Source organism: Dromiciops gliroides, chromosome 1, assembly GCF_019393635.1.
Source record: "Dromiciops gliroides isolate mDroGli1 chromosome 1, mDroGli1.pri, whole genome shotgun sequence".
NCBI lineage: Eukaryota > Metazoa > Chordata > Mammalia > Microbiotheria > Microbiotheriidae > Dromiciops > Dromiciops gliroides.
Genome location: NC_057861.1, coordinates 659,050,102 through 659,122,190, shown reverse-complemented (window position 1 = coordinate 659,122,190; position 72,089 = coordinate 659,050,102).

Sequence of the window (72,089 nt, the reverse complement as noted above, 5' to 3'; positions counted from 1 at the left end):
TTTTGGTGGGGCAATGAGAGTTAAGTGACTTGCCTAGGGTCATACAGCCAGTAAGTGTCAAGTGTCTGAGGCCGGGTTTGAACTCAGTTCCTCCTGAATCCAGGTTATCCACTACACCACCTAGCTGCCCCCAAAGGCCTAGACTTGTAACATGGATCACTAAGTTGTGTTAATGGGCAATTTTGAATATATAGTAAAGGAAATGCAGTAAGGGATAAGATTATAAAATTTCAGTTCAGTAGTTCAACCCATACCCATTGAGGGTGATGAAGGTATTGCAGGTATATCTATTAAAGAAAGTTAGAGCTAGAACAGACCTTAGAGATCTCTTCATTTTACAGATGAGGAAACTGAGGTATGGATAAGCTAAGAGGCTTGCCCAAAGTCACATCCCTAATAAATGGTGAGGATTGGATTTGAATCTAGGTTTTTAAACTCCAAAGTCTATGATCTTTTTATTAGCTCTCACTCTCAAAGTGTCTTCAATCTAGTAATAATAATAACAATAGCCATTTGTATAGCTTGACTAATCATCCAAAGCTGAGGAATGTTGATCCCAGTGAGAAACAAATAGGTTTTAGAGAGAAACTTCCTGAGTCAGGATGGCAACATTCAGTTGGAGATATTAGACCAGTGCATCGAGAATGGAGAGCCTGGAGAGGAATGAGCTAGCTGGGGCCCCTTCATTAAATGGAGGTCCCAGGAGGAGTCATCCAACCACAGCAAAGAGGTAAAGGTGGAATTGGTCCCCCCATATATATATATATATATATATATACACATATACATATACACACACACACACACACATATATATACATATACATATACACGTGTGTGTGTATATATATGTATATATGTGTATATATATATATGGGGGGGCAGGGCAATGGGGGTTAAGTGACTTGCCCAGGGTCACACAGCTAGTAAGTATTAAGTGTCTGAGGCTGGATTTTGAACTCAGGTCCTCCTGAATCCAGGGCTGGTGCTTTATCCACCTCACCACCTAGCTGCCCCCAAACCTAACTTTCTTTGATTGGCTATTACTTTAGCTGTGATATACTTGTACTGCAAAAGTCAGGTTTATGTTCTTACTCTTTCATTGCCCTGACTAAATAAATAATCCTTGAGCATATTTCTCACAATTCTCTGGAGAAATAAGTAAGTCATAGAACCACACTAATCTCCTTAAATCCCTCTTCAGCTTTCGTATACAGAAAACCACCACTGGACAAAGGGGCAGTGAGGAAGCCCACATGGGCCAATCCAGGTGTCCTAAAAGTGAAAGCTGATTTTCTTGCCCTGAATTTTATGCTTAAACTCTAGAATTACAGGCCTCACTCTAAAGCTATCCTAAAACTCCATGCCACAGGGGCATGTCACAATAAGGATTTTGAGTTGTTTTTAGTGTCTAGACTCCATGATATGTATGTTCTGAATTCTATGCTAGAGTTGTCTCACATTACAGTGATTAAGACCTAAGTATAGTCAGTGTTAAGTGTCCCAGTTCAAAATTTCTTTACTTATTCCCCATTGTCTAGAAATGAAGCTTCTTAACTTTGTATTCAAGGATACTTCAACCTTTTCAAATGCACTGGACTTTTTCCAGCCTCTTCCCCTTCATGAATCCTGCACTCCAATGACTCTTTGTCAAATCTTGTCATTCCCTCCACTCTACCACCTCCAAGACTTAGTATAGACTATTCCCTTTCTCTCTTTCCCACCCATTTCTAATTGTTAAAAATTCTACCTAAACTTCAAGGTCTACTCACATACCACCCTATCCTCAAAGTCTTTCTTAAATGCTCCTTTGAAAGTGACCTTCTGGACTCTCATAGTACTTTGTACCTCTCTTGTGGCACTTATAGTCTATCTTCTATATATAGTTATTTGGAGAGCTCTTTCCTCCTTTCACAGCCTTCATCTCCCACCTCTGAGCCATTGCAATGACTGTTGCCCATGCCTGAAATGCACTCCCTCCTCATCTCTCCCTCATAGAATCCCTTGTTTCCTTGAAGACAAATTTCAAACATGTTCTTCATGTTTTTCCTGACCACGCCTACCCCCAACCACCTTGTATTTCACTACCTTGTCTGTATAATGCAATTAATTTGTATTTACTTAATATGAATATCTTGTCTTCCCATTAGAAGGCAAAATCCTTAAACTTCCTTATATCCTTAAGCTCTTAAGCAAGGATTATTTCAATTTTTATCATTGTATACTCAGCATTTAGCACTGTGCCGGGCACATAATAGGTGTTGAATAATTACATGTTGATTAATTGATTAAATGTATATATTATCTCTCTTACTACTTTAAAGTCAAAGACCATGTTTTATATGCTTTTCATCTTTCAGCCCTTTGGGACTTCCTCTATTTGTCCTCAGCAGTTTTATGATCACTACACTCAGTAGTTAAGGTTTCACATCGCTAAGTATTTCATTAGACCTGGACCTCAGCAAGATATATTGAGAGGGGCAGCTAAGTGGCGCAGTGGATAAAGCACTGGCCCTGGATTCAGGAGGACCTGAGTTCAAATCCAGCCTCAGACACTTGACACTTACTAGCTGTGTGACCCCGGGCAAGTCACTTAACCCCCATTGACCTACAAAAACAAAACAAAACAAAGATACATTGAGAATGAAGGAGTCACTGTTTGGTTTTTTTCAGAAAAAGATGAGAACATACACCTAAGTGATACGGAATTCAATATCCAGAAGTCTCATCTATTATAAAAATGTCATCTTTATTCTTTTAAGTGTCTCCCTTTCACATTATTGGGTTTGAAAGAATCTTATTAAAAATAATATAATAGAGTGGGGAAAAGTTGGCCCCATTTAAAAGAAAACTTTGTTGCAGAAAATATTTGGACTTTTCTACTTTTGTTTCACGGGATCATAGATTTAGAGCTGGAAGGGATCTTCAAAGTTCAACCTCCTCTTTTTTTTTTTTTTTTTTGGTGAGGCAATTGGGGTTAAGTGACTTGCCCAGGGTCACACAGCTAGTGAGTGTCGAGTGTCTGAGGCTGGATTTGAACTCAGGTACTCCTGACTCCAGGGCTGGTGCTCTATCCACTGTGCCACCTAGCTGCCCCAACCTCCTCATTTTTTACAAATGTGAAAACTAAGGCTCAGAGAGGTTAAGTGTCTTGCCTAACACATGATTTAGATAAAAAGAGTGATATCATAAGAAAATTAGGGGAGCATGGAAAATTTTACCTGTCAGATTTATGGATAACTGAAGAATTTATGATCAAATGAAAGATAGAGATGATCACAGGAATTTAAATGGATAATTTTGATTGCATGAAATCAAAAAGTTTAGCACAAATAAAACCACTGTAGCCAAGATTAAAAGGAAAGCAGGAAATTGGGGGAATTTTTTTATAGCAAGTTTCTCTGAAAAAGGTCTCATTTCTCACTCAAATATATAGAGAACAAGAGTCAAATTTATGAAATAAAAGCCATTCCCCAACTAATAAAATAAATGGTCAAAAGATATGAACAGATTGTTTTCAGAAGAAGGAATCAAAGTTGTCTATAATTATATGAAAAAATGCTCTAAATCAATATTGATCAGAGAGATGCAAATTAAAGCAACTCTGAGGTACCACTTCATACCTTTCAGATTGGCTAACATGATAGAAAGGGAATGACAAATGTTGGAGAGGATGTGGAAAAATTGGGACACTAAAGCACCGTTGGTGGAGTTGTGAACTGGTTCACAATTTGGAATTATACCCAAAGGGCCATAAAACTGTGACCAGTTTGTGACCCTTTGACCTAGCAATACCACTACTAGGTCTATATCCCAAAAAGATCAAAGGAAAAGGAAAAGGACCTTTTTTGTGCAATAGTATTTATAGCATGTGTTTTTTTATGATGAAAAAAAAATTAGAAATTGAAGGGATGCCCATCAATTGGGAAATGGTTGAATAAATTCTGGTATATGATTGAAATGGAATGTTATTGTGCTATAAAAAATGACAAACAGGATGGTTTCAGAAAAACTTGGGAAGACTTATATGAACTAATGCAAAGTGAAGTGAGAAGAACCAAAAGAATATTGTACAGAGTAACAGCAATATTGTAACATTGATCATCTGTGAAAGACTTAGGTACCCTGATCACTTTAATGATCCAAGACAATTCCAAAGGATTCATGATGAAAAAACGCTATCTACCTCCAGAGAGAGAACTGATGAACTTCAAGTCCAGATTGAAGAAGAATTTTTTCAATGTATTTCTTTTTCTTGGGGTTTTTTGTCTGTGTTTTATTTCACAAAATGGCTAATATGGAAATCTGTTTTGCATGACTGTACATGTATAATTTATATCAAATTGTTTTAAATTTAAATTGTTTCTAAAACATTAAAAATTGTTTTACATGTAATTAGAAAATGTAAAATACAAATACAATGAGAAAAAATTAATTCTCATTGACCAGAAAACTGCCAAAATAAATGACAAACAGGATGGTTTAAAAAAACAAAACAAAACTGGGAATATATCAGAATTGCTGCACAGTGAAATGAGAACCAGGATATTATTGTACACAGTAACAGTAATATTGTAACAATTGACCAGCTGTGAAAGACTTAGATATTCTTATCACTACAGTGATCCAAGACAACTCTGAAGGACTTATGATGAAAAATGATTCCACCATTGATGAGAGAACTGATGAAGTCTGAGTGCAGATTGAAACATAATTTTCTCACTTTATTTTTCTAGACTTTTAAATAATATGACTAATATGGAAGTATGTTTTGTATGATTTCACATGTATAGTTAATATCACAATGGGTGAAAAAGGAGCAGAAGGGATGGAATTTCGTATTCAAACTTTGAGGAAAAATAATAAATAATAATAAATAAAAGGGGAAAAGCAGATTGCCCAAGGTCATGCAACCAATAAGTATCTGGGGTGAGATTTAAACCCAGGTCTTCCTGACTTCAAGGCTGAGTTCTATACTCTAGCACTCTATCCACAATTCCACAATATATGTACCAATCAAGCAGAGGACAATGGTTTTAAAAGAACGTTTTAGGGGGACGGCTAGGTGGCGCCGTGGATAAGCACCGGCCCTGGATTCAGGAGTTCCTGAGTTCAAATCCGGCCTCAGACACTTGACACTTACTGGCTGTGTGACCCTGGGCAAGTCACTTAACCCCCATTGCCCTGCAAAAAAAAAAAAAAAAAGAACATCTTAGAAATAATTCATTTCCAATTGTGATCAACAATGACCTCTCAAAGCAATAGGGGGGGAAAGTATAACTCTTGCCAACAAGTCATTAGCCAGTATGAAACATTCTCACCATCCTCTTACTTTGCTTCTCCATCTTTGAAATAATGTCAAACACTGAACCAGTAAATAGACCTATAGTAGGATAGGAATGTTTTTTTTTCATGGACAGCACAGGTTGAAATAAATCACCTTCAAATTGCTCTCTTCCTTTGAGATCAATATGGAATATACCAAGGGACCTCCCAGTGGGGAACTTCATCTATCCATGTACATCACAGCCCCTCTTCACTGAAAGTGACTTCACCGAAAGTCTTAGGGAATTGATTGAGGCACATGGAGGTTAAATTACTTTCCTAAGGTGATGGGCTAGTAAGCACCTGAGGTGGGACTTCAACCCAGGACTTCCTGAATTCAAGCCCAGAACTTTTCCCACTATGTGACACTGTCTCACTCCCATGAGCACAACATACACTTACAAAATGGCTATCTAGGCTTCAGTCTGGACCTAGGGAAGAACCAGAGCACCTCTAAAGCATCTGCCTAAGGCAACCATGCTGGGCTCATGCCGCTGCCTTGTTCCCATTATAGCTGTCCTCCAACAGGTTGAAGGGTATGATCAATCAACAAGTGTGCCTTCCCTGTGCTCAGCATGGAGTGAGTTCAGTGCCAGGCCCTGAGTCATAGAGGCAATTAAAGTAGTCCTTGTTCTTAAGCAGGTCTGCCTCGTGTTGAGTCAAGATCTGGCTCCCTCTAACTCCCCACCACTGGTTCTAGTTCTGCCCTGTGGATCTAAGCAGAATAACCTGAAAATTATCTAAATGCAGAGGTCATTCCTATTACCTCCTTCTACCTAACCAATCTTATCTAGGTTAACCAGCCCTATTTCCTTCAAATGATCCTAATATAGCAAGGTTTCAAGACCCCTCCCCATCTGGGTCTCTGTTATCTGGACATGGTCCAGTTTATCAGGTAGGTGGCACAGTGGATAGAGTGCCAGGCCTGGAGTCAGGAAGACCCGAGTTCAAATCAAACCTCAGAGACTTATTAGTTGTGTAATCTTGGGCAAGTTACTTAACTTCTTATTTGCCTCAGTGTCCTCATCTGTAAAATCACGATAATAATAGCATTTACCTCCCAGAATTGTTGTGAGGATGAAATGAGATAATAATTGTAAAACATTGACCACAGTGCCTGGCACATAGTAAATTCTATATAAATGTTAGTGGTTGTTATTGTTATTATTATTCCATTAAAATCTAAGAGTATTTCTTTCCCATGTGCATTGCTACTTAGCAAAGTCTTGCCCATCCTATATTTATGCATCTGATTATTTTTACCCTAAATACAAGAATTTATATTTGTCCCAATAAAATTAGATCCCGTTAGCTTTGGCCCATTGTTAGAATCTAACAGGACCACTTTGGATCCCAATTCTGTTGTAAAATTCATTCTAGTACAGTTTAAAAGTCAGTCTCTTGGAAATGGTCCATCTTGTGCTCCTGCTGTCACTACTCACTCTCAACACTCACTTTCCACTCACTTTCTCCAATTCTTCCATCATCTCTCTCCAAAAATCTTTTTTAAAAAAGTAGAAAAACTCCACCCTCTAGTTCCAATCCTATGATGGCTTTATCTCTTTCTAGGTTGAGAAATTCCTTGGCAATTTGGGAAGCTAGTCCAAACTTTGCCAGAATGATTGTCATACATGCAATCAATCAATCAACAAGCATCTAACCACTTACTATGTCAGGTATTATGCTAAATATGTGGGATACAAGGACAAATGTAAAATAGACCCCTTTTTTCCAGAGACATATTCTAATGGGTGAGACACCTTGTACATACGTTAGGTGTAGCACCCTCCCCCTCCCCCATGGGTTACTTCCCAATCTGGGCACTCAAAGGTTGGGTCCCCAGAGGGTGGCTAACTACTACTCCCCTTAGATTCAAGAAGGTAACCCTGAAGTATTGGAGTTTTCAGTATTGTAGCTCCTGAGCCCCCACTGGTGTGGTCCTCATGATCAGTCATCAAGTTGATATGAATTAGCTTTTAGAAAAGGTATATACTGAGCAGGTATAGTGAAAGTTGTTACAGAAACAATCACTGGCAGAGCAGGAGCCACTCTCCACTCAAACACAGAAGGCTCCCAGGGGAGTGAATTCAAAGTTAGAGTAAAATGGAAATGATGTACATAGGGAATCCATGTGGCAAAGGGGTAACTTATAGCTCCTAGTTACTGGAAATCATCTTTTACCTTTGTGGAGTACTCATGAGTTTCCATTTGATGGATATTTATGCTTGGCTCCAAAGGTCAATGCTCTTGTAGAATTCTGAAGCTGTCTCATTTGTGTTCAGTGTTTACTTACGTTTTCTGTGTAGATGCTGCTGTCTGCCACTATTGCCCACTGGATAGTATTGCAGGCTCTAGTAGATACTTCTACTAACACCAATGGGACCTCCAAGTCTACTGACCTTTTAGTGTTCACAGGGTCATAACCTGGTCATGTCAGTCTTAGTTGACCTTTCCCAGGAAACCTTTTGTTTACCCTCAGCATGTTTCTCTCCTCTGAACTGCAGGTGTTGTCTCCAAATAGTCTATTCTCTTAAGCAACATAGTCATTTGGAGGACGGGGAACAATTGTTTTAGATATCTAGTAAGCAGCCCTCACACTAGAGGTGCCAATTCTCCCTAAACACCCCACATACACCTGTCTTTTAATAATTATTCTACATGTCACCTTTATCTTCCTTTCAAAAATATTATCAACAATTTATTTTTCTCCTTTCTACTTCCTTCCATAAATAAATATTTGTGTATACATAGGACCTCTCCCCCTTTCTTTAATCTTTTTGGGAGTATAAGCCTAATAGTGCCATAGCTGGATCAAACAGCATGCCTAAGTAAAATATCTTGAACAGGTACCAAGTTACCAGACTCTATCTGGTGTTGAAAACCATTCTGGGACCCATTCACTGCTACTGAACTATAGGACTGCCTGAGGCTTTGCAATAATATACTTTCTAGACCAAATGGCATTGGATATGGGAAAAGATTGATCTATATAGATATATTTTAGCATATATGTTTTACTACTATCAAAAAGACTTGGTGATTGGGGGGCGGCTAGGTGGTGCAGTGGATAAAGCACCGGCCTTGGATTCAGGAGTACCTGAGTTCAAATCCGGCCTCAGACACTTGACTTACTAGCTGTGTGACCCTGAGCAAGTCACTTAACCCCCATTGCCCAGCAAAAAAAAAAAAAAAAAAAGACTTGGTGATTGGAGCTCTAGGACTGGATACCTCATGAAATGCCAAAAGGGCTTTATGCCAATCGATGAGTGCAGTGAGCATAATTTCTTGCTGCACTCTTAGATGATGCCTAACACAAAAAGAGAACATGTCGCATGGCCTAGCTGGATTCATTCTGCTCAGGGCACATAATACTATCTGGTTGACACTAAGATGGGACACCTTGCATGACAAGGTCATTAACATAATACAAAGATTCTCCTGGAACAATAAGACTTCTGTATACTCTTTTCATTGGAAATGGACATTTCTTCAGAAGTAAAGCAGAACTTCCCTCTTAGGCCTATAGTTCTAACCATGGCACTGATAAGCCAAACCCTCGTAAGGATGGAGCTAGACTATGACTTGTACTACAGGAGGACCAATGCCCTGGCATATGTGGATGATCCAATCACAGTAGCTAGATCCCCTCCAACTCTTGGTAAAATGTTGGACAATGTGAGTGAGGTTGCCACATGATCAGGGTTATATTTTAAGGGGACCAAAATGTTTGTCCTTGTTGATTGATGGCCAGAAACAGAGGGTACTTTTCACCTAATTCCAGGCCCTAGATCAAGGGATTGCTATGATATTGGAGAAAATATAAATCTCTGCCTGAAATCCTAAGAGGGCTCCACACCACAAATTCTCAGTAATGTGATAATCAATATGGCCACTGATTTGGACCTTATAGATAGTTCAAAATTAGCACCTGACAGAAACAAAATGAGGTAAATACTTTCATTTTGATCTTATAATAAATAAAATAATATTTTATTTTGACTTCATCTTAAGAAAGGTTATGATTATAATAAATAACTATAGTAATATGGTATAGGATAAACCCAAAGATCCAAGCTTTTGGAAAAAAAAAACACATTATTTGACAAACTGCTGGGAAAACTGGAAAACAATATGACAGAAACTGGGTATAGTTGAACATCTCACACCATATACTAAAATAAGGTCAAAATGGGTATGTGATTTACACATAAAGGGTTATACCATAAGCAATTAAGAGAGCATGGAATAATTTATCTGTTGGATTTATGGACAGAAGAAGAATTAGGACCAAAGAAGATATAGAGAACAATATAAAATATAAAATAGATAATTTTGATTATATAAAATTTAAAAGCTTTTGCATAAACAAAACTACTATAACCAAAATTATAAGGAAAGCAGAAGACTGGGAAAGAATTTTTGAAACAAGTATCTCATTTCTCAGATATATAGAGAACTGAGTCAAACTTATAAAAATACAAGTCATTCCCAAATTAATAAATGGTCAAATGATATGAACAGGCAGTTTTCAGACAAAGAAATCAAAGTTATCTACAATCATATGAAAAAATGTTCTAAATCACAATTGATCAGAGAAATTAAAATTAAAACAATTCTGAGGTATCACCTTACACTTTTCAGAGTGGCTAATATAACAAAAGAGGAGGGGGCAGCTAGGTGGCACAGTGGATAAAGCACCGGCCCTGGATTCAGGAGGACCTGAGTTCAAATCCGGCCTCAGACACTTGACACTAGCTGTGTGACCCTAGGCAAGTCACTTAACTCTCATTGCCCAGTCCAACCCCAACCCCCCCCCAAAAAAAACCTGAAACAAAACAAAAAAGGAAAATATTGAATGTTGGAAGGGATGTAGGAAAACTGGGATGCTAATCCACTGTTGGTGGAGTTGTGAAAAGATCCAACCATTCTGGGGAGCAATTTGGAATTATGCCCAAAGGGCAATCAAACTCTGCATACCCTTTGATCTGGCAATACCCTGCTAGGTTTATATCCCAAAGATATACAAAAAACAGAAAAAGACCTACTTATTCAAAAATATTTATAGCAGCTCTTTTTGTGGTGGCTAAGAATTGAAAATCAAAGGAATACCCATCAATTGGGGAATGGCTAAAGGAGCTGTGGTATATGATAATTATGGAATATTGTTGTCTTATAAGAAATGACAAGCAGGACGATTTCAGAAAGGCCTGGAAAGTGATACATAGTGAAGTGAGCAGAACCAAGAGAACATTGTGCACAGTGACAGCAATATTGTTCAACGAACTATGAACAGCTATTCTCAGCAATACAATGATCCAAGACAATCTCAAAGGACTATTGATGAAACATACTATCCACCTCCAAAGAAAGAATTGATATTGATTGAACACAGACAGAAGTGTGTTATTTTCACTTTCTTTCATTTTTCCCTTTATTAAAGTTTTCATATATAAAATGACTAATATGTTAATGTTTTACATAATTGCACATGTATAACCTATATGTGATTGCTTACTGCCTCAGGGAAGGAGGGATAGAATTTGAAACTCAAAAATTTAAATTAAAATGTTTATTATTTTATTTAAAAAAAATTTTGGGGGGTGGTGGTGAAGCAACTGGGGCTAAGTGACTTGCCTAGGGTCACACAACTAGTAAATGTCAAGTGTCTGAGGCTGGATTTGAACTCAGGTCCTCCTGACTCCAGGGTCAGTGCTCTATCCACTGCACAACCTAGCTGCTCCCAAAATGTTTATTATTTTAAAAAATGATTCTAATAGATGGAGATGAGGAAGTGCATTTCAGATACAGGGGATAGCCTGTGCAAAGACATTGAATCATGTGTGAGGAATCACAAAAAGGCCAGTCTTGCTAGATTATAGAGATGATGAAGGGGAATAACATATAATAAGGCTGTATAGGGAGATTTGAGCTAGGTTGTGAAGGTGTTTGTATTTGACCAGAGAGGTAATAGGAAGCCACTGGAAGGTATACTACCTAAGTATTTGTATTGAGTTAAAAAAAAAAAAAAGGTATGGTCCCCAAGAGTTCTCTTGATCTCCTGGACAAAACAATAAAAAAGAATGACAAGAGATAGTTGTACCTTCCTCAAAGAACCTGTATATCCCCAATAAAATTGCAGGGAGTGAATTTAATGGCTGTAGTTGTAGTGGCAGAGATTAGACAAGAGGTTCATGGAGTGAGGCTACTATCCTCAGTTGATCTGGGCTGACTTTCTTACCATTTCCTCAGTGACATGGTGAAGAATAGAATCAAGTGTAAATCTGACCAGAGGACCTTGCCCCCCTACTCAAATGGATTTAAGGAGGGAGAGCTTGGGAATGAGGGCATAAATGCACAAACATTTGGTTCCCACTGCAGGTAGCCTCCTATTCACAAAAATTCCATCCATTCCATTTCAACCAATGGTGCCCTATTCTTATGGCTTAGCAATAACCCTTTGACCTCAGAAGGAGTGGAGAAGACATTAAAGCAGGCACTCAGGCATTTTTTTTTTTTTTACAAACAAGTTATTAGTTGGTAAACTGGAACAGGGTAAGGTTTATTCCATCACCTCTGTGGCTTCAGCCTCCAACTTCTTTATAAGGGGGGGATCCTTTACCCAGTTTGCAGATTTACATTTTATTCCCAGAGCCAGATTCAACTGCATCTTTTTTAATGGGACCAGGAGATTTGGCTCTGGAGAAAAGCAGGCAAACATTGTTGTCATCAGTGTGAAGCACCAAATGAAGCATTTTCACATGTTCTTGGCCACCGTGTTCCTCACCTGTGCAGATACAAATGACAATGACATAAAGCCATTTAAAATAGAGTAGTGAAGTCCATTATAGTGCTAGAAGCTACTAAAGATAGGGGAAAAGGGGGGCAGCTAGATGGTGCAGTGGATAAAGCACTGGCCTTGGATTCAGGAGGACCTGAGTTCAAATCCAGCCTCAGACACTTGACACTTACTAGCTATGCGACCCTGGGTAAGTCACTTAACCCCCATTGCCCTGCCAAAAAAAAAAAAAAAAAGATAGAGGAAAAGACTGTTTGAGGCCTGGAAGAGGTACTTTAACTGGATTTAGTACTTCTGTACCATAAAAACTGTACTGCCTGTTATTGATACTACTATACCGTTTGATAATATTCTGCCTTTCAGTTCACCAGAGCAGCCAAAATGGGCACACTGAAAAATATCTAATAGTGTGTTAACATCTGGCTAAGGAAGGCTTCAGAATACATAGTAATGAAGTCATCTGGCTAATGATTTAGTATTATCCAAAGTGAAAATCAGAACCAGGTATGCAAATCTCATGAGGAAATTAATGGTGCAGGACTCAATTAGAAGCACTTGGGAGGTGTGTGTGTGTATGTGTGTGTATACAGTTTAAAATGTACAGACTTTCAGGTGTTATTGTTATATGTAGATTCATTTCAGAATTTTCTGACACATATATACTCATTTTGTTTTTGTGAGGCAATTGGGGTTAAGTGACTTGCCCAGGGTCACACAGCTTGTAAGTGTTAAGTGTCTGAGGCTGGATTTAAACTCAGGTCCTCCTGAATCCAGGGCCAGTGCTCTATCCACTGCGCCACCTAGCTGCCCCCACATATATACTCGTTAATGGTAAAGCATAATAATTTAAAATATCTCTCTATATAAATGTACACACATATATATGATAGACCTCACTGTTCCTTATAATATATATGTATATGTGTATATGTATAATATATATGCATGTATGAGAGAGGAGAGGGAGAGAGAAAGAGCATACAGGATGAGACAATATACAGGATAAATATAGATTAAAGTGCTTAATTTTGAATTATCTTACTAGGACAAAACTTGTTTTAACTTTATTTAAATAAAAAATATCTAGTTTTACATTATAGAGAATTATTGATTTATTTTGCTCATTTAAGAATGACATACATATATTGTTTAAATGTATATGTGCACATATTTTAAACACATTATTATGCTTTACCATTATCAAATATATATGGATCAGAAAATTTTGAAATGAATCATCAGTTAACAATAATATTTAAACCATTATTTGAATAAAAGTAAAATTGCTTTCCAAAATGGCTTTGCCAATTCACAATCCTCCAGTGGTGAATCAATGTACCTGTTTTACTGAACCCCCTCACATATTTATCATATTCCTTTTTTGTCAACTGCTAATCTGATGGGTGGGGTGGAATCTTAGAGTTGTTTTAATCAGCATTTTTCACTACTGAGTTTTTGTTTTTGTTTTTGGTGAGGCAATTGGAGTTAAGTGACTTGCCCAAGGTCACACAGCTAGTAAGTGTCAAGTGTCTGAGGCCAGATTTGAACTCAGGTCCTCCTGACTCCAGGGCCAGTGCTCTATCCACTGCACCACCTAGCTGCCCCAATCTTCATTTTTCTAATTAGTTATTTGGAGGTTTTTTCATATGGCTATTATCAGCTTAGATTTCTTCTCTTGAGAGCTGCCTATTCATAATCTTTGATCATTTATCAATTGGGAAATGGCCCAGATTTCACCAACCACAAATTTTACAAACATTGATAGCAATGCTGAAGACATCTATGGTTAAAAGGCTCCCTCTCTAATTGGAGAGACAAGACTAACATTAATCAAATAAAAGCTAACAATACAAGGCAGGTGCTAATTTACAAGGTATGGATACTACAAAGGAAATTCAAGAACTCAGACAAAGAAAAGATCAATGTAGGCTGGACTAGGCATAGAAAGTAATAATGGAGGAGGGATTTGACTTGGCTTTTGAAGGACAGAGGACAGGTAGGATTTAAATGAACAGAATGGAGGGGATTACAGGGGAGAAGAAGCCAGTGAATTATGGGGTCACAGAATGTTAAGTTTAGCAGTTAGAGACCTCTGAGATCATCTAGTCTGACCCCTCCATCTTGTGAAAGAAAAAGGCTCTGAAAACCAAGGAACAAAGGCATGACTGAGCATGGGATGTTCACAGGACATTGATGAGACCAGTCAGAGAAGAGTAGAAATGAATAGTAGGGAGCAGTGGGAAAAAGTCTATATTTATAAGGTTGGGGTCAGATAATTGATAACTTAACAGTTCAATTGAGAATTTGCAATTAATTAGGGATCCCATAATTAACATGGAGTCATTGGAGATTTCTGAGTAGGTTAGTTACAAAATGAAGAACATAGAATCATAGCAAACAAGCTAACATTGACATAGCATTTTAAGATTTGCAGTTTTACATATTATTTCATTTGAATTGATCTTCACAACAACCCTGTGAGGTAAGTTCGAAGTAGCAGTTATTCCCATCTTACAGATGAGAAAACTGAGGAGAAAGGTTAAAATTGCTTGCTCAGGGTCACATTGCTGTTAAGTGTCTGAAACAAGATCTGAATACAGGTCTTTCTGAGTGCAAAGCCATCATGCCATCCACTATGGCACCAAACATGCATCTATCCAGGAATACTGGCTCTGGTTCAGACTCTAAGATAAGTTGTTTCCACAGCATGGAAGTAGAGCTCTGGCAATTACCTAGCTGATTTTGATACAGTCAAGTCTCCAGAAAAGTTCATGATTAATTGTTTGGATTGATCTGGTTCAGGTGGTAAACTCATCAAATAGCCCTCCTCTACCTAATGCCAGTACCCTTCTCTTTGTGTGTATTGACTTTAGAAACATTTCCTAATTTGGAAAAGGTTTATTTTCTCCTCTCCTACCTTCATCCCACTCCTCTCCACAAACTCCCCCATACTTCACACACACACACACACACACACACACACACACACACACACACACACACACACACACACACCTATTTTTCTGTCTTTAGTATGGAGAGAACATTTGCCCACACATGTTCTTTGTCCACATCTCACAGAAGTGAAGTAAGGTCAAGTGAGGAAATGACTGTACTTCAGGAAAAGATTCAGGTGATGACAAACATTACCTGTGAATTCTTAAAAAAAAAAAACAACAACCTTCTGTGAATGGAAACAAGAAAAGCTAAGTAATAGTTGCTTCTCTCAAAACAAAAAGGAGTGTTTTAGGACTTTTCTCTATTCCCAGACGAACCTTTGAAAACCAACAAAAAGAATTTGACCTACTGACAAGAGGAGAAACTTAAAGTATACATACCAATATTTTTGGTTATTTGTCTTTTGAATATATCTCTGTCTGATAATCTGGTTGCATTTTTGAAGGGTTACTAAAAAAATGGTTTCTTATCAGTAGGATATTCTGATGTGGCAATACAGAAATGTTTTCTAACAGTTGGCACCTTGTAAAAGAAGGCTCCCATAAACAGGATATTCCTGTTGGCAAGGGGCAGCATATTTGCTTAAAAAAACAGCTTTGTGTTTCTACAACAGTCTACTGACACAAACAAGGAAATGTAACTGAAAAAATAAAAATATATACATTGTAGAAAAATCCCCTGCCATGAGCATGGATACATCAGCTACAACTGAAGAAGGAAAAATGATGTTGGTCAAACATTTCAAATCCCTCTCTCCATGATGTCTTAGATTGGCTTAGAAAAGCAACACAGAAGGCAGTTTTCTTTTTCTCTGTCCTCACTCTTTTTTCTCCATTCTTTCCCACATAGCTTCCTTCTAGAAAGCATTATGTAATTAAAAAAAAAATAGTCTGAGGCAGAAGCTCTGAGTTCAAGTCTTGGCTCTGATATTTGCTGTCCAATGACATCACTTCTCGTCTCAATTTCTTCATCTGTAAAATGGGGATAATAATCTTGTATTATCTATCTCACAGGGGTTTTGGGAAGAGTAACTGAAAGGCCAATAAAGTGCTTTTAAAATATGAGCTATTATTAACTTGGCCCATCTAGTAGAGCTCATCAGTGAGATGAAAAATAGCTTTCCAGCTTATAAGGGAGGAACTTCCCACTATTCATATTTTTTTATTGTGTGTTTTTTAAGGGTTTGCTTCCTGATTTCATATTTGTCTCCTGAATAGCTGAGCAATAGCTGACATTCTGTCAGTGGAGCCGAGGGTGTGTAGGCACCATTCTACTCTGGACAGTAGGTTCAACGTCTGATTTATTATATCACAGGAAGAACAAGAGTACCCACCAATTGAGGCGTTGCCAGTCCTCTCAGGGTTACTGATATCAGCAATGTCACACTCCCTTAGAGGCTTTCCAAATCCACATGAATGGTTGTTTAACTTTTGTAAGGAATAGGTCAATAGAGAATTGCAAAAAAACCTGGAAGTAACACTTGGCAAATAAAAATCAGCTAAGCAAATGGTAAATGATGTGGCAGGCACTCACATGTAATGAGGACATGCACCCTCTGTTGCAGAGCACAGAGACTAGAAAAAATTAAGGCAAGTCTTGAAAGAAACAAAGCTGTTAGAAAACATTTTTTCCCCAGCCAAATTTAAATATGTAGCATTTATGGGCACTTAAAGCCTGAGATGGTTTGTCTTTGAACCTGGTTCCTTCTTGCTCACCAGGAATAATGTATCTGTCCCAAGCCTCTGTAGGGCTTAGAGTTAGAAAGTTCATATAAATGGACAGTGTATCTATTGGCAACCATGCATATGTGTATGTGTACGCATATAAGTATAAGTTTTTTGTTGTTGTTGTTGTTATTTTACTTGCCTTCCTCTCCCCTGTTCCATTTATTTGCACAGAAGACCTAAAACATCTTGGGGCGAGAAGGCTGCTCAGGAAACCTGCTGGGTCTCAAAAAGCCCTTAGAGGTTTGTTAAAATGAATTTTTTTTTTTGGTGAGGCAATTGGGGTTAAGTGACTTGCCCAGGGTCACACAGCTAGTAAGTGTCAAGTGTCTGAGGTCGGATTTGAACTCAGGTCCTCCTGAATCCAGGGCCAGTGCTCTATCCACTGCGCCACCTAGCTGCCCCTTTAAAATGACTTTCTAATGATTTTTTAAAATTCTGAATGTAACAAACACCAAATAAAATGGAGATTTCCATAGATATGATAAAACAGGGGGAAAATGGTTTTACATGAAAGTGAATTTCTATGATATAGAGCTTGCTTTTCTTTTTATTTATATAATAAAATCACTATGTAACTCTCAAAGCTGTCCTATCCCTTTCACCTTCTCCTCTTGGCTTCCCCCCCCCCTCCCCAAAATTACAATAAAAGAAAAACATAACTCTTGTAACAAAAATACATAGTGAAACAAAAGAAATTCCTACAGTAAAATGGTCACAATTGTATGTCTCATTCTATATATTGATTCTGTCACTTCTATGTTGGGAGGTGGTAACATAATTCATCCTTATTTCTTTGGAATTGTGGTTGGTTATTGTATCGATGGCAAGATCCTGAACTGATATCGAAAGAGTACAGATTGGCAATCAGAAACAATGGAAATTAAAAAGCACTTTCTAACCTTAAACCAGATAGAACCTTGGGTGGGACAGAAACGTTATTCCTGGTAGCAAGGAATAGGTTCCAAGACAGATTAAATGTCTGTGATTTCTAGCTAGCCGGTTTGCCCTTCTGTGTTTCTAGATTATGTATGCCCCCTGGAGGCTATCCTCTTCTTCAGAGAAATGCCTACACAGCTAAGATTCTGGAGCCTGACAGATTGCTATCCTTACACATCTAGGGTTTCTTCTGAGTCTTGACTGGGTGTGTGAAAAGTTTACTTCTCTCACTAAAGAGTTGAAGTTTAAGCTTCTGGCTCTAAGAAATTTATTTACTATTGCCTAAGAAAATAAAAATAAAAAGATGGCAGGAAGAAATAGACCCTTAGCTGAAGACTCCAACTGAAGCTCAGAAAGAAACTGGAAACAGAAAGAAAGCCTACAACTTTTTTTCTGGTGGGGCTCTCAGCAGTGACAATGAAACCCATAGGGTAATGAATGCCTAGCAGTAACCACATGAGCCCAAGAGATACCAGACCAGTAGAGATGAAGCATCACTCTGAAGAGCAGCATGATGACAGTATCAGAAGAAATCAGAGGCCCAACAGTGTTAAAGGCATGAGTTCTGCCTGTGTGAATATACCTTTGCATGTTAATCCTGGCCATGCATGCTCTTTACATGTGATGATGATAATAATGATGTTGACAGCTAGCATTTATATAGCACCTACTATGTGCCAGATACTGTACTAAGCACTTTATGTATATGTACCCTGGCCATGCATGTTCCCTAACAGTTTGTCACTCCATGTATTTTTCTAGGCATATTTACTCTTCCAGCTGAAGATGATTGTACTTGTGGGGTTATGAAGGAAATTTTCTATTACTTCTTTCTTACAGTATTATTTTATTAGATGCTTTTGCTTTCCAATGATTGTCTCCTCTGTCTGAATAGCAAAACCAAACACATTGGTGGGGGCTCATGAGTGGATGTGGACCCACAGAGTACATTGAACTTAGGATAACTTGTTGAAGTGATCCACATGCCAATGGGGGTGCTCCCAGGTGCTCCAATGGAATTATGGTGCTAAAAAGGACATTTGACCATCTAGTCCAATTCCTTCATTTTATAAATGAATAAACTAATATCCATGGGCAGCTAGGTGGTGAAGTACATAGAATGCCAGGCCTGGAGGCAGGAAGAGTCATCTTCCTATGTTCAAATCTGACCTCAGACACAGGGTTACTGTGTGATCCTGGGCAAGTCACTTACCCCTGTTTGCTTTAGTTTCCTCATCTGTAAAATGAGCTGGAGAAGGAGATGGCAAACCACTTCAGTATCTTTTTCAAGAAAACCCCAAATGGGGGTCAGGAAGAATTGGACATGACTGAAAACAACAACAACAAAACAATATCCATAAGGAAGAATGTACTAGCCTAAGGTTCTAACTTGATTCTCTTTCTATTGCACTAAATGTGTTACCAATTCCTTTACTGTTTTTTTTTCAGGTTATTACTCTCCATTATTTTATCTCACTAGACTACAAACTCCCTAATGGCAATGGTCATGCCTTGGTTAAATTTTACATCTTTCTCAGTATCTAGTTTAGTTTTCTGTACATAGTAGGTAGTTAATTTAACTGACATTTCATTATTTGATCCAAATGAGAGGAAGACTGGTAGAATTTGGTAGACTGCTTACATCCATCCATCTCCCCACTTTTCATTAGACTTTCTATTTGGATTTAATAACACGAATAATGTCCAATTTATGTAACCAATCAATGAACTCAAGTACTTTGTATATAACAGAACATTTTATATTCTAGACTCTTCCTGATCCCCCCTGCCTTTTTTTTTTTTTTGCAAAGATACAGGAGCAGTTTGCCATTTCCTTCTCCAGATCATTTTACAGATGAGGAAACAAAAGCAAACAGGGGTAAGTGATTTGCCCAGGGTCACACAGCTAGAAAGTATCTGAGGCCAGATTTGAACTCAGGAAGATGGAGTCAGACTTCAGGCCCAGCTCTCTATTCACTGCACCACCTAGTTACCTTCTTCTTCATGATAACTCAGTAAGTTATAGCATGCTAATATTATGAGGAAATGAGGTTCAGAAAAAGTAGGTGACTTCCCCAAAGAACATGATAGAATCAGGACTAGAACCCAGGTCTTTCCACTCCAGGTCTAGTGATTGTTCCACCATATCATGTTGCCTCTCATAGTAGTCATACAACCCTCAATATGAGATACTGTATTTGGTCACAGCCTATTTCCACCTACAAAGAAGATATCCTTCTGAACTAACCTCCTGCTTCCTAAAAGTACTACCCCTCAGGTCTAATTGTGACATGTTAGGTTAAGGAAAGAATCAGATTGAAAGGTAAAGTGTTAAGAATAGCCCACACTGGGCAGCTAGGTGGTGCAGTGGATAGAGCACTGGCCCTGGATTCAGGAGGAACTGACTTCAAATCCAGCCTCAGACACTTTACACTTACTAGCTACATGACCCTGGGCAAGTCACTTAACCCCAATTGCCTCAAAAAAAAAAAAAAGAATAGCCCATACTTTTATACAGTACTCTATCATTTATCTCTCTCTTTTTTGTTTTTTTGGTGGGGCAATGAGGGTTAAGTGACTTGCCCAGGGTCACACAGCTAGTAAGTGTCAAGTGTCTGAGGTCGGATTTGAACTCAGGTCCTACTGAATCCAGAGCCGGTGCTTTATCCACTGCGCCATCTAGCTGCCCTGAATGCTTTATCATTTATAAAGTGATTTCCTCACCACAGCACTGAAAGGTAGGTACAAGCATTATCATCTCCATTTTACAGATGAGGCTAAGAGAGGTTGGTATATGACTGAAGTCACACGCCCAGCACCCAGCATCACCAGGACTTAAAAATCTGACTCCTTGTCCAGCCTTAAACCATGGAGCACTTTTCTGTAAATTCCTGGAGGGCATCGACTTTTAAATTTGTCTTGTATCCTAGCACCTGCCTCAAACATCCAAGGCCATCTCTGGTAGTCCTGATGTATATCTTGTCACTGGACCCAAATGGCTCTGGAGGAGGGACTGAGGCTGGTGACCTTGCACAGCCCTCCGTCACTTAAATCCAACTCACTGCAAGTCATGACATCACCTCTCGATGTCACGGTCCTCTTTGAGAATGAAGGACAAACAACAACAGCAGCACCCAAAGATGCCTAGGAGACAGTTCATTGAATACTTGTTAATTGTTTGACTTTCAAAACTGGAACTGCAGGCTGAAGAGTTCCTCTTACCATGTCCTCATCATTCCTGTTACTACTTACTCTTAGAACCTAATGGAGAGAGGAAATGATAGGCTGAAAGACATGCAGGCAGAAGTAGAATCTATGTGCTCCAGGCTCTCTGTTTCTCCATCATCCAGCCTTTCCTGATTTGTGGCTCAAGGCAATCAGCTGATATTCGATGGAATTCTCCTTCTCTTTCTCTACTGTGTTGGACGCAGTTGAGAGTAGAACATGGCTCCAAAATTATAGTGGAATCACTGAAAGATGAAGCAGCAGTGGGGTGCACAACAGCCAATCAGGAAAGCTGTAGATGGGATCCTCCAATGAGGTAGGAGATTGAGCTAAGCATCCCCTCAGGTCCCTTACAAAATCTAACATTCTAGGATTCAACAACTTGTCTCTGGCTTGTACCTGCAAAGAATGGCTGAATTTGTTACTAGTGGACTCTGGGATCTCAAGGAATCACCAAGAGATATTTTTTCTCTTCCCACTCTCTCCCCGCCCCCCCCCCCCATTTAATGGTTCAACTAGTGTTAATTAAGTACTTATTGTGTTCCCAGCACATTAGGGAAAGCAGAAGTCAAAGACATAATCCCTGTTCTTTAAAAGCTAATAATGCAAGACCCACAGATGTGAAACAATTAAAGAACCATTTTAAGGAACCTTATTAAAAGCAAGGGTGAGATAAAGATCTGATGGGGGCTGGGAGTGTAAATCATACATAAATGTAGATAGCATTCAGATATAGGAAATACATTGTGGGTTGTGGTTAGGGTAGGAAGGCTTCATGGGGATCAGTCTTGACCTAGGGATTTACAGGAAGTGGGAGATTTGGACATGTACAGGGAAGTTATTTAAAGTAGGGACAATATCACAGTAGCAGAAATGAACATTATGACCCAAGGAGGATAATGATATGAGGCCTGGAGTCAGGAATGATATGGGCCTACCAGTAACCAAACACCTATGAGGGAAAAAGTTGGGTGAAGAAGATGAATGATATTCCAGGTTGAAGAGTGTTGACTTGAACTGAAAGGTAATAAGAAGCCATGGTAAGATTTTGACCTAGGGAGTGACATAATAAAGGGAATGTTCTAGAATGACATGCTTTCTTGAAAAAAAAAAAACCAAACACATGCCATTAGTTATAGGGGGGAACCAGTGAGGGGAGTATGCTTGTGCTATTTGTAGAAATATTTTGACTGACTTGGCTAATTCAGGGGCCTAATCTGATTGGAGGACTAATCTGGGGACTTTTGACTAACTGGCTATCTGACTGTTTTTAACTTATTATGGGCCATTTAAAAAGTTCTCCACACTGCTCCCAAAATTGATAAGCAAAATATTAAGAAGCCTCTTAACTAAATAATCAAAGCAGAGTTTATTTATGAGATACAATTTTAAATTAAGAATACAGGGAAATAAAATGTACAACCTGACTGTGTTCTGGCCTTTCCACCTGAAAGCGCTGGTACTTTTTTTAATACAATAAGGGCTGGGCAGCTAGATGGCGCAGTGGATAGAGCACCTGCCCTGGATTCAGGAGGACCTGAGTTCAAATCTGGCCTCAGACACTTAACACTTACTAGCTGTGTGACCCTGGGCAAGTTACTTAACCCCAATTGCCCCGCAAAAAAAAAAAACCAAACAATAAGGGCTTTTGCCACCTCTTGCCTTAGGGTATGTTCCACTTTCCTTGCTCAGCTACTTTCTAACTCCATGCCCCTTTCACTTTGTAAATCCCCCTGCTTCTAACTTTCCTCTCCTTATTGAACCGCTGAACCCCTGTGTTTCTCTCTCACTGACCTCTCCTTCCGTTCTCCTAGTGCTCCAGTGTTCTTCTGTTCTCTTAATCTTTTGGCCTCTCCCAAGCTCCGTACATCTGCCTCTTGCTCTAGTCCTTTAGCTTTCTCCTGCATCCTTCTCTGTTCCCTTAAAATCTTGTTAGTCCCCCCTCCGCTGTCTTTCTGCCAGCCTCCCTGAGTCTAATTCCTAGATCTATATATATTTTCTTTTTCTCCACTCAAATCTCGGGGTTTTTTGCACCCCCACAGACCCTAAGCTAATCCACCAGCCAGGGCTGCAGCTGGGGCTGGGGGAACGCTTGAGCATCATATACCTCAGCACAGGCTATGCCAGAGCCCAGCCTGGACAAGCCCGGAATCTCTTGGATAGATCCACTCAGGGCGGAGGGAGCTGGGGGCTTTTTTCCCCCAGCTATCTGACCTGGTGTCTCATATAGCCCACCGGGCTTTTTGGCTCAGCTGAAGCAGAGGGGGAGGGGCACCAGCACCTCCCACACAGAAGAGACCCTGAGGGCCTAAGGCTTTCTAATCTCAGCCCAAAGGTAGGGTCCCCAAATCAAAATAAATTTCCACATATTGATACCTGGGTCAGTAAGACCATCTTTAAGTGGGAGAGTAGCACATTTTAAAAGATAGTGGAGGGGCAGCTAGGTGGCACAGTGGATAAAGCACTGGCCTTGGATTCAAGAGGACCTGAGTTCAAATCCAGCCTCAGATGCTTGACACTTACTACCTGTGTGACCCCGGGCAAGTCACTTAACCCTCATTGCCCTGTCCCCCCCCCCCACAAAGATAGTGGAATAGCTAAGGGATTTTTCTTCATTCTATAGGAATTGTTTAAATGTAGGAAGTAGAAAGAGCACTGTGCTAGGTAGAAGTCAGAAAATGGGGGTCAAAGGATGAGTTCTACCATTGCTCCCTGTGCAGCAATGGACCAGTCTTTCAATCTTCCTGAAGTTCAGGTTCTTTCTCTGTTGAATGGAAAAATAATCCTTGCACAATATATTTTGCAGGTTACTATGAGGCTCAAGTGAAATTATTTGAACATTATAAGCCACCCTCTGGATGTGCGTTATTATTCCGACTGTTCACAGTGGTTCAGCAATGTCATGGTGTGTCAGGTGGAGGGCAGTTATGAGAAGTCACATGGGCTGGGAATATTTTTGAATAGGTTAGGAGAACATTGGGGCAGGTTGATGGCTCAGTGGATAGAGGATAGAGTGTCAGGCCTGGAGTCAGGAAAACTCATCTTGTTATATTCAAATCTGGCTTCAGAAGACACTTTTTTTCCCTTTTTTTTTTTTTCAGGGCAATGAGGGTTAAGTGACTTGCCCAGGGTCACACAGCTAGTTAAGTGTCAAATGTCTGAAGCTGGATTTGAACTCAGGTCCTCTTGAATCCAAGGCCAGTGTTTTATCCACTGTGCCACCTAGCCCAGAAGACATTTTTTTTTTTAGTGAGGCAATTGGGGTTAAGTGACTTGCCCAGGGTCACACAGATAGTAAGTGTTAAGTGTCTGAGGTCGAATTTGAACTCAGGTACTCTTGACTCCAAGGCTGGTGCTCTATCCACTGAGCCAACTAGCTGCCCCAGAAGACGCTTATTAACTGTGTGACCCAGGGCAAGTCATTTAACCCAGTTTGCCTCAGTTTGCTCATCAGTAAAATGACTTGGAGAAGGGAATGGCAAACCACTCCAGTATCTCTGCCAAGAAAACCCCCAGATAGGGTCACAAAGAGTTGGACATGACTGAAACGACTCAACAACACCATCTTTGCCAAGAAAAATACAAATGGGGTCACAAAGAGTTGGACACAACTGAAAAAAACGAAAAAAAAACCTGACAAATAAGAGAACGCTAAAGCACCAGAAATATGGCCTCTGTGGCAGGTGTGATTCTGTCAGATTCAACAATGGGTTAACAATAGTTCTCTTATTGGATCATGGAATGGGAAAGGCCTCTATTGGCTCTGGGGCTTCTTAGGGAATGTGGCAGGCTTAGTAATCACCTTTACTCTCAAGTCCACCAGTTAGCAATGGAGCCTGGGGGAGCCAGGCCTCTGCTGCTATCTTTTTTCCTCTGGCCCCACCCCCAGACCTACTCCCTTAAGGAAAATCATGAAGAGTGGTATCATTTTTTTGGCCCTCACTGGTGAGGAATGCCATGCTCACAGTCTCCTGATTGTGTGTTGTTTGTCTCCCCCTTGCATCATGCCACTTTTACGAAGCGGCCTGTTTGGCCCTGCTCCCATGCTACCATTGTCTCAGCAGAGCTGGCGCCCCTGCCTGCTTGGCAGACACCACCGAGCAGGAGCCCAAGGCTGAGCTCCCCTGGCTGCCAGCAGAGGCGTGGTCCCTCCGGGCCCTGGCTGAGGTGAGCAGATAGAAGAGCCAGGATAGAACTCACCTGGCTCAGCTCTCTTTCCCCAAGAGAAGGAGAAGGAGGCCTTCCCTAGGGGGTTACACCAACTCCACCTTGGCCGCGTCAGGGCTTCTCCTACTGGTATCGACCTTGACTGAGTAACAATTGTCAAAGGTTTGTGGTGGGACCATCGCGCTTTAGCATTTGTTATTATTATTGTTTATTTTATTGACTTTGATGTGGTCACAAGGTGGTTTTGAGCGGGCTGATCCAAAGGAATGTAGGCTTGTCTGCACCAGAAGAGAAACACTGTTTCCAAGGGGAGTGGCACTGAGTCTGGCTGATTCTCCTCACCTGGGTACCTACGGGCAAAGGGAATTTGATCTGACAAGAGGGGCTAGGGAAAGTGGCTTGGAGCCCAATCCTTCTGCTACATTCACTTTCCCATCCAATAAGAAAGGGTGCCTTACTCAAAATCAAGTCTGTTGTTGTTGTTGAGTCATGTCCGACTCTTCGTGACCCCATTTGGGAGTTTTCTTGGCAAAGATACTGGAGTGGTTTGTAATTTCCTTCTCCAGCTCATTTTACTAATGAGGAAACTGAGGCAAACAGGGTTAGGTGACTTGCCCAGGGTCATGTAGCTAGTAAGTGTCTGAGGCCAGATTTGAACTCAGGAAGATGAGGCTTCTTGATTCCAGACCCAGCACTCAGCACTCTGGTACCCTTATCTAGTGTGACATCTAGCTGCCACTACTGAATAACAAGTGACCTCCATCTTTAGCCCTCCCCACCCAACTCCACCCTTTCCTGTTCAAGAACAGGAAGGAAATAGAGCTCATAATTACACTTTATTTTAATATCTCTTTAAGGTTCACAAAGTGCTTTTCTTGAAGCCACCTTATGAAATAAGTAGTGAAGACTTTATTCAACCATTTTACAGATGAGGAAAGATCCAGAGGCATCACATAGTAAGGAGTTGCGACTCAAACCTGGGTCTAAGTTCAAGACTCCTTTCACTTGAGCATGTGGCCTCATTCACCTGTCAAATATGCCTCATGCCTTTGTACCACTGGGCACCCTTTGCTGGGGATTAGATATTGGGGATATTCTACTCAATAGATAGAGGCTTTCTCCTTCAAATGTATCTGAAGAGGGTCACCTACTGCTATTGAGTTCAAAGAGGCTGGAAGTAAAAGCACCACCCCAAGAGCTTTGAGCTCCACTTTTCTGCTAGCTGTATATAAGAACAACCCACGTGAAGATAGGTCGAAGACCGATGGGCTTATCGATTAATAGTCTGTACAGGGGCAGCTAGGTGGAGCAGTGGATAGAGCACCGGCCCTGGATTCAGGAGGACCTGACTTCAAATCTGGCCTCAGACACTTGACACTAGCTGTGTGACCCTGGGCAAGTCACTTAACCCCCATTGCCCCGCGGAAAAAAAAAACAAAAACAACAACAACAAAAAAAAAAAGAAAGAAAGAAAAAGAAAACTGAGAGTGCCGGATCAGGTTGGCTTGGTTGTATTACAGGTAATTGAGGCTCTCTGTACTTATTTCAGCAAAAAACTTATCCCTTGCATCAATTAAGGAAAAAGGCAGAGGCCCAAGTGTGATCAGGCAACCGATAATAGGCCCTTCTTTCATGATTTTTGAACTCTGCTGAGAAGGGTGTCAGCCTGTCATATTATTCCCCTCCCCCCTTCTCAGAAAAATGGCTTCCAATGTCTTGCACATAGTAGGAACTGAATAAATGCTTGTTTCATTGAAATTAAAACCAGATGAAATGCTCCCTTTCTTTTGTGCCCTTGAATTTCAACTCCAGAGAACCTTTGGCATTAGAAAGCAGGAGAGGAAGCTCAGTGCCCTTCCTAACAACACACAGGCTAACAATCTGACCCTCCATAGTCTTCTTCTGGTCCAGATAGGACTCAGAAGTTCTCAGTGCTTTGCTGTCCTGGAAGAGCCAGGGGCTGAGATCTTCTGTCCCACTGCCTGGCCCTCTTGACATTGGGAGGGGATCATGACTGCTGTGTCTGGGAGGCTCCTGGCAAATTGCTTGTTTCCTCAAGGAACTTTGTTATTTGTAGTGACAACCCATACCTCATCCAAACGTGAGATAGTGGCTTAACTTTTGTAACCCGGCCTGTTGAAAAGCTGTATTCTAATGCCCCCTAGAGGAATGAGGATTTTTTTTTTCTTTTTAAGCTTCTAGGTGCCTCTCTTCCAGGGCTTCTTGTCAGCAGAGCCTCTCAGGAGAAAGGAAGAATAACTATGAGCTGCAGTTATAGGGGCTGCTATATTCTTTCTTTACTTTTAGCCACTGGGGGATCTTAAAGAGAAAATGTTCCCATCGGTCTGTGTTTTTGTGATCTTAGGCAGATCCCTCTGACCCTCAGTAACATGAGAAGATTGGACCAGATGATAATAATAATGCTGATAAATAGCTCATGTTCACAGAGTGCTAGAGTATGTCTCACCTCTCATTTCTACAGTGACTGGCATAGAGGAAGGACTAAAGACATATCTTTGTGACTAACTTTTGATGATAGTATTTTACTATTTCCTCATGGTGGTCCCATGAGATGGGCCATGCCAGAATTATCATCCCCATTTTCCAGATGGGGAAAGAGGCAAAGTGATGCCTTAGGTTAGAAATATAACAATAACAGTGATTGACATTTATATAGACTTTGAGGATTTAAAAGTCATTTTATCTCATTCAAGTGTTACAACAATCCAGTGAGGGAGGTTACTATAGGTATTATCATTATACCCATTTTAGGGGATGAGGCAGCTGAAGTTCAGAGAGGTTAAGTGACTCACCCATGGCCACACAGTTGGTAAGTGTGTGAGGGACAGGAGTTGAAGTCAAGTCTCCCTGACTCTCAGGCCAGAACTCTATCTACACAGCCGCTCAGTTTCTTGAGTAATCTCCACCAGCTAAGAACTCCGACCGTGGAACATCATAATAATTCTGTCTGTCATCTGACAGACTAAATCTTGAACTCCATCTCAGGGTTTCCAGCTTCAGGTACCTTGCTCTATCCGAGCACAAGCTAGGAGGCAGCTAGAGGGTACAGTAGATAGAGCTCTGGGCCTGGGATCAGGAAGACAGGAGTTCAAATGTGGCTTCAGACACTTACTAGTTGGATGAACCCCGGGCAAATCACTTAAACTTTGCCTGTCTCAGTTTCCTCATCGATAAAATGGGGATAATAACTGCACCTACCTCACACGGTTGTTGTGAGTCTCCAATGAGATAATATTTGTAAAGTGCTTAATAGCGCCTGGCAAATAGTGGGTGCTTAATAAATGCTTGTTCCCTCCCCTCCCCCTTCTCCTCTATCCACTACTTTGTTTTAGGAAGCTTTCATCTTTCAGCTAAGAGATTCCATGACCAGCAATGCAAATGGAGAACAAGATGATGTAACCCATGAACTATATGGTTTGATTGTTATCAATATAATACCAACTGCATGAGGCTAGTTATTATACTTCTTAAAGGATCTGGGTTTTCATCAGCATGGGGACTTACCTACCCTAGAGCAAGTGAAACACCTCCCTTCCCCCTCCTTCCCCCCCCCCCCCCCCCCCCCCCGCACCACCACCCATAGATCATGCTGTGAGCTCTGGTGGCCATGACAAGCCTGGTGGCCAAGCATCTCTCTGCCCTTAGCTTGGATGACAGCTACATAGTACATCTCCAGGGACATCTTCTGAATCACTCCAGCTCTTTCAGGTTCAGCGCAAATTATTCTCTCCTGGCATTGCCCTTTGAAACCCATGGCTCACTTCTATAACACAGGGAGCCATCAGAGGAGGGACTTTGTGAAGGATCTACTTGTACATGGGAAAAGAGTATTTTTTCTTTTTAATTTTTATCAATATATTTTTTTATAGCATATATTTTTTTTGTTTTTTTGGGGGTTTTTTGGGTTTTTTTTGCGGGGCAATGGGGGTTAAGTGACTTGCCCAGGGTCACACAGCTAGTAAGTGGTCAAGTGTCTGAGGCTGGATTTGAACTCAGGTACTCCCTGAATCCAGGGCCAATGCTCTACCACTGTGCTACCTATCCGCCCCCATCAATATTTTTAATTGAACTCATCTGAATTTCCAACTATATGCCCCATTGTGCCCTCCCCAGAAAGCCATACTTTGAAATAAAGAATTAAAAGAGAAAGAGAGGGCAGCTAGGTGGCACGGTGGATAGGGCGCCGGCCCTGGATTCAGGAGGACCTGAGTTCAAACCGGCCTCAGACACTTGACATTTTCTGGCTGTGTGACCCTGGGCAAGTCACTTAACCCTCATTGCCCCACCCCCACCCCCCCAAAAAAAGAGAGAAAGAGAAACCATTCAGTAAAACCAAACAACATATCAACAGATTCTCACAGTATAGAAGGAAAGGAAGGAAAGAAGGAAGGGATGGAGGGAGGGAGGGAAGAAGGAAGGAAGGAAGGAAGGAAAAAAGGAAAAAAGAGGAAGGGAGGGAGGGAAGAAGGGAGGAGGGAAGGCAAAAATGGAGGGAGGAAGGGTGGAAGAAAATATCTCATAAGCACAGACACACAAAACATACTCCCATATTGATCACATACAAAAATGCATCTCTTATTCTGCATATTAGTCACCATCTCTCTCTCATGAGGTGGGGAATCTTCTTTATCAGTCTTCCGAATCACGTTGATTATTTAGTTGATCAAAATTCTCAAGTCTTTCAGAATTGTTCATTTTTTAGAAATATATTAATTGTTATAGTGCAAATTGTGCTCCTTTTCACTCCAGCATGGATTCATGATGAACTAGGTCATCGAAATCACCACTAATAATCTGGGACTTTTTACACTACTACTTGTATGTCTGGTGTTCAAATAAGTTGCAAAAATTAATACACAATTCTTGGAGATGTATCTCAGTCATAAGGAATGGCTTGCCAGGTTCTAGTTAGGTAGCAATTCCATTTTATTTTCTTCATTCATGGCGTGGTGGTGAACCTTGGTTCTTTTTTTTTTTAGTGAGGCAATTTGGGTTAAGTGACTTGCCCAGGGTCACACAGCTAGTAAGTATTAAGTGTCTGAGGCCAGAGTTTTGAACCCAGGTACTCCTGACTTCCAGGGCCGGTGCTCTATCCACTGTGCTACCTATCTGTCCCAGACCCTTGGTTCTTAAAGACTATGCCAAAGGAGCACAAAGGCTGGAAGGTTTTTACCAAGTTGGAAGACTTTGAGTACTGGCCCAACATGAAATTGTCCTTGAATCAAACTAATTCATGTGGATAGGCTTATTTTCAAAAAGCTTGGACATTCAGCAGCTAGGTGGTGTGGTGGTAGAATACTGGCCTTGGAGTCAGGATGACTTGAGTTCAAATCTTACCAGATACACTTACTTCATCCATTAATAATATATTGATATTGTATCTTTATTAAATTTTAAATTATATAATTAAACATTTAAAAAACTTAATACATTTTACTATATAGTGCCTACTCTGTAGGCACTGTGCTAAGCCCTGGGAATACAAGGAAGACTAAAGGCAGTCTCTGCTTTCAGGGTCCTCATAGTTTATGGAGGACACTTAGCTGTGTGACCCTAGCAAGTCACTTAAACTTGTCACTTTCAGTTCTCCTTCTTGGCAAAATGAGGATGGTAATCACACCTACCTCATAGGGTAGTGATAAAGATCAAATGAGAATAAAGTGTTTTGCCAACCTTAACCCACTATATAAATGTTAGCTACTTGGGCAAGTCACTGAACCTCCCATGACCTCAGTTTTTCATTTGTAAAATGTGTTGAATGCTCTCTCTTGAGGTCCCTTCCACCTCAAGAGCTTTGATCCTATGAATTATTTTTGGCCACAGAAAATGTGTAAAGGTCATCTACAAGGCTTGAGAAGCTGTGATCTGTTTCTGTAGGGATGTATCCCTACTAATGAAATCACAGATCCTCTGTGTGTTGTGTGTGCGCGCACAGGGCAATGAGGGTTAAGTGACTTGCGCAGGGTCACACAGATAGTAAGTGTCAAGTGTCTGAGGCCAGATTTGAACTCAGGTCCTCCTGAATCCAGGGCTGGTGCTTTATTCCACTGTGCCACCTAGCTACCCCCCCAGATGCCAAAATATTAAAGAATACTCTTCTCAATTTGATAGATGTTACTCCTATTTTGTGTGTAAAGAAGCCAAGGCTCAGAAAATAGATGTTACTCACCTTATCCAAGTCAAGATACTGATAGAATAGAACTAAGAAAAAAAAGGTCAGACGTCTCATCTCTTTGTTTTTTTTAAATAGTATTTTATTTTTTCCACATTACATGTAAAGAATAGTTTTCAAACATTCATTTTTTGTAAGATTTTGAGGTTCCAAATTTTCTTCCTCCTTTCTTTCCCCTCTCCCAAAGACAGCAAGCATCTGATTATGTTTATAATAGTACAATCATGTTTAAACTATTTTCACGTGGTGGTTGACGCGAGAGAAGAATCAGAACAAAAGGGAAAAACAACAAGAAAGTAGAAACAAACAAAACAACACAAACAACAAAAGTGAAAATAGTATGTTTAAATCTGCATTCAGATTCCATAGTTCATTTCCTGGATGCAGAGAGCAATTTTCCATCATGAGTCTTTTGGAATTGTCTTGGATCATTGTATTGCTGAGAAGAGCTAAGTCTATCACAGCTGATCATCACACAATGTTGCTTCTCTTGTCTCTTGAAACCATTTTTGAGCCATGTGCTCCATATACTCAGGCGTCATAGAATGAGAGATTTAAAGATTACCAGAGATAGAACGTATTATAGATAGTATCCCGTCTAACCCCATTGTTTTGCAGCGAGGAAACTGAGGCCCAAAGAGATCAAGAAAAATGATTCAACATCAGGGAGTGATTTAGTGATATGGGTAGGGTGATAATCTGGGTTTTCTGAGTCCCTAGTTTTCTCTTGCCCATGACACATTGTTATGGATTACTGTTGCACAACTTCTTCCAACATTAGAACTCACATATATTCTCCCTACTCTTTGCATGTAGGCATTTTTCTGGCCTAGACCAGCTATGCTATCAACTTTATGGAGGATAGAACCTGCCACAGCTTGCTGTCCCCTGGCATAAAGCCAGGGTCATTCTCGTTCTATGATAAGGCATGAGAGCCGAAGTTTTATAGAGGCAACTATGGGTTATTGAAAGCTATGCCAACAGAGCACAAGCTCTGGCAGGTTCTATCAAACTGGAAAGACTTTGAGTACAGAGATGTTGGCCTGTGTGTATATCCTGAGCCATGATTAGATTATGTGTCTGTCATCTAAGGACCGACAAGTGCTGAATACAAAGAGGTGACCAGAAAGAAAGCTGACACTAGGTGATGAATTTGGGAGCTATGCTGACTGATAAAAGGATGGAATTAAAAATGGTCTTTGGTCCTAATTAGTGTCCTTCCATATCCATGATGACAGCAGTGGTATGGTGTTAAAGAGACAAGGCTTTAGAAGGAAGGAGGGAGGGAAGGAAGAAGGAAGGCTTTAAGAACCAAACAGGTCTTACATTGTCTAAAAACATGGAATTAACTGATGGTATTCTTAAGATGAGATCTTTGTCCAGTGACCAACAAACTGATGCATGACTGAACAAAAACAACCACCTGTTGATCTACATTCTTACTGTAAAGAAAACCAAGAGACACAAAGATGTTCTAGCTAGATGGAAGACTGGCTCATAGGTTCTCCCAAGGGAAGTAACTAAAAAAGTGGGTGAAGTTGTTTTCATTATGTGGTCAAAGGGAAAAAGAAACATCATTTAATGGGCCACTTGGTCACCTGCCTTGTGGTGCTCATAAAAAGCATAAGTAAGCTAACCTTCATGAAGCTAATTGCAGTTTAGGTACCAAAAATCATCGCAGAAGATGAAGAAGCAAAGAAATTCTATGAGCACTTAATAAGATCCTCCAGGTAAGTCAATATATAACTTGAAACTTGGTAACTTTGCTGCAAAAGTTAGGTGGAGAATGAGAACTGAGTTGGGCTTGGGCTTGTAACGATTGGAATGACGCCACCTGCTGGATACTTACTGTAGAAGAGTTCTGCCCATGAAGGGAAGGTCTTTGAGGGCAAGACCAGGAGTCAGGAAGTGACGGGGGCTAGTGGGAGGAGGAAGGAAGAGACTGGCGCTCAGTCTCGCTCTCTTTCCTGAGGACGCTGGCGGAGAAGGGAGCTAGAAATGTGCTCTCCCTTTAATAGATAGGAATCTAGGCCTTTCTCTCTCTCTTTACCAAATTCTTATTCTCCTTAATAAATGCTTAAAAGTCTAACTCTTGCTAAAGCTTGTAATTGATTGGCGACCACTCATTAGATATTTTAGACAGTTTAGCTAGAATTTTAGCCCTTAACAGGCTTAAGAAATGAAAGAAAACAAAGGTTTAGAGACTACCCGTTAACCATGACTACTTTCTTTGAGAACAGAATCAGAAGGCACTGGACATGAGGAGGACTGAATAACTTTACAAAACAAAAATTTATTATATCTGAATAAACAGGAAGTAAGTAGTTACAGAGGTAGCCCTTTGTTCATAATCAACTGTGTGCATGTCATCAGATCAGCAACTGGCATGAACAAAGGTCAAAGGAAATTAGAAGATAAGATAAAAACAAGAAGAGAAAATTTTAGCAGCTCCAACCAAACTCGTTCAAAGAGACTGATAACTCCAAAAAAAAAAAAAATGACAAAAGTAAAGACATTGACTATGATTGTCTTCATTTTTGAGAGTTAATCCATGCAAAACATCACAATGAGTAGGTCAAAAGAGCCTAAATACTGCCTGGTACATATTAAATATTCTTGGGAAATGGAAAGATTTAGCTTTTCAGGTTACTAATTTTGAACACAAGGTCATGTACAAAGTGTTTTAGAGAAGACGATGAAAGTCTGCCAACAACATCACCTCCCAAGATAACAAAAAAACAGTTGAGCATAATCAAAGCTTGGCATCAGATGACCCTAACCAAACATCATTCCAAGAATGTGTGTACATGAAAACAAACAATTAAAAAAAAACATTGTTGTGAAAAATCTGCTGGGGTCTTTATAATGAGCTAATTTCATCAGCAGTGGTAATGGAATCACTACATTTGAATTTTCTCACCACCTCCTAACACAATATACTATGTATGGATGGAAATAATAAAAGCAAGTATGAGTATGAAGTTAGGAAGAGATCAAATACATATAGAAAAAAATCTATACTTGAAATGATACAATTTTAAAGGTGCTCAGGAATTAGTTCTCAAGATATCCCAAAGTAAAAAAGATTCCATGAAAATTGAAAATATCATAAGTAATGCATCTAATTCCCTGCACCCAGGAATGAATCCATCAATAACTACTAATTTAAATGCCTACTTTCTTATCTCTAGAAAAATCTTTATGAGAATGGTCTTTATACGGTTGATAGTATTCTTGATAACACAGAAGAAAACAGGAAGACTTCTGTGGAAAATCTATAGCAAATTGTATCTTTATGGTCAAGTGACTAATTAAAAGATGTAGTTAATTACAATATCCTACAATGATTATTGTTTATTTTTATTTGATTTGATAAAATAAAATGCATTCTTAAAGGCTCTCTTCAAGCAAGGAGTCTTCCTCACATATTTTTAAAGTATATGTATATTGTCAGATTTATGGATAAGAGAAGAATTTAGGACCAAAGAAGATATGGAGAGCAATACAACATGTAAAATAGATAATTTTGTTTGTATAAAAGTAAAAAGTTATTGTGCAAAGAAAACCAATGCAACCAAAATTATAAGGAAAGCAGAAAACTGGAGAAAAAATTTTCAACAAGTATCTCTTATAAAGGCCTCAATGCTCAAATATATAGATAACCCAGCCAAATTTATAAAAAGTGCAAGTCTTTCCCTAACTGATAAATGGTCAATGGATATGAATAGGCAGTTTTCAGACAAAGAAATCAAAGCTATCTATAGGCATATGAAAAAATGCTTAAATCACTACTGATCAGAGAAATGCAAATTAAAACAACTCTAAGGTACCACCTCACACCTATCAGATTGATGTACATGACAAAAAAGGGAAAATATTGGATATTAGAGGGGATGTGGGAAAACTGGAACACTAATGCATTGTTGTTGGAGTTGTGAACTGATCCAACCATTCTGGAGAACAATTTGGAACTATGCCCCAAGGGCTATAAAACTGTGCATGGCCTTTGATCCAGCAATACCACTGCTAGGTTTCTATCCCAAAGGCATCCCCCAAAAGAGAAAAGAATCTATTTGTACAAAAATATTTTATAGCAGCTTTTTTTGTGGGCTAAGAAATTAGAAATCAAAGGGATGCCTATCCATTGGGAAATGGCTAAACAAGCTGTGGTATAACAATTATAATGGAATATTATTGTGTTATAAGAAATGACAAGGGGGGCAGCTAGGTGGCACAGAGGATAAAGCACTGGCCTTGGATTCAGGAGGATCTGAGTTCAAATCCAGCCTCAGACACTTGATACTTCCTAGCTGTGTGACCCTGGCAAGGTCACTAACCCTCATTGCCCCCACCCCCCACCCCCAAAAAGGAAAAAAAAATGACAAGTAGGATGATTTCAGAAAAACCTAGAAAGACTTACATGAACTGATGTATAGTGAAGTGAACAGAACCAGGAGAACATTTTACATAGTAACAACAATATTGTTTGATGAAAAACTTTGAATGACTTGTCTATTCTCAGCAATACAATGATCCAAGAAAATCCTGAAGGACTATACTATCTGCCTCCAGAAAAAGTACTGAAAATGATTGAACACAGACTGAAGTATGCTGTTTTTCACTCTCTTTTTTCCCTTTATTCAAGTTTTCTTGTACAAAATTATTAATATGGTATGATTTACATAATTGCACATGTATAACCTATATCTGATTGCTTACTACCTCAGGGAGGGGAAAGGTGAGGGAGTAAAGGAGGGAGGGATAGAAATTGTAACTCAAAACTTTAATAACAATATTAATTTTTTTAAAAAGGTGTATATAGGGAGGCTGAAAGAGTCTAAAGAAGCCATCCCAGGGAGTATGGGCCCAGAGCTTCCCTGGAAATTTCTATAGATTCCTTTTTTTTCCTTTTCTTTTGTTTTTTGTTTTTTGTGAGGCAATTGGGGTTAAGTGACTTGCCCAGGGTCACACAGCTAGTAAGTATTAAGTGTCTGAGGCCAGATTTGAACTCAGGTTCTCCTGAATCCAGGGCTGGTGCTCTATCCAATACACCACCTAGCTGCCCCTCTTCTATAGATTCCAATGAAATGGTGACTCATCATTTGGGCTTTGGAAGAATAACAAACTTCTTCACTAAATCTGGCCCTGTGAGGGCTGGGAGCGGGGCAGCACTTAAAGGTCTTGGTATGACAAGTTCAGTGTCCTTTGGTGGTCCATTGGTCTTTCCCTGCCTCACAAGGTGGTTGTGGGAGGTGGGATGGGCAAGAGGGGAGAGCTCTATGTTTATCAAAAGAAGCTACAGCTTCCAATTCAGTCACTCACTCTCTGATGTGACAAATAATATACTCTCTTCTTTGCAAAACTCCTCTATCCAGGGAATTTGGGGTGGGACAGTGGGGAGGGTTAAGGCATTCTTTTCTTTTACAATGCCTCAATCTTGCTTAGAATTTAGACTGAATTAGGTAAGCCTGTGCTTGGGACCCTGATAGCCTTTTTCACTTTGTGTTTTCAGAGTTAGGTGGCCCAGCAGCATTATCAATGTGGGGGTGACCATTCAAGTTTGGGAGGTCTGGAGATCACTGAGTTCAGTAGTGGTAAGGTCTACCAGAATGGTGATGGGTGGAAAGCAAGGGAGCTTCACATCAAAAAAAAAAAAGATATTCACCATACAATTATTCCTTCATAGTAATTACTTACATTTATAGCAGACATGATAAGTTGCAAAAACAATTTCAAGTCAACAAGCATTTATCAAGTGTCTACTATGCGCCCAGCACTGTGGTAAGTGTTAGGGGAACAAAGTAAAGCAGAAACAGACCTTGCTCTCCAAGAGCTCACAATCTAATGGGGGAAACAACCTGAAAACAGCTATATATAAATACAATATACTCAGCATCGATTGGAGATAATCTCAGGGGAAAAGGATTATTAAAAAGGATTGGCAAGGGGGCGGCTAGGTGGCAGTGGATAGAGCACCGGCCCTGGAGTCAGAAGTACCTGAGTTCAAATCTGACCTCAGACACTTAACATTTACTAGCTGTGTGACCCTGGGAAAGTCACTTAACCCCAATTGCCTCATTAAAAAAAAAAAAAGGCATTGGCAAAACTTCTCACAGAAGGTGGGATTTTAACTGAGACTTGAAAGAAACCGGGAAACCCAAGGAGGCAGAGGAAGGAGAGAATTCCAAGTATGGGAAGTAGCCACTGAAAAATCCCCAACTCAGTAATTGGAGTGTTACGTTCAGAGAACAGCAGGGAAGTCTCTTATATTTTTGTCTTATTTGATGTGGGTGAAACTGGTGGTATTTATCCCCATTGCATTGATGAGGAAACTGAAACTCAGAAAAATTAGTGACTTGATCTAAGCTGCAGAGCAAGTAAGTCAGGATTAGAATTCCAGCAGGTCTTCTGACAGTCCTTCCATGGTACTTAGCTAAATTTCACATGGTATCTCATTCTTGCAGTACCTTAGCAAAAGAGGCTTCCAAGAGGACTCAAGTTCTTGAAGTCATAGCAATAATAAAAATATTTATGAAGCACTTTCCAAATCACTTTACATGCATTCATACTTCTGAGCTCTACAATAGTCTCATGAATTCAGGGTTACTGGCATTATTTTTTCCATTTTACAGATGAGGACACTGAGGCTAAAGTAGGTTTACATGACTTGCCCACACATAGGGAGCAGGTATCTGAAGCCATATTTGAACCTGGGTCTTTCTGAATATAAGTCTATCACTATATAATATTCCATGGAAGGGTCATAGAGACCTCCTAACATTAGTTTCTTTTCTTTTCTTTTTTTCTTTTTTTTTTTTTTGCAGGGCAATGAAGGTAAGTGACTTTCCCAGGGTCATACAGCTAGTAAGTCAAGTGTTTGAGGCCAGATTTGAACTCAGGTCCTCCTGAATCCAGGGCTGGTGCTTTATCCACTGCACCACCTAGCTGCCCCTATATTAGTTTCTACAGTTTGAAATGCAGTATACACACACACATGCTTATCTATTCAGAAATGTCCTTTTTAATAGGTCCAAATTCATAAAGTTGCCCACTTACTCAATTACATTCGCTCATGCTTGGGTCTTTGGTATACACTCATGTTATCATGAAATGTTAAATCTTGAAGGGGTCTTAAGTAATTTGCCCTAAGACCCATAGTGAGTCAACCACAGAGTTAGGACTTAAAACACCAAGTTACCTAATTCCTAGTACATTGCTCTTTCAACTACATCAGCACCATAAAGAATTAGAAGTAAGAGGACCTGGTTTCTTTATTTCTTTTTTGCGGGACAATGAGGGACTTGCCCAGGGTCACACAGCTAGTAAGTGTCAAGTGTCTGAGGCCAGATTTGAACTCAGGTTCTCCTGAATCCGGGGCCAGTGCTTTATCCACTGTGCCACCTAGCTGCCCCCTGAGGACCTGGTTTCAAATCTTACTTCTCTGCCTCATATTAAATCCATAACCATGGGCCTCTCTGGACCTCATATTTGTCATCTATAAAATAAGCGAATTGGACTAGTTGACCTCAAAGGTCCCTTCTATCTCTAACTCTACAAGCCTAGGATCACTCAGTTATAGCATGTTCCTTTCCTATCTGAATGTGTTCATTTATATTCTGTATATTCAGACCCAGAGAATCCACACCTGCTTCATGAGTTTTTCTTTTTAAAATTGAGCTTTGTTGATGTTCTTAAAAAAAAAAAACAACATCACAGTCACTTCTGGAAATGCTTGTCCTCCTATCTCTGCCCTTGAAATTGAAATCTCCTTTGTAACAAAGAAATAGAATTAAACAGAAACCACTGAACCTGCCAATAGGGTCAACATTTCAGCCCTACTATCCACTCAAAAGTCTGTTGCCTCACTGCTAAGAAAAAAGAAATAGGTTTTACTTTATTTTATTTTGTTTATTCTCTGGGATAATTATTGGTTTTTCTATTATTCAAAGCACTTTTCAAGGATCTTTTCATTAATATTTTTATAGTCATTGACTAACCATATATTTTTTTTAAATTATGTATGGATCATACAAATCTCCCAATGTTTCCCTGAAGTCTTTGTTTCCAACTGAACAAATAGTATTCTATTCCATTTAGACACCATGGTTTGTTTAGTCATTTCCCCAATCCATAGACGAGGTCACTAAGGGTCTCAGTGGTTAGAGCACTGACCCTGAAATCAGGAAGACTTGGATTCAAATCCAATCTCAGACACTTACTAGTTGTGTGACCCTGGGCAAGTCATTTGACCTCTGTTTGCCTTAATTCACTGAAGAAGGAAGTGGCAAACCATTCCAGTATCTTTGCCAAGAAAACCCTATGGACAGTATTGGCATGATGTGGTCCACAGGGTCATAAAGAGTAAGACACAACTGAATGACAATAGAATCAATAGGCACCCACTTCCCTCCCTCCCTCAAGTTCTTTACTACCATAAAACTGATGTTATGAATATTTTGGTACATTATAGAATCATAGATTTAGAACTAGAAGTGAACTTAGAGGATACTAAATCCAATCTCTCAGTTTTACAGAGGACACTGATGCTCACACAGCTAGAAAGTGCTTTAAAGTGAGTTTTAGGGGCATCTAGGTGGCACAGTGGATAAAGCACCAGCCCTGGCGTCAGGAGTACCTGAGTTCAAATCCGGCCTCAGACACTTGAAACTTACTAGCTGTGTGACCCTGGGCAAGTCACTTAACCCCCATGGCCCCGGAAAAACAAAACCAAAACAAAAAAATAATAAAGTGAATTTTAAGCCTACGTCTTTCCAGCTGCAAGTGCAATATCTCATCTACTATACCACATATTGTCTCTGTTTCTCTTTGACCTCTTTTTTTTTCCCCAGGGCAATGAGGGTTAAGTGACTTGCCCAGGGTCACACAGCTAGTGTCAAGTATCTGAAGCCAGATTTGAACTCAGGTCCTCCTGAATCCAGGGCTGGTATTTTATTCACTGGGCCACCTAGCTGCCCCTCTTTGACCTCTTAAAAATTTTTTTTTTGGTCTTTGACCTCTTTAAGGAAGATGCTTAGTAATGGGGTTACTGGATTACAAATCTGCTTTCATAAATTGTACAAAGGCACCTTCATGCAGTTGCACAGCTTATTTATGCACACGACAATGCTACCAACACTCGTACTTTCTGTGTCTGCATAGATATAAACCTACACACGAAGAGCTAAGAGTGTTAAGGCCCATGAACCTCAGGCTCCAAAGGAAAAGAAAAAGGAGTGGAGGCAGGGAGGGAAGGGAATGAGAAGGAGGGAGATGGAAATGGGGAGGGAAAGACAAAGAGAGAGACAGAGGGAGAGGGAAGAGAAAGGGGAGAGAGGTGGAAAAGGGAGAGAGAGGGGGGAGAGAGAAAATGATGATGAAGATAACAAGAAGACAGAAGAGAAGAAGAAGATGAAAAAGAAGGAAGAGGAGGAAGGGAGGGAGGGTGAGAGGAAGAGAGAGACAGAGACAGAGACACAGAGACTGAGAGACAGAGACAGAGACACAGACAGAGAGGAGGGAGGAAGGAGAAGAGAGGGAGGAAGGGGAGAGGGAGAGGGAGAGAAAAGCTTTCTTGTGGCATAACATGCATAACATACCCCATTTAAAGTTGAAAGGGAATTCCATCTTTCAGGACTGTGGCCAGTCTAAGAACAAAGAGTCGAGTTACTGGCCTGACTAAAGGTATCATTAGCTTTTATTTCCTTTAGTTTTACGATGACATTTTTCATCTCAAGTTGTGTGTAACATATTTTAATGCATCTTATAAACCTTTGTTCGCACCAAAAGCTCCATTAAAAGAAGGCTGAGGTCAAAACACAAACTCAGGAAAGCAAAGAAATGAACATTTAAGGGGAAAAACACTGGGGCCACGTATCTCTGAACGCCTGGACCAGTGCAGCCCTATTAAAATAAGGAGGGCTCAAGACTGCAGAGAAAGTGGCTGGTCCATAACAGGCTGCAGTTAAAAATCTAAGAGTCCCGGAATGGGGAAGAACCTCAAGAGGTCATCAGGTTCACTTCGCCTGCCTTGGCCTCAGGCAGACTGATCCCTGAACCATCCAAGTTGAATCACCATTGATCTTGTTTCTTAACATCTCTGAGATCAAAAACTTTTAAAGGACCCCTTGCAGTGAGTTCCTGGGTTTAGTTACCCTCTTTTTTTTTTTTTTTTTTTAGTGCGGCAATTGGGGTTAAGTGACTTGCCCAGGGTCACACAGCTAGTAAGTGTGTGTTAAGTGTCTGAGGCCGGATTTGAACTCAGGTACTCCTGACTTCAGGGCCGGTGCTCTATCCACTGTGCCACCTAGCTGCCCCTAGTTACCCTCTTAAACTAGACATTTTCCCCATATATGCAGGGGATACTGTGGAAAAATTCCTGGACCAAGAGTCAGGTTCCGGTCCTGGCTCTCCAATTAATAAGCCCTGTGACCTTAAGGAAATGACTTGTGCTCTCTGATGCTCCATGTCCTCCTCTGTAAAATAAGGGTGTTGAGTTAGAGGGTCTCTAAGAACTTTTTTCTACTTTTGAGGACTATGAACTCTTCAGAGTAAACTCTTTCCCCCTTCTTTGATGTGCTCTGGAGATGAGGAATAACTCCTCAGAATAATACTTGATTTCTGTACTTAAATCATTCCCTTTAACCTTTCATTTCCAACTCTCCAAATATTTTTATACACATCTTTAATAATGATAAATAGCATGTATGTGGTGCTTTAAGGTTTACAAAGTGCTTTACAAATATTATCTAATTGATTCTCACAATAACACTGGGAGGTAGGCGCTATTATGATTACCATTTTACAGAAGAGGAAGTTGAGGCCGAGAGTGGTGAAGTGATTTACCCAAGGTCAAAGAGTAAGTTTCTGAGGCCAGATTTTCATTCAGGTCTTCTTGATTCCTGCCCTAGTGCTCTATCCATTATGCTACCTGAGGATCCCACTAGGATTTATTAGTTTCCCCAAATCTTATTTAATATAATGCTCATGTTAGAAGGATGGGGTTACTCTACATAATTCAATTCAATTCAACAAACATTTCATAGAATCATGGATTTAGAGTTACAGGGGGCCTTAGGAACCATCTCCTCATATTACAAATGATGAAACTAAGTCACAAAAATGTTAAGCGACTTGCCTGGGGCCACAAAACCAATAACTGTCAGAAGGAATTTGAAACCAGGTCATCCTGACTGTGGGTCAGGAAGGTGGCACAGTAGATAGAGGGAAGGACATGAAGTCAGCAAGGCTTATCCTTGTGAGTTCAAATCCAGCTTCGGACACTTACTAGCTATGTGACCCTGGACAAGTCACTTAATCCTGTCTACCTCAATTTCCTCATTTGTAAAATGAGCTGGAGAAGGAAATGGCAACCCACTCCAGTATCTTTGCCAAGAAAACCCCAAATGGGGCCACATGACTAAAAAATGACTAAAGAACAACAGGACCCATCCTGATTATAGGGCCAGTGCCTTAGCTGCTATCCCATGCTCCTTTTTTTTTTTTTTTTTGCGCAGGGCAATGAGGGTTAAGTGACTTGCCCAGGGTCATACCGCTAGTAAGTGTCAAGTGTCTGAGGCTGGATTTGAACTCAGATCCTCCTGACTCCAGGGCCGGTGCTTTATCCACTGTGCTACATAGCTGCCCCTATCCCATGCTCCTTTGCTAACATTGTCATAGTTATTTAAGGTTTGTGAAAACACTTTACATATAGTATTTAATTCTTACAATAGCTCTATGGAGTAGGTATTTTATTGAGCATGTACTATATGCAGCCTAATATTTTAGGCCCTGGGGAGATAGAAGGTTTAGATAAGTCACTGTCCCTGCCCTCATGCCAGTGACATTGCATCATAGAGCTGAGCTCCTTTCTGTGGGTTGTCTCCCCCAATTAGAGTGTGAACTTGTAGTGAGAATAAGTTTGTTGCCTTGACATAACTGACTCCATTTTGTTTTAGCCCATCATTTTGTGATGAAGTATTTTGATGTTTGTCTTTCATAATTTGTTTTTTCAATATTAAGATAAGTGTGATATAGGTTAGTAAAGAACTTGTATGTGATCATAAACAATGGGACCCCCAAAGAGGACAGACCACCAGTGGGGAAAATTTGGTAAAACAATAACAACAAAACCCCTGCTGTAAGCTTATGTCATCAGGTACCAATTAAATTAATTAACAACCAAATTAGTGCACTGACCACCAATCAGAACTTCAGTAAGACCAACTAATAGCCACAGCTTAAATGATAATAAACCCACCAAAGGCCCTCGCCCCCCCCCCCACTTCAACTCGCTCCTGAGTTTTTCCTAAGGCTGGCTCTTGTGTTTCCTGCTCCTGAGACTCAAGCGATGCCTCTCTTTTGACTTGAAGGCTGTGATGAGTGACTGATGGAGACTCAACTTGACAGGCAGCCACCTCAATAGAAAACACATGGTGTTGGGCTAGGCAAAGAGAGAATCTTGTCAATGACTATAGGTTTGAGATGTGTTTACTGGGAAACCCTAGGAAATCAGGCTGGTGGTTTGTTCTTAGTGAGGCTGATGTTTACATTATCTCATAGATAATATAAATGAACTAATGTTCACACACATTTAATTATTAGAGTCTGATCGGTAGTATTAAGAAGTATTAGTCTAATTAGTGTTTCTATCACACTAGTTAGCTTATGTAGTCGTAAATCAGTTTTGTGTATGCACTGTGAATTACACAGTTCTTTGAGAGCAGAGACTGTGACAAATTTTCTATTAGTATCCTTATGAGATAAGTCCAGTGTTTGACACATGGTAAGCATCTAATAAATGCTTTTTCATTCATTTATTCACTGGATATAGAATTAAAAGACCTATGTTCTAATCTCGGCTCTAAGATTCACTTCTTGTCTGGTTTTGGGCAATTCAATTTATTTCTTTTTATTGTACCTCAGTTTCTTTATCTGTAAAATACTAAATGACATTCACAAGACCCCTTCCCACTCTGAATACAACAATCCTAAGATTGTATGGTCCTGTTAGGGCACTTGATGTCACAGATCTGTATTCTCTGATGAACTCAGCTGGGGTTCTGGCTATGTCAGGGTGCTTTCCAGCAGGGAGATCTTTTTTTCCTTTTTTGTTATATGCCCCGATCTTTGGCACTAAGGGGATTCCCAATTACTTCTGGGTGCCCTTGATGATAGGGATTCTTTCCTAGTGTGGTTGCAGTTATAACCAATGAATCTAGTAACAGAGGAATAGGTCAGCCTGAAGTCTGTCCTCTCTACACATAGAGACTCACCCATGGAATAATAACAGTAGTATGCATATTGTCTTGTGAGAGCTAGTTGTTAAATTTTCAGTGTGAGCATTTACACTTCAGAAATAGGCTAATGCTATTAATTAGAGCTTGATTTATTGTTTAAAATCTGGGAGACTAAGTGAATGGGGATGCCACAAACATAAATCAAGGGAGTGAGATCAAATCCCATGTTTTGCATTAGATCTACCTACCACTATCAGGGCAGCTAGGTGGCTCAGTGGCTAGAGCACTGGCCCTGGAGTTGGGAAGACCTGAGTTTAAATCTGGCCTCAGACCCTTGACACTTACTAGCTGTGTTAACCTGGGCAAGTAACAACCCTGTTTGCCTCAAACATCCGGGGCCATCTCCAGTCATCCTGATCTATATCTTGCCACTGGACCCAGGGGGCTCTGAAGGAGAGAATGAGGCTGATGACTTTGCATAGCCTTCCCTCACTTAAATCCATTCACTGCAAGCCATGACATCACCTCCCAATGTCATGGATCACTACCACCACCACCACCACCAAAAACAACCACAACAAACCACCTACCACCATACTCTGGCTATGGTTCAGTTGATAGAGTGTTAGACATGGAATTCGGGAGACTTGAATTCAAATCTAGCCTCAGATATGTACTAGCTGTGTGACTCTAGGCAAGTCACTTAACCTCTCATTAGCCTCAGTTTTCTCATTTGTAAAACAGAGTTAACAATAGCACCTACCTCCCAGGGTTGCTATGTGGATCAAATGAGATAATAATTGCAAAATATTTAGTACAGGACCTAACAAACAGTAAGTGCTACATAAATGTTAGCTATCATTGTTATATATCTTTTATGAACCCAATTATTTATGTGTTGCTTCTCCCATTAAAATGTAAGCTTTCTGAGGGCAAGGACTATTTTTTGCCATTTTTTGTATTTCCAGAACTTAGCATAGTTCCTGGTATAGGGTAAGAACTTAATAAAATGCTTGTTGCCTGACTGAGGCCTTCTCCTGAAGTTACCTAAGAGAAGGAATTTTTAATCTGGGGTCCGTGGTTCCCAAGGGATCTGTAGATAGATTTTGGGGGCTCCATGAACTTGGATGAGAAAAACCACATCTTCATTGCAACACAGTGAATTTCCTTTGCATTTTATTATATGCATATAAAAACACAACTCTGAGGAGGCAACCATGGGTAGCTTTACTTTACTTCCTGCCCCTGGGGAAGCAGCTGCTTCAAGGAGAAGGATTGTCAGGCCCATGCCTTCCCCCTACCCCCAAGCTCAGGATCCATTTGTCCTACTTAAAAAAAAAATTCTGTGGGCAAGATGATGTCATATAATTCTTACTGAGACATGTAAGAGATGCCCTTAGAGAACAATAACATCGGCTAGCACTCATACCTTTTCAGTTGGTGAACTGTTGAAACCATTATTGTCATCAGAATCTTCTCAATAAATCCAACACACTCTCAGCATGTTATTGGTGTGGGCCCTTGGACCAGCCATTTGGGTTTGAGCAGGAGGCAAGCAGATGCATCTCCCTCTTTCCCTGGAAAAGATGTCAATCACTTCATTCTCTATTTCTCAGGGATTATAGACTGTCACCATCGACCATCATCTGGCATCCAGGACCTCTGTTCTCTTTTCCTTAGACTGAGTAGGGACTAGTGTATTCAGATGAGGCAGCTGCCCCAGATGGAGCCTTGAAAGGGTGATGGGAAGTAGAGAATTGGACCATTCCTGTTTCTGATCTCCTGCTTCTCTGCATTTGCTCATTCTACCCTCTGTTCTTAGAATGTCTGTCCCCTCCCCTCCTTTTTTGTGTTACAGGATCACCTGTCCCTTTTTTTTTTTAAGTGAGGCAATGAGGGTTAAGTGACTTGCCCAGGGTCACACAGCTAGTAAGTGTCAAGTGTCTGAGGCCGGATTTGAACTCAGGTCCTCCTGAATCCAGGGCCAGTGCTCTATCCACTGTGCCACCTAGCCGCCCCCAACACCTGTCCTCTTTTAAGTGCAACTCCCATGCTACCTCCTCCATGAAGTCTTCCCTGATATCCATCTTTGGCCAGTAATGATCTCACCCCATTGGTACTGACACAACACTTCATTTGAATCTTTCATGAATCTATTATGTAATATTGTGTTACAGTTACCTCTATTTTTGTCTAATTCCACCCTACTCTGTATATTCCAATAGAATAATACCATCTCTTACCTAAACTTCGTATATCCCTAAAACCTAGCAAGAGGTTCTGCACACAAAGCGCTTAAAACACTTTTTGGTTTTGTTTTTTTGTTTTTTGTTTTGTTTTGTTTTGTTTTTAGTGAGGCAATTGGGGTTAAGTGACTTGTTCAGGGTCACACAGCTAGTAAGTATTAAATGTCTGAGGCTGGATTTGAACTCAGGTACTCCTGACGCCAGGGCCGGTGCTCTATCCACTGCACCATCTAGCTGCCCCCTAAAACATTTTTTGAATGAATGAATGAAGAGATGTGCATTGGTCAAGCTTAATTCTACTCTTAGAAATCTCTTAATGGAACCAGTGGATAAAATTTACATTCTCCCAGATGATTCATTTGAGCGACCTTCCTCAAAGGGCCCCTTACACTACAAGTGTTGCTTTGGGTAAGTGCCAACCAATCATTAACTCACTGAATGGTTCTCTCTGTTGAATCTTTACAGGAGCCTACAATCCCCTTTCTTGCACGTGCAAGGGTTATGATGGAACCACTGACACCATATGTTTGTGAGGATCAATGAAGAAGGTGATGGCAATAGCAATTGCTTCAAATAGCTCAATACTTGACAGAGCATAAGGACTAGCTAGATATTGTTGTTGTTGTTATTGTTTAGTCATTTCAGTTGTGTCAGACTCTCCCTGTTTCCTTCTCTAGCTCACTTTACAGATGAAGAACTGAGACAAACAAGGTTGTGACTTGCCCAGGGTCACACATCTAGTAAGTGAATGAGGCCAGATTTGAACTCATGAAGATAAGTCTTCCTTCCTCCAGCACCCAGCTGCCTCAGCTAGTTATCATGAAGGTCAATACACATTGAGTATTATTTTCAAGAGTGCTGTTGGTAAGACAGTCTGGGCTGAGATGGAACACTTAATTCCATTCCCCTAAGCCACAAGTTCTGCTATTGAGCAATAATGACAAAGAATAAGAAAAATACTTATGAATTAGATTTGTGCCTGAATCCACAAATATTCTCCATGAGCCATAAAGAACATTTCTTAATCTCTATAAATAATTATAAATATGGAAAGAGGACCAAAAAAAAAAAGTCCACCAGTCCTCCCTGGACACATTACTTCCAGCCAAGAACATGATCCACTAAACTAATCTTAAAAGAGTTTAATAATTCAAAAAATCAGGGGGCATCTAGGTGGAGCAGTGGATAAAACACCGGCCCTGGATTCAGGAGGACCTGAGTTCAAATTCGGCCTCTGACACTTGATACTTATTAGCTGTGTGACCCTGGGCAAGTTACTTAACTCTCATTGCCCCACCAAAAAACAAAACAAAAAATCATCTGATTTGGTAGGCATATGGGAGTAGGTATCCATCTGCCAATGTAGATAGCTACTCTTCTATGTCTTTATAGAGAGTTCCAGAAGCTTGAAAAATTAATTCCCCAATGATCGATTTCTGTTGATGAGCCTTTCTTTCAAGGTCCTAGTCCTGGTACCATAGACACAGTGACAATTTTCTGGACCACTTACTCAAAACCTTTCCTTAGTAGAACTTTAGCATTCCATAGGCAAAGCCTAGGATCATCTCCATGCCACCATGAGGCATTTGAACAGAGTAATGAAATGAATAATTCTTACAATTATGGAAAGAGAGGGGAAAAACCAACCTGCTCTTCCTCATCACAGTACTTCCAAAATAAAGAACAAGTATTACAAGAATTGAGAAGACTAATATCTCTAATGCTATCAATGATGATCTGAAAAATATGGTAATGGCTCAAGTAGAAATTCTGGCCAATATCAACATTACCTGGCTAATATTTGCTCACTAGTTATTATTAGATAGATGTTCCTCCTACAGACTTTATGTGCCAAGGATTCCTGGCCTTTAAGGGGGCAAACTTGGTGATATCAGTCTTAAAAGTTTCTATTTCTTTCTCATAAAAGTGACTGTTAAAAGAGTTTGCAATTCAGTCATATAATATATGCTCATGTAATGTATATATTGCTTGTCTGTGACACATGGAATGTGTTTTATGTACCATGTGAATAAATGATATTTAAGCCAAACCTGCATGAGTAATATGAAGTGGGTAATTAAAGTACAGGAAAAGGAGAAAAGCTCTTGGAAAAATCTCTCTTTGTGGACACCAGATGATTGAGATGGAGTACAAAAATGCTCCCTTTTTTATTTCACTTTGCTTAAGTAGACACTGTCTCCAGAGGTGCAGCTTTGGAAGACAAAACCCCTCAGTCTCAAACTCTCCCTTCCTCAAGCATCTTGAACCATTCAGGACATCCCTCAACAAAATCATAGGGATTGGATGTATAGCTATGGAAACAAGGAAGCTAATTTTCTCAGACAAAAGCAATGCAAAGATTCTTACACACTGTTTCCACTAGCTTTGCCGTTTGGCTTTCATCAATTAAACATCTCTTTTAAAAATCTAATTAAAAAAAAAATTCTGAACTCCATGCACCAAACCACCCCACCCCCCAAAACCCAACTCATTACCAGGTACAAAGTAGAACAGAAAAAAAGGGTCGTATGAGAAACTACAAATTTCTACATATGGATTGCTTTAAATATCTACATATATACATATGATTATATGTAATATAATAAATATATAATGTAGAATGAATATAATACATAATTATATATAAGTAAAATAAGTCCAACATTACTTTCAAAGCTGTCCTATTTGCCTGAAGCACTTCATTTCTAGTGCCTCTCAAAGGAATGTTTCCCTCTTCATCCCAGCTATACAGCTAAAAGGGGGTTTTGTTCCAAAAAAGACAAGTAACCAGCATGAAAGTAAAAACGACTAGACATACTGAATGTAAAGTCACAGGTCTTGAATTCACATTTCATCTCTCTATGGCAGAGTTGTTTGGGCTGTATGTGGCTCCTATGTGTGGCCCAAATCAGATTAAAATGTAATTGGGAAATATTTAACAGAATAAATAGAAATATAATAAAACATAATGTTAATATGTGGTTTTCTAAGTCAATATATGGTCCCCAGGAATCCTTATGTGCAGTTTAGTGGCAAAAGAGAACTGTGCTAGAGTGAGACGGTCTTGATTCATTTTCCACCTTTGGTAGGTCTGTATAATCTGTGGCATTACTAAAAAAAAAAAAAAACCCTGAGTCTCAGTTTTCTTGTTTTTAAAATGAGGAGGGAAGGACTAGATGATCTCAAAGGTCTATTCCCACTATAGTCCTATGATTTTACACTCCTAATTCTTAACTTCTCTGAGACTCAGTTTACTCTGTTGTTTTTTGTTTTTTTTTTTTTTTTATGGGGCAATGAGGGTTAAGTGACTTGCCCAGGATCACACAGCTAGTAAATATCAAGTGTCTGAGGCCAGATTTGAACTCAGGTCCTCCTGAATCCAAGGCTGTTGCTTTAGTCACTGCACTACCTAGCTGCCCCTCCTTCTGGGCTTTAATCCCATGTTGTTCTTAATGATATCTGATCACTTTTTTTGTCCTCAGCAACCTAGTGATGAAACAATGAGAAAAGTTGCTTGGGATTTCTAATGAAAAAGAATATTACTACACATGGTTATGGTCTAATGCATGGTGGAGTAAGAGAAACTTGGGTTCAAATCCTATCCCTGACACTTACTAAATGTGTTTCTATGGCCAAGTTATTTTACTTTTCTAAGCCACAGTTTCTTTATCTGTAAAGTAGAAATAATATCTGCAGTATCTATTGCTTGATTGGGTATTAAATGAGAGAATATATGTAAATTTTGTGTAAACTCTTAAGTGCTATATAAGCATTAGCTATTGTTATTAAGGGCAGCTAGGTGATTCAGTGGATAGACCATTGGGCCTGCACGTCAGGGAGATTTGTCTTCCTGAATTCAAATCCAGCCTCAGACACTTACTAGCTGTGTGACCCTAGGTAGTCACTCAACCCTGTTTGCCTCAGTTTCCTCATCTATAAAATGAACTGGAGAAGAAAATAACAAACTATTCCAGTATCTTTACCAAGAAAACCCCAAATGGGATCACAAAGGATTGACATGACTGAAACTACTGAACAACAACAACAACAACAACAACAAATTACTACCCTTTAGAGGATGTCATGTACAAAGTGCAAATGTAAGAGTGATTCTAAGTGGTGAGGCCCTACAGAGTCTCCTGGTTGTGGATGACAGTCTAATGATTGCATCAAGCAAGGGTCACTATAAAGCCTGCTAAATGACAGATGTAATCACTCAAAAGCAAAATTGGTCTGACAAATCAAACAAGAAAAACCAAGTGGATGAAGTATACCTGTTGTTCACACTATGATATTCAGGTATTTTAATAGCAATAGCCCTAAGAGTTTGTCCATCAATACACATGTCTTAGGCAGATATTGCAAAAAGACAAGATTATGCCCAGACTTGAAGAGGAAAAGGAGAGTAAGTTGAATTACTTTTGTGAACTTGAGTTTATAAAAAATGATTCCATGTCTCTATGAAATAAAGGTCTATCTTTTTAACAGTAATATTCTTTTGCTGTGGCTGTATGTCTGTGAGTCATGGAATGCTACAGCCTCCAAAGAACTGAGGTTGCATATGAAATAAAAAGCAATGGGAAAAGGCCAAGGTAGACATGAGTAGATAAGAATCTATCACAGAGCTTTGGAAACCCTATAAATATATAACTGCACAGCAGGGTAGAGGAAGTTATCAGAACAATGTATTGCCAGAAAAAAAAAATAGGTTAGTCATATAGTGAAAGCAATGAATAACCAACAAATGACTGTGTGTTTCACTGGAAACTAAGCATGCAGTCCATTGGGTGAACCTCCTATGGAGGATTTATGGGAGAAAACAAACAAGACTCATACAAGATGGACACACATGGATGAATTGCAATTCATCTTATTGTTGGAGGAAGTATCCACATAAAAGAGATCACAGATCCATTGAGGTGACAGTTTTCTCATCTATAAAATAAGGATAAAAATATTTGCAGTATCTCCTTCACTGGGTCATGGAAAGGAAACAGCTTTGTAAACCTTCCCGTGATATAGAAATATGGACTGTTATTAATATTGCTGTTGCTATTTTGATGGCAGCTCTTTCCAAACAACTCACATATTTTGTTGACTCATTGTTTCATTTGTTATCAAAAATATATTGTCAAGGGGGTGACTAGGCGGCACAGTGGATAAAGCACCGGCCCTGGAGTCAGGAGTACCTGAGTTCAAATCCGACCTCAGACACTTAACACTTACTAGCTGTGTGACCCTGGGCAAGTCACTTAACCCCAATTGCCTCACTAAAAAAATAAAAAAATATATATTGTCAAAAAAGGGGGAAAAAGAAATTTACACGATCATTTTGTTGTATATTTGAAACAAATAGCAAATTGCGCACAGTAGATTTGCATTTCCATGTGCAATCATCTTTTTTATTGTACTATGTTATGGAAGTGCTTGTTTTATTCCATAAATTAAAAAAAAATAAAATTTAAGGACTTGCATGGCACATGTACGCCTTTCAGAGAGTTGAGTTAAAGGTGCCATATTATACTCTCATCTTATGAAATGCCTTCCCTCTCCCTATTTGTCTGTTGAATTCCTACCCATCCTCTAAAGATCCACTCAAATGCCCTCTCTCCCAGAACACCTTCCCTGAGCCTTCTGGTTGCTAAGAATCTTCCTTGTCAAAATATACAGAGCACTTACTTTATATATACCTCGCTAGGCACTTAAGTAATTTTGTGTATTATGGCTATTTGCATTTGTATCCTATCCTCACACTAAAGTGTAAACTCCATGAGAACAGGGACTGCATTTTACCTAAACTATGTATCTCCTCAAATAACTAGCACAGAGCTTTGGATGCAGTGAGAACCTAAGAAACACTTGTTGAATGAATGAATGTTAAATCATTTCAATAGGTAGAAATAGGGATTCTGAGAGATGAAGTGACTTACCCAAAGCCACAGAATAATTCAGTGGTACTTCTAAGGATTGAACAGAGATCTATAATTATATATGTATACATGTAAGTGTACCTAACTCTGAGCAAATGCTGAGATTCTCAGGGGAAATGCTGAACTGAGGCATGAGTCCAAGAATGATTATGGGGAAATCCTCAGATTGAAATGGTCCATTCTATACCCAGAACAGGAGCTCTGGGCCACAAGTTACCTATAAATATACAGCATCCTCTTTGGGTTTAAGGAGTTCTGCTCAGACCCTAAAAAAATCATGGGAGGACTCCAATCTGGAAAACACAAAGTGTTTGAAATGCTAGTTCCTTGGCCAATATTATGTTTATATTGTGTTGTTCTTGAAAGAGCCTGGACTGGGGCAGCTAGGTGGCACAGTGGATAGAGCACCAGCCCTGGATTCAGGAGGACCTGAGTTCAAATTCATCCTAAGACACTTGACACTTACTAGCTGTGTGACCCTGGGCAAGTCACTTAACCCTCATTGTCCTGCAAAAAGAGAGAGAGAGAGAAAGAGAGAGAGAGAGAGAGAGAGAGAGAGAGAGAGAGAATGAAAGAGCCTGGATTTTTTTGGGGTCAGTGAGGGACTAAGGACATTTCTGGCCAGATTCTGAGATGAGACTCCATATATACCAATGCAAGGAGAGCTGATCAATTCATACCCCTGAAATCGGAATTAAAATTCCCTGTTCCTCTAAATTAAAGTAGCACCCTAAGTTTGAGATTTGTCTTTACCTTTAGGGAACTTCATGCTTAGGGAACACAGACATCGTGATCTTTGAAGTGGCCACCTTTTTCAAATGTTACTTTGGCTCTGTGTCCAACTTGATAGTCTTCTGTCCACTAGGAACTAAGTATACAAGGATATGTTTCTTTGCCAATAGTCCCATAATATTTACATAATGCTTTTCATCTTCAAAGGGCACTCACAAACACTAATGAATAGGCTGGTAACGGAAAGGAAGGTGATCACCACCATCTTAAAGATGAGAAATGGAGCCAGGAATTGGCCTAGAAACACCCAAGCATATGGTACCCAAGCCAAAGGGGAAGTTCCTAATGTGGCTATCTCTCTGTGATCATCTCCAGGCAACACCCTTTGGAGGAAAACATCCATAACACTAGACCATAGGAGGTAATACCAATTATTTACTTTCATATGCTGAGTATTTACACATATCATCTCTTTTGGTATTCAAAACTTCTGAGAGGTAGACAGTATATTGATTGTTAATTTCATTTTTAGATAAGAAAACAAGTTTTGAGAGGTTAAGAGATTTGCCCATCTATTAAATAGTGGACTGGGATTCAAGCCCAGGTCTTAATCATGCCTATGACCACAGGCAAGTAGTTAGCCTCAGTTTTCTCATCTGTAAAATGGAAGCAATATACTTCCTATTTCACATCATTCTTGTTAGACTCAAATAAGATAATGCACATAAAAAATATACTTGGTGGGGGCAGCTAGGTGGTGCAGTGGTAAAGCACCGGCCCTGGAGCCAGGAGGACCTAAGTTCAAATCTGGCCTCAGACACTTGACACTTACTAGCTGTGTGACCCTGGGAAAGTCACTTAACCCCCATTGCCCCACAAAAAACAAAAAACAAAAAACACACACAAACAAACAAAAAAAATATATACTTGGTAAACCTTTGAGTACTATGTAAATGTGAGTAATTGTAACAACAATGACCACTCTAAGCTAGTTGCTCTTTCCTCTGCATCACACTGGTTCCAATCCTATTTCTGTCATTTATTAGCCATGTGACTTTGAACAAGTCACTTTGCTCACTGGGCCTCAGTTTCTTCATCTAACCTTGGGATTCTATAATTTACTTCCCCTTTGAGAATTATTAAAAGTCTTTCTTATGCAGTTATGGTAAACCCTTTCCAATACACAAAAGACCACTTTCCTTATCCGAGACATTCAAGTGTGAGTAGTTAAAAATAAAGGCTTAATATGGAAGGGAGGGAGGGGAAGGAGCTAGAATGGTTTAAGTGCTTAATAAATGACTATTGATAGGTTGGTTGATTGGTTCTCTCACTAGACTAAGCTCCCTCAATTTTGATAGCAATCTAGAAAGGCATTTATTAAGCATTGTAGCATGTCGTAATTGATAGAGATGGCATAGGAACCCGGAAGACCTGGGCTGAAGTTCCACCTCTGACTCATACTGGCTGTGCGACTATGGGAATATCACTTAACCTCTCAGTGCTCTGGGCAATTCTCTAAGACCATCAGTTGTAGAGAAGGTGCCAACCTGCACTGGTGGAAGGAGTTCCCTCCCCTGGGAGTTCCCATACCAATGAAAGCACGGTTCCAGTTCTCATCCCTCTGTCCAAGGCATTGTACTAGGGATATGAAGACAAAATGAAACTAGCTCCTGCCCTTAAGGTGTTTATATTCTCTCCTTGAGGAATGCAACATGTCAAAAGCTAATTATATACATAATCATTTGAGGAAGGAGAAAGCAGTAACAATCCAAGAGATCAGGAAAGCTTTTTATTTTATTTTGCAGGGCAATGCGGGTTAAGTGACTTGCCCAGGGTCACACATCTAGTAAGTGTCAAGTGTCTGAGGCCAGATTTGAACTCAGGTCCTCCTAAATTTAGGGCAGGTGCTTTATCCACTGCACCACCTAGCTGTCCCCAGGAAGGCTTTTTAAAGGAAGTGGCACAAGACCTGTGCCAAAGAAACATGGGTAAGGAGGGAGGAGGGATAAGGGGCTGCCTGAGTAAAGGACTGGAGACCAGAGATGGAATACTGAGCTCTGGCAATAGCAAGCAGGTCAGTTTGGTTAGAATATAGTCGTGGATAGGTTTGCCACTGCCGTGTGGTATTGGGATTCTCTAGGCTATAGGAACCCTACATCAACCCCAGCATAAAGTCATTCTGACCTATGCTGGTCCTACAGATGCCCCTGACCCACAGCCTTAGGGCCAACCTGAAACTATGACAGTGGACAGGACCAGTTCCAGATGGGACTGGAGTCATCCTATAGGGTTTGACTCAGATGATTCCCAGCTAGGTGGTTTGGCTTAGTCTCATGTTTCCCACATACTCCATACTCAATATTCCATACTCTCCACCATCAACAGATTGGAATCATTCAGAAGATCTCCAGAGCTCACTTGGCTCCAGCAGCAGGATTAGGAGGTTATACAGGGCTTCCCAGTTCTGTAGACCTAAGTTGGTCTCTGGGGCCCACCTTAGCATCAACTTACACCTCCAGCACAACTCCTGATTGGGAACTGGAGAGGAAGGAGAAAGAAGCTGGCCTTCTTAGATCTGGCTCAGGCTATAAGAATAAGGACCAGGGGGCAGCTAGGTGGCACAGTGGATAGAGCACCGGCCCTGGAGTCAGCAGTACCTGAGTTCAAATCCGGCCTCAGACACTTGACACTTACTAGCTGTGTGACCCTGGGCAAGTCACTTAACCCCAATTGCCCCACCAAAAAAAAAAAATTAATTAATTAAAAAAAAAAAGAATAAGGACCAGGACATACAAAAGACCAGGATGTTCCAGGTCAAGAGTGAGAGTGGGAGTATTAAAATTGATACATCACACACAAGTCATTGACTTCTCATAGAAAGAGCTCTGGATTAGAAGTCATGGGGTTCAGTACTGAAGACCAGACTCTGCTGTGTACTAGATTCACCCCTCACTTTCCCCATTTACAAAGTGGAGATATTAATATCCCTAGGCCAGTAAGAGGAAAGCATTTTATAAATCATAAAGCACTCTAAAAGCATTAGAATATGTACCTCATATTCTCATGTCTGCTACTCATTTCTCATAATATATTCGAGCACTGGGATTCTCAAATGTTCTATTCATATCAATCTGAACTCAGATAATCTAGTTATGCTTGTGAGATGTGAGTTATTAAAACTACCACAAAATGGGAATTGTTATTGCCATTCTTGTTGTTGTCATTAGCCTGGGCCAACCAAAGGATGGACTTCAGCATGAATTTAGGAGCCTGATCAAGAGAAACCTGGTTTGTTAGCATGGAAACAGAGCCCTAAGAGCTGGTGACAGATGGCTCAGCTTCCTGGAACCACAATCAACAGGCTATAAACAGGCCTTGGGATAGTCTGCCTCTATAAGACCAAAGAAACACAAGAGTGATTTCGTGGGTGTCCCAGAATTTCCTGTCTGATGTATGGTGGATCAAATGCCATCTTTGGCACCAAGGCTCCTACACACTCATACTTGACCCAATTATTAACCCGAGTAATTGCTTAATAGCAGTATGGGGAAGGAGAGAGAAGGGAATGAAGGAGGAAGGTGGAGAGAGATGGCCTTGAGCAATTGCAGAGGCCTGGAGGGAACTTTATTTGCTCCCAGATAAGATTTGCTCTCCTACTCCCCTCTTGCCTAGCTTCATGCATAGTACGCATCCTATTTCAGTGGCTATGGTTAGAGACCATAGAACGTTAGAGTTGGAAGAGATCTAAGAAATCGTATTGCCCAACCCTCCTTCCCCGGTTTAGTATGTGTCCCAGAGAGGGGTGAAGTGACTTACCAGCAGATCATAGATTTAGACCTAGAAGGACCTTGAGCGGTCATCTAGTCTTTCCTCCACCTCTCTAAATCTTCCTTCTATCTCTCCTACTTTTTCTTCAAAGTCCCTTTTGAGTGCTTCCAAGGCCTGAGACCAATTCTTATTTTTTTTTGGAAGCTTTGGATGCAAGAGCTTTAACTTTACTATTATTTTCTTCTAAGGGTGTATTCTGGTCTAGCTTGCCCCCAAAGCAGCTTTCAATGGTCTCCTGTCTTTTCTGCTTACTCACCTTGATCCCCTATTTCTTGGCTTTTAACTCCTTCTTTAGGTGTAGTGTTGCTTCCAGGACACACTGTTCTGAGCTACAGCCTGGCCCAGGGGGTGATTGGGCTTTTTCTCAGCCTGCCTGACCCATGAGTAACCACAGCCTGCTTTCTTTTTGACCTGGAAACAGAAGTCTGATTGAAATCTGATTCTCTATGGTCGGAAGCCTGGCGTGCCTGTGCCCATCCCCACTAGGTGGCTGTTCCTTAGAGTGTGCTTGCTGGTTCAGAATGTGGGCACCCTGCCCCAGTTCCAGCAGAGAACACAGCCATTCCCCCCAACCACTGGACCCCCTCACCGGTCCATGAGTTGAGCTTCAGAAGAAGCAGCCAAAGATTCCGAGACTCTGGAGGCCCTGCCTGCCGGAGGCTAGTCCTGCTCCGCATGCTGCGCTCCTCTCTCAGCCTGAACAGCAGGTGATCCCAGTCACCTAATTAAGCCGTCTTTGGCTGGAAAAGAGTCTCTGTTCTTATGTGGGTTATGCTGCTCCAAGAGTTGTCTTATTGGGGCAGCTAGGTGGCACAGTGGATAGAGCACTGGCCCTGGAGTCAGGAGGACCTGAGTCTAAATCCAGACTCAGATACTTAACACTTACTAGCTGTGTGACCCTGGGCAAGTCACTTAACCCCAACTGCCTCACCAAAAAAACAAAAAACAAAAAAAACCCAAGAGTTATCTTATTGCATTATTTTGGGGATTATGTGGACAGGTTTTCTGGAGCTGGGAGAGTCACAGTCTTTCTTCCACCATCTTGGCTCCGCCCCACAGCCCAGACATCTAGTCAAGCCCCTTCATTTTACAGATGAGGAAGTATGCCCAGGGAGGTTAGATGAGCTGCCCAAAGTCACATTCAACTTATTCAAGGTCACAGAGTTAGTACTTAGCAGAATGAATATTTGAACCCATGATCTCTGACTCTAAATCCAGGGCTTTCTGTATTATAATATCACCTATAATGACAGAAGAGAGCAAGTAAGGATTCATCAGGGAATTTCTGAACCCAAATGTTTGAACAATGCCAAGAATAACGGGATGGTGCTTGATTGAGGCTAGTGGGGAAGTAACACTTTAAGTCATTTTATTGCAACTCCCCTTACTTCAGAAGGGAATGCAAAGAGTAAGGGGCTCCCCATACTCACTTTTCCTTTCCCTTTCCCTTCCCTGTGTGGTGCTTTCTCTTCTCTCCTCTTCACACTATCTTCTTTTTTCTAACCCCCAAAGTAATGGACCACATTAGGAGAAAGGTTGGTTCTTGGTATGTGGACTGATGGGAAACCATTTCATTTTTATCTCTTTGCCAGCTCTAGTCCTGAGGCAAGAAAGTCTGGTAAGTCGATGAGTATAAGACTGGTATTTTAATGCTAGGCATGTGTTTAGTTGGGGCTTTGCCCAGAGACAAATCACATGTGAGCAAACTTGGCAGACCGCAAGGAACAGTCCGTTTTTGTAATATTGTCTCTCTATAGTCGGGACTGCTAGGTAGGTTCAGGTGGGGGAAAGGAAAAAGAACATAGTTTAGTTAGCCTCCTTTGTTTTTTTCAGGGCAATGAGGGTTAAGTGACTTGTCCAGGGTCATATAGCTAGGACATGTCAAGTGTCTGAGGCCGGATTTGAACTCAGGTCCTCCTAAATCCAGGGCCGGTGTTTTATCCACTGTGCCTCCTAGGTTCCCCTGCCTGCATACCTTTTGCTAGGAGGACCTGGGATGGAATATCAACTGTAGGGAACACCATGTAAACCAGAAGGTTAAAACATAGAGTATACAGAAGGGAATATTTTGAAATAAATTTGGAAAGGCAGGTTGGTGCCAATTTGATGAAGGCTTTAAATGCTAAGCTGATCTACCAAAGTTTTTTGAGAAGGGAAAGACCTATGTTATAGAAATATTAATTTGCTAGGCATGTAAAAGAATGGATTAGATAAGAGAGAAATTAAAAGTAGGGAAATCAAGTAGGGGAAATCACAGGCAAGAAGTGATGAGTGTCTAAGCAAGAGTAGTGGTCATGTGAATAGAGAAGACTGGATGAATATGAAAGATTTTTTAAAATAGCATTTTAATTTTTTCAAATTATATATAAAGATAATTTTTAGCATTCATTTTTACAAAATTTTGAGTTCCAAATTTTTCTCCTCTCTTTCCTCTCCCCTCTTCCTAAAATGGTGAGCAATTTGATACAGGTTTTATATATGTGTGTGTATTTTATGTATATATATAAATGTTTTATATATATTTATATATATGCAATCATGTAAAGCATTTCCATATTAGTCATAGTTATGAGAGAAGAAACAGACCAAAAGGAAGAAAAACAGGAAAATAATATGCTTCAATTTGCATTCGGAGTCCATCAGTTTTTTCTCTGGATGTGGATAACAATTTCCATCATGAGTCCTTTGTAATAGTCTTAGATCATTGTATGGCTGAGAAGAACTAAGTCATTCATAGCTGATCACCACACAGTGTTGCTGTTACTGTGTACTATGTTCTCTTGGTTCTGCTCCTTTCACTTTGCATTGGTTCATGTAAGTCTTTCCAGGTTTTTCTGAAATCTGCCTGCTCATTGTTTCTTTCCCTTTTTTCCCCTGCTCATTGTTTCTTACTGCACAATAGTATTCTATAACATTCCTCTATCAATGTAAAGATTTTACACAGGTAGATTTAAGAAGGTTTGGTAAATAATTGGATACAGAAATTAAGGGAAAGCGAAGAGTCCAGAATGAAACCAAGGTTGTGATTCTGAAGGACTGGAAGGAAACTGAAATAGGAAAGTTTCCTAGGAGAAGGGATGATTTCGGAAGAAGAGATTGAGCTCTGTTTTGGATATAGGCTCATAGATTTGAATCTGGAAGGGATCTTAGAGAGCATTTTACAGATTAGGAAACTGAGGGTCCTAGTGATTAAGTTACTTGTCCAAGGTCACACAGATAGTAATTAACAGAGAGGAGATTTGAACCTGGATTCTTTGACTCCAAACCCAGTAGCCTTTCTTATGTACCATGCAACATCTCTATGTTGAATTTGGGATAACACTGAGAAATCCAGGTGGAGAGGTATAACTGACATTTGATAGAGAAATTAGGGGTCAAAAGATTTAGCAGTTATCTGTAGAGAAATAAAAATTGAACCCATGAGGACTGATAGAATCATCAAGGGAGAGGATACAAAGAGGAAAGAGAAAAGGGCATAGGATGAAGCTTTGAAGTATCTTTTGTTTTTGTTCAGTCATTTTTCAGTCATGTCTAACTCTTTGCAACCCCATTTGGAGTTTTCTTGGCAAAGATACTGGAGCGGTTTGCCATTTCCCTTTCTAGTTCATTTGATAAATGAGAAAATAGAGGCAAAGTTAAGTGACTTGCCCAGGGTCATACAGCTAGTGAGTGTCTGAGGCCAGATTTGAATTTAGGAAGATGAGTCTTTCTGACTCCAGGCCCTGCATTCTATTCCTTGCACCACCTAGCTGTGCTTTTGCAGTATCTTAGTTGGCATTAATACAGGGATAAGGACCAGAAGAAGGGAAATAATTGCTCCATTTTCTTTGGTCTGTTTGAATTATATCTGGAATATCATTTTCTAGTATACACATTTTAGAAGGATGTTGATAAACTGGAGAAGTCCCAAGGGAGGTTGACTGGGATGATGAAGGACCTCACAATGATGCTATATATAGATCAAGTGAAGGACCTGAAGATGTTTTACCTGGAGAAGAGAAGACATGATAGCTTAAGTATCTGAAGGGTTGTCATACAGAATAAGGATTCGGTTTATTCAGGTTTAATTGTCTCTTGTAAATACATAGTTGGCTTTTTAAAGATATTGTCTCCCTCATTAGAATGTAAGCTCCCTTAAGGGTAGAGTCTCTTTGGGGCAGTTAGGTGGTGCAGTGGATAAAGCACCGGCCCTGGATTCAGGAGGACCTGAGTTCAAATCCGGCCTCAGAAACTTGACACTTACTAGCTGTGTGACCCTGGGCAAGTCACTTAACTCCAATTGCCTCACCAAAAAAAAAAAAAAAAAAGGATAGAGACTCTTTTCGCCTTTCTTTGTATCTCTAGCCTTAGCACAGTGTCTTGAACACACTAGGCATTTAATAAATGTTGTTTATGATAATATTGTTATTGTTGTTATTTCTGTTGTCATCATTGGAAATGATGTTCAAGAAGATGCATTGCCATCTGTACTGAAGAAGGAAATGATAAACCAGTCCGGTACCTTTGACAAGAAAACCCCATGGATGGTATGGTCCATGGGGCCACAAAGCATCAGACACTACTGAACAACTGAACAACCACAAAATTGCCATGACACCCTAAGGGCATCTTTCCATCTAATTTGTAATTGAAACCTCCTGTACATGTCGTCTCCTCCATTGGAATGTGAGCTCTCTGAGAGAAGGATCTGTCTCCACTTTTCTACTGTTTTCCCAGAGCTTAACATAGTACTTTGCACATAGTAAGCATTTAATAAATTATTTTTAATTAATTCATTAGTTCTTTCATTCTTTCTTTCTGCTTAGCACCAGAAGGTAGAACTAAGATCAGTGAGCAGAAGTTTCAAAGAGTCTAATTTGGCTTCCTGGAAGGAAAAGCATTCCTAACAATTAGTGCTATCCAAAGTAGAATAGGAGGGAGTGGGTTTCCCCTTCCCAGAGGTCTTCAAGAAAAGGTTGGCTTCCATAAAAGGCACACTTGACAGTATGTTATAGAGGGTATTCTTGTTTCACTATGATCTGAATTAGGAACACAGAATCATATTTAGAGCTGGAATGCACCTTCAGGAACATCTAGTCCAAGCTTCTTAATTTTAAAGATGAACCCACTGGGATCCAGACCAATGAAGTGACTTGCCCGACGTGACATACCTTGATGGCTTCTTCTTCTTCTTTTTTTTTGTGTGTGAGGCAATTGGGGTTAAGTGACTTGCCTAGGGTCACACAGCTAGTAAGCGTTAAGTGTCTGAGGCTAGAATTGAACTCAGGTACTCCTGACTCCACGGCCGGTGCTCTGTCCACTGCACCACCTAGCTGCCCCTTTGATGGCTTCTTTTTGTTTTTGTTTTTGTTTTTTTTTGCGGGGCAGTGGGGGTTAAGTGACTTGCCCAGGGTCACACAGCTAGTAAGTGTCAAGTGTCTGAGGCCAGATTTGAACCCAGGTACTCCTGAATCCAAGGCCGGTGCTTTATCCACTGTGCCACCTAGCTGCCCCCCCTTTGATGGCTTCTAAAGTCCCTTTTCAGCTCTGAGATTCTGTGATTTCAAATCCATTCATTTTTCTAAATATAATAGCCCACTCTCTATAGCAAATACTCCCAATATTCCCGTTGTTCAGTCATTTTAGTCACATCCAGATCTTCGTGACCTCCCATTTGAGGTTTTCTTGGAAAAGATCCAGGCGTGGTTTGCCATTTCCTTCTCCAGCTCATTTCACAGATGAAAAACCTGAAGCAAACAGGGTTAAGTGACTTGCCCAAGGTCACACAGCTAGTGCCTGAAGTCAGATCTGAACTCAGGAAGATGTCTTCATGATTCCAGATGGGGCATTCTATCCATTGCACCACCTATCTGCCCCACTCCCCCATATTCCTAGCTTTCCTTAATAACATGCCATGTTCTATAATCAATAGATTTGCCTTCTTGAGCCTAAGTCAATTTTTGACTGGTGGTGATGGAAGTTTCAGGACCCACATTCCAAGGTGGGTTTCTCACTTGCCTTCTTCTGAGCAGTAGGATGCAGCAATAATGGAAATGCTGTGCTTTGCCCCCAGTAGGTATGTAGAGCTGGAGGGGGACCCTAGGGAATACTTAGTTCAATCTTGTTACTTTGCTGATGAATGTGTACCCAATAAATATGTACTGAATGCATGGCTATGGGCAGAGAGTTGCATGTTAAGGAATTTGGAGGTAGTGGATTTAGGGTTGGAAGAGATCTCAGAGGCCATCTAGTCCAACCTCCTCATTTTACAGAGAAGGAAACTGAGACTCAGGGAGGTTGAGTCATTTGCCCAATAGGATCATACCTACAGAGCTGAAAGGGACTTCAGAGGCAATCCAGTCCAAGACTTCATTTTGTAGGTAAAGAAACTGAAGGCCCAGGGAAATTAGGTGATTTGCCCAAAGTCACACAGGGAGTAAGTGTCCAAGGCAGGATTTGAACTCAGGTTGTCTGACTCCAGGACCAGTGTTCTTTGCACTGTCACCATTCTGCTTCCCTCTTATTATTCTCCATGTTGCTGTTGAATGGGAGAATAGAAAATGGTAGCTATCCATCTGGTTATCATGTGAGTTTGTCAATTTATCAGTTGGATTTGCCTCAAGAGCACACCTGGACAGGTGAATCTGGTCCTGGAACTTCTCGTTGTCTCAGCTAGGTCATGTGAAGCAGAAACAACCAAAGCTCAGAACATGCCATATTGTTCCTCATCCCTTACCTTTCTTCTCAGTCTGTGGGAGTGCGTACGTATGCTCACACCTTATCATTATCTGATCTCCCACGGTCATCACCAGGAAATCTTCCTCCAGCCCACTCAGTGCTTCTCATCACCAGGTGACAGCTGTCCTCTGAGACAGTTCACCTTCCACTACTAATAAAACAGCCGAAAGTCTCTAAAGTTTCCTCTTCAGGTCGCCCACATAATTCATAACAAATCAATTCTTCATATCTATGCTGTTTGCCTGCCACAGTTACATCACCTGTAGGCCACTCCTCCAGATTTCTCTAGTATCTTGTCGGGCCTGCTCTTAAACATCAGAGGAATCATTGTTAGGCCCACTGGGTTCTTTCTATCTGAACTTCTGGCTGTCATTCCCCTTGTACTCAGGAAATAATACTTGGAACTGTGTTTTGAGTATTATCAGGCTCCACTCTATGGAAAATTCATGTGCTGGAAAGTTCCATTCAGAAACTATACCTAATGCTCCCCTAAGACAAGATGGATGCATCAATTGTTTTTAGGGATGTGTCACGGTATAATGGAAAGAACACTAATCTTGGAATCAGGAAAGACCTATGTTCAAATCCTAACTCATTCACATATCATTCACTAGCTGTGTGATCCTGAGAAAGTCACGGATGCTCTGAGTTTCTTTATCTCTATAACAGGAATAATAAAATCTGCAGGATTAATCTTACAGGCTTCCTATGAAAAGCAAATGAGTTAAGATATGTAAAGCTCTATGAATTGTTATTTTCATCAAAGGCCTGGAAGTTCATCCAACAAATAAGAAATACAAACAGGTTTATTTCCCATCATCTGGTGGGCCTGAATCAGAAGAGATAAGACACTGTGAGGAAGATGGAGCATAGAAATAAAGATGGCCTCACATTCAAACAGTGTGGTCTTAGTTCTCTCAAGAGTTAAAATGTTCCCCAAGGTCACGAAAACACTGTCATTTAGAATAATTCCATATATAATCTCCTAATGGAATAGATTCTTTTTTTTTTTTTTGGTGGGGCAATGAGGGTTAAGTGACTTGCCCACAGCTAGTAAGTATCAAGTGTCTGAGGCCGGATTTGAACTCAGCTACTCCTGAATCCAAGGCCGGTGCTTTAACCACTGTGCCACCTACCTGCCCAGAATAGGCTCTTAATGCAATAGGAGATCAGATCAAAGTGGGTCACTCTTAGTCTCACTCCATCCTGCTCAGACACTGGTCTGGATGGGGTGAGAACAGTGACCCAATATTAAGAAATTGTATGATCAAAGATTTCATTAGCAACAATGCTTGAGGGCCAGACAGAAAGCCAATCAGAACTCTCTAGGACTATCAGAAGGCAGAAATTTGCATTGAACATGCTGAAGGGAAGACCTGAAGTTTCTATCCTCTAGTCCTCTATGTCAGTCTCTTTCTCCCATTCAGAAAATGACTCACTCAGGGCTTTGAAGGAAAAACATAGGAGCACCAGGACTTTAACCTCTCTGCCTTGTCACCTCTCCACAGCATTCTGTTCTTTTCATTGCTACCTGGAAAAGCTGCTGGGTAGCTTAGGTATGGGTAGATAGACATGATTTAAGATGGTGTGATCTCGGTTTGTTTGTTTTTACTGTTGAATAATTCATGTTCAGTGTGTGTGTGTGTGTGTGTGTGTGTGTGTGTGCCATGCAGACCTATGACAGAATCTGCTAAGCAAAAACTCATCCTTTTCTGAGACAGGCCTTAGATCAAGAAATGGAAATGAAATTGCATCAGAAAAAAGAAAGAGAGAGAGAGAGAGAGAGAGAGAGAGAGAGAGAGAGAGAGAGAGAGAGATTGGGAGAGAGGATCTACTGTTGCCTACAATGAAAGAAAACCCAATTACATAGAAGACTCAGGAGAGAAGAAACCATGGACAGCCAGCCTGACATCCCTGGGTCCAGCTAGGTTAGATTCCAGCTATCTCCCTGCTTCAAATCTCTTCCCACTCTAGTCTGCCCTCCCACCTGTGACATAGATCTTCCTAGAGCGCAGGTCATGGGTAGCAAGGTACCACAGTGGATAGAACACCAGGCCTGGAGTCAAGAAGACAAAGAGTTGTATGACCCTGGGCAAATAACTTAACCTTAGATTTTGCTTCTATAAAATGAGCTGGAGAAGGAAATGGCAAATCATGTGCCTTTGCCAGAAAAATGCCAAATGGAGTCACAAAGAGTTGGATGAGACTGAAACAATTGAACAACAACAACAACAACAACAGAAAGTGCAGTTCTTACCCTATCACCCTCCCTCCACCCCATTTAATAAACTCAGTAATTCCCTATTACCTCCAGGATCAAATATAAACTCCCATGTTTGCCTTTTAAAATCCTTCATAGGGCGCAGATAGGTGGCACAGTGGATAAAGCACCGACCCTGGATTCAGGAGGACCTGAGTTCAAATCTGGCCTCAGATACTTGACACTAGCTGTGTGGCCCTAGGCAAGTCATTTAACCCTCATTGCCCTGAAAAAAAATTTTTTTAATCCTTCATAACCTGGTCCCTTCTTACCTTTCCAATGTTTTTGTACCTCACTCCATTCATATACCCTTTGCCCCAGTGACGCTGGCCTCATTGCTGTTGCTCTCACAGGGCACTCCATCACCTGAGGCTGAACGTTTTCCCTGACTGTCTCTCCTATCTGGAATGCTCTCCCTGCTCACCTCTGACCCCTGACTTTGGCTTCCTTCAAGTTTCAGTGGAAGTCCCACCTTGTGCAGGGAAATCTTGTCTAACCCTCCCTAGCTTGGCACCTTCTCTCTGAGATTATATTTAGGTTATCATGTGTATATATCTTGTTTGAACCAAATTGCTTGCATGTTATCTCCCCTATTAGACTGTGGGCTACTTGAGAGCAGGGACTTGGGTTTTTTGCCTTTCTCTGTAACCCCAGTCTTTAGCACAGTACTTGAGTACTTAAGTACTTGACTACTTAATAAATGCTTGTTGATAGCCTTTCTCTGAATAGTGGTGGCCTCAGCTTGGGAGTAGCTATTAACATCTTGTGAATCTCCTTCATACTTCCATGTCAAGGCATGTTCCCCCTACCCAACCCCTATTACTGTAACCCATTGCCAATATTTTTTTTTTACTTAAAAACATCCAAGGTACTTTGTGGGGTAGTAAGTCTCTTGTCACTGATGGCATTCAAGCAAAGGCTAGATATATTTGGGAATTGTTTATAAAGGATTTATCCTTGGGTCAAGGGGTTATATTAAATGGGGAAAGGAAAGAAAAACATGTTTTAGAATGAATATCTTTTGTTCTAGACCCTTGGGATATAATAATGTAGTGTGGGAAAAGTGCCAGTTTGGTTGGCACTTGTGGGGGGGTCCCTTCTAAGCCTGAGAATTTCTCTGACTGCTAAGCCTCCATTCTTTTCCCTCCTCATTCACATTAAATACCTACTATGTGCAAAACTCTTCTCAGCAAAAAACCACCAGGCTATCTGGTCCTTATACTGTCCAAACATCTTAATTGATTCTGTAATGTCCTGGTTTAGCCCCCTCATCATTGTGTTGGTGACAACATTATCTATCTATCTATCTACCTATCTATCTATCTATCTATCTATCTATCTATCTATCTATGGACATTTTGAGAATTAATTCATTTTAATTCATCTTAATTTAAGGAACAACTGTACAATTTTGTAACATATTTATGAGACAGATGAGACAAGGATTGTCCTATAACTCCCCCAAAAGTTGAAAATCAAAACCCTAGTCTCTCTCATCTATTTTGATTATTATCTCCTGTGTCCCAGGACCATAGGTTTTTCTTTGATCAAATGGAAAACTTTTCACCTGAGATTCTACTCCACTCAGGTAGAGAAAATCCCTGCTACATCAAAGGCATCACTATAATCATGAGAGATACAGAGCTGGCTTCTCCACTTACCCACCCCCCACCTACCCCACCTACCCTTCAAGGCTCACTTTTCATGCTTTTTTTTTTCTAGTAGAAACAGATTTCTAAGACTATATTTGCAGAGAAGGTGCTAACCTACATTGGTAGAGGTAGTTTCCTCATTGGGAGTTCAAAAGAATAAAGGACCGTATCATTAACACTAACTCAGCTACTGGAAATCTTTCTAGGACTTCCAAAAAAAAAAAAAAACAAAACCAACCCTCTAAAGTCTCCCCATTGAAAATCACTCTCATCTACCCAAAGATGTCTGGCTCCATCCTGGTCTAGTGTCACAGAGACTGAGCAGCCTATTCCCTCTTTCAAGAAAAGCTGAAGTGAATGGAAAACTTGGCAATAGCAAAATAATGTAACATGAGGGAAAGTAATATACAACTTGGCCAGAGCTTTCAGGCTTACTGTAATATTAACAATAGTGATAGCCCCTTTTTCAAAAGTACTTTCCTCAAAATGGCCCCATGAGGCAGATGGTGAAAGTTTTATGTTCCCATTTTGCATAAGAGGAAACCTGGCTTAGTGGAGTAGAGTCAACGGTCCAGGGTCATGTGACTCATAAGTGGGCGGTCTCCTGATTCCAATGCTCTTTCTGTTACACCATCTTGATTTTCATAAGGTATGTTGCAAAAGCTAAAGAACTCATTCTTTTCCAGACAGATTTTCTCTGTCAATGCCTAGAAACCTCTTCATCCTAGAAGATAATTCTAGCCTTAGACTATACCCACCCATTAGAAGTGTCCTCTGCCTCTGTAGCCTCTCCCAAAATGAATGGGTCCTCCCAGAGTGCCCCCTTAAGGAGAGCACTCAGGTCAGCCAAGTCTCCCTCTTCTCCTATGTCGTCAACAAGTATGTCTGATGGGGAAAGAGGGGGTGGCATACCTTTAGTCCTTCCTTCCCTCATCTGTTGTCTTCTCCCCTTAGAATATAAGTCTCTTGAGGGCACAGACTACCTTTCTATCTGCTTGTATTTACATTCCCAGAGTCTACTACAGTGTTCTATCTATCTATTATCTATGTATTTATCTAATTATCATCTATTTTTAAAAATTTATGACTAGGTAAAAGAGGCCATTCTTTTCCTCATTTCTTACCTAGCTTTAATCACTGAATAGGTATTACCTCAGGCAAACTGAGACCCGTGAAAAGGCCTTAGCTTAAAAAGGCCAAGGTCTCCCCCTACATGGGACCATCTCCACTCATCCTGATGACATATCTTGTCAATAGACCCAGATGGCTCTAGAGGAGAGAGTGAGGCTGGAGACTCACTTAAATCTAATTCACTTGCAAGTCATGACATCACCTTTCTGATGTCATGGTCCTCTTGGAGAGCAAAGGAAAAACAACAACTGTGCCTAACACATTGTTATTGTTGTCCAGTCATTTCCAACTCTTTGTTACCCCATTAGGGGTTTTCTTGGCTAAGATACTGGAGTGGTTTGTCATTTTACAGCTCATTTTATAGATGAAGAAACTGAGGGAAAAAGAGTTAAGTGACAGGATCACACAGCCAGTAAGTGTCTGAGACAGGATTTGAACTCATAAAGATGTCTTTCTAATTCCAAGCTCAGTGCTCTATCCATTGCACCACCAAACTGCCTACTGACTGATTGGGATCATTTTCTTCCCAGGCTATAAAAGGCAGATTTTTACCTCCCCCAAGATAGTCTTAGAATCTATCTAGGAGATATGATAAGTCCTGTTACTTAGATTGAGTCATAGGATCATAGATCTAGAACTGGAAGGGAAGTCAGAGGCCATCTAGTCCAAATTTTTCCTTTTACAGATGAGAAAATGGAGCCACAAGGAAGTAAAATGACTTGACAAGGGTCACACAGGTAATAAGCTCAGAGGCAGGGCTTGAATCTAGGTCCTCTGACTCCAGAGTCAGTGATCCTTCCCCACTCCCACCTTGCTGCCCTGAATCGTATAATGACAGAATTCCAGAGCTGAAAGAAACCCCAGAAGCTTCTAGCCTAATCCCTATCTGAAACAAGAAACCCCTCTACAACACCTCGATGAGTGGTTATTGCTTGAATACTTCCAGGAACAAAGTTCTCACTACCAATTCCAATACCAATACTAAGTTTATTCCAGTTTAAGATCTCTCTAATAGTTAAAAAAGTTAGTCCAACCATTGTATCTTGTAACTATTGTAGGCTTGCAGGTTAATTTGTTTAAAACACCTGCCTAGAAAGCAGGAGATCCTTGGATCAAATCCCCATAAGCCTTGCCCTGGTTAAGAATAGAACATAATGGGGGCAGCTAGATGGCACAGTGGATAGAGCACCAGCCCTGGATTCAGGAGTACCTGAGTTCAAATCCGGCCTCAGCCACTTAACACTTACTAGCTGTGTGTCCCTGAGCAAGTTACTTAACTTCAATTGCCTCACTTAAAAAAAAAAAAAGAACATAATGGAATAGAACAAACACTGGCTTCAAATCCTGTCTCAGAAATATATTACCTATATGACCTTGCCCAAGTCATTTAACTTCTCCCAGGGTCCCTTTTTCCTTATATGTAAAAAAAGGGGTTGAGATACATGCTCCAAAAGACCCCTTCCAGCTGAGTGATCCTTATATTGAGCCCAAATATTCTGTCCTCTTAACTTCAACCCATTGTTCCTCTTTCTGACATCTGGGGTCAAGCAGAATAAGTCCAATCTTTTTTCCATCAGTTAACCATTCAAATACTTAACACAGTTATCATGCTCCCCTCCCCCAATCCTCTAAATCTCTCTTCCAGACAATGTCTCTAGTTCATCTTTGCTTAAGACTAGATTTCTCCACTTCCTTCAGCACCTCCCCCACCATCTTGACCAACTTCTGACATCACTCATATGTAGCTTGCCAGCTACTCTACTAAAATGTGGTGCCCAGAGATGACCACACTTCTCTAGATATGGTCTGACTAGGGAACAAATACAGTGGGACTGTCACTTCCTCTGCCTTGGGCACCAAACCTCCATTAATTCAGTCTACAGAAGGAAATACATACCCATCAGTAGCATTGCTGGAAACCTCTTGTCTACTTTTCAGCAAATGATGTAAGATATACTAAAAGGAGATTCAGTGCACTAGCCATATAACAAAACAAAGGGGGTTGGGGAAAAAGCATGTCACAGGAAAATAAAAATGAAGATGATATTCAGGTGAGGGTTGGACTAAATGTTCTCCAAGATCATTCCACTTCTGAGATCTTACAAGTTTATGTAGAGAAGGAAGGTTCTTGAGTTCATTGACAATTAAAATAACCCAAGATGATTGTAATAAAGAGAAAAGATTCTCACCAGGCTGCCACCTTTCCTAATTAAATCAATGATCAACTGGGCCTAGGTGGAATAGGCAGCCACCTACATAATGAATGTGACTTAAGAGGCACCTAGAAATATCTGACATTTGATATTTCCAGGACTAGAATTCCTTCCTGGCATTAAGAATGATTTCCTGGAGACCTCACTAGAGAAGGAGACCCCCAGAGCCTCTGAATCAGCTGAAGCACCAGTGTCGTCTGGAACTAAGCTCACAGTCTGGTGAGTGGGCTGAGCCCTGGGCAGGGGAGAGACTACAGGGGTCTATGCTGGTGCACAGGTAGAACTTGGATTTTATACCCCTGCTAAGAACCAGGAGGTAGGCTCAAGTAGAAGTGGCCCAGGTGGGGGAGGAGCACAGGCTCTTCGGAGCTAACAACCACAACACACAAAGCTGGTTGATTAGCAAGTTGGTCTGGGGTCATCTAGGACCAGGAAACAGGCTGGGCAAGGGAAGAACCTGATTCTCCTTAAATCATACCACCTGGGACTTCTTAAGCTTGGGTTACTGCGGCCTGGAAACAGTTCCCCACTTTAAGGAGCTAAAAGTCTAGTAAAAGAAAGGCAAGATGAGCCGACAGAGAAAGGTGAGGACCATAGAAAGTTTCTTCAGTAACAAGGAAGACCAAGGGGCACCCTCAGAGGAAGATGTCAACATCAGGGCCCCTATATCTAAAGCTTCCAAGAAAAATACGAATTGGTCTCAGGCCACAGAGGTGCTCAAAAAAAGGACTTTGAAAAAGAATGATTTCCTGGGGCAGCTAGGTGGCACAATGGATAAAGGACCGGCCCTGGATTCAGGAGGACCTAAGTTCAAATCT